At 41.0% G+C, this 60,948-nt stretch overlaps 2 protein-coding genes across 9 annotated transcripts; both read left to right on the top strand.

Annotated features, from left to right (window-relative positions):
* Positions 1-3,430: 3,430 nt before the first annotated feature.
* LOC110526460 (eukaryotic translation initiation factor 3 subunit A) lies at positions 3,431-31,516 on the top strand. Of its 8 annotated transcripts, none has more exons than XM_021607484.3 (23): positions 3,431-3,642; positions 6,125-6,315; positions 6,752-6,888; positions 7,398-7,561; positions 9,369-9,568; positions 10,450-10,658; positions 10,818-10,989; positions 16,587-16,691; positions 16,861-16,959; positions 17,420-17,536; positions 17,893-18,078; positions 18,408-18,755; positions 21,039-21,143; positions 21,283-21,396; positions 25,394-25,516; positions 25,767-25,920; positions 26,972-27,171; positions 27,610-27,698; positions 27,799-27,816; positions 27,962-28,383; positions 28,624-28,774; positions 28,961-29,148; positions 29,445-31,516. In XM_021607484.3, exons 1-23 carry the CDS (start codon positions 3,594-3,596, stop codon positions 29,654-29,656), a joined length of 3,753 nt encoding a protein of 1,250 aa, XP_021463159.1. In that variant the 5' UTR covers positions 3,431-3,593; the 3' UTR covers positions 29,657-31,516. The 8 variants fall into 8 exon arrangements, with proteins under 8 accessions (XP_021463159.1, XP_021463150.1, XP_021463135.1 ...); XM_021607475.3 differs by having other exon boundaries at positions 28,624-28,786; XM_021607460.3 differs by having other exon boundaries at positions 28,603-28,774.
* A 7,981-nt stretch (positions 31,517-39,497) lies between these two features.
* Positions 39,498-44,393, top strand: LOC110526449 (homeobox protein EMX2). The gene is made up of 3 exons (XM_021607444.3): positions 39,498-40,212; positions 41,594-41,778; positions 43,235-44,393. Exons 1-3 carry the CDS (start codon positions 39,825-39,827, stop codon positions 43,406-43,408), a joined length of 747 nt encoding a protein of 248 aa, XP_021463119.1. The 5' UTR covers positions 39,498-39,824; the 3' UTR covers positions 43,409-44,393.
* Positions 44,394-60,948: the final 16,555 nt, after the last annotated feature.

The raw sequence follows: 60,948 nt of genomic DNA, 5'->3' as shown, positions 1-60,948 counted from the left end.
GAACTTATCCTCTGCAGCAGAGGAAACTCTGGGTCTTCCTTTCCTGTGGCGCATCTCATGAGAGCCAGTTTCATCATAGCACTTGATGGTTTTTGTGACTGCACTTGAAGAAACGTTAAAAGTTCTTGAAATATCCCGGATTGACCTTCATGTCGTATTTCTTTTCTCATTTGAGCAGTTCTTGTCATAATATGGACATAGCCCTATTTGGTAAAAGACCATCTTCTGTATACCACCACTACCTTGTAACAACACAACTGATTGGTTCCACCCCATTAAGAAGGAAATCAATTCCACAAATTAACAAGGCACACCTGTTCATTGAAATGTATTCCAGGTGACTACCTCATGAAGCTGGCTGAGAGAATTCCAGAAGTGTGCAAAGCTGTCATCAAGGCACAGGGTGGCTGTTTTGAAGAATCTTGGTTACTACAACAAAACAAAGGGGATGATCGTGGATTTCAGGAAACAGCAGAGGGAGCACCCCCCTATCGACGGGACAGCAGTGGAGACTGTGGAAAGTTTTTAAGTTCTTTGGCGTACACATCACGGACAAAATGAAATGGTCTACCCACACAGACAGTGTTGTGAAGAAGGCGCAACAGCGCCTCTTCAACCTCAAGTGGCTAAAGAAATTTGGCTTGTCACCTAAAACCCTCAAACGTTTAAAGATGCACAATTGAGAGCATCCTGTCGGGCTGTATCACCGCCTGGTACGGCAACTGCACCGCCCACAACCGCAAGGCTCTCTAGAGGATGGTGCGGTCTGCACAACGTATCACCGGGGGCATACTACCTGCCCTCCAGAACACCTACAGCACCCGATGTCACAGGAAGGCCAAAAATATAATCAAGGACAACAACCACCCGAGCCACTGCCTGTTCACCCCACTACCATCCAGAATGCGAGGTCAGTACAGGTGCATCAAAGCTGGGACCGAGAGACTGAAAAACAGCTTCTATCTCAAGGCCATCAGACTTAAACAGCCATCACTAACACAGAGAGGCTGCAGCCTACATACAGACTTGAAATCATTGGCCACTAATAAATGGATCACTAGACACTTTAAATAATGCCAATTTAATCATGTTTACATATCTTACATTACTCATCTCACATGTATATACTGTATATTATACCATCTATTGCATCTTGCCTATGCCCGCTCTGTCATCGCTCATCCATATATTTATGTGTATATATTCTTATTTCATTCCTTTACTTAGATTTGTGTGTATTAGGTAGCTGTTGTGGAATTGTTAGATTACTGTTAGATATTACTGCACTGTCGGAACTAGAACCACAAGCATTTCGCTACACTCACAATAACATCTTCTAACCATGTGTATGTGACCAATACAATGATTTTATTTGATTCCATATGTGTTATTTCATAGTTTTGAGGTCTTCACTATTATTCTTCACTATTTGTCTTCACTATGATTTACTTTTCTGCTCTTTTGTACACCAGTATTTTAACTTGCACATCATCATCTGCACATCTATCACTCCAGTGTTAATTTGATAAATTGTAATTACTTCGCTACTATGGCCTATTTATTGCCTTACCTCCTCACGCCATTTGCACACACTGTATATAGACTTTTTAATGTTTTTTTTCTATTGTGTTATTGACTGTACGCTTGTTTATTCCATGTGCTGTTGTTTGTGTTGCACTGCTTTGCTTTACCTTGGCCAGGTAGCAGTTGCAAATGAGAACTGGTTCTCAACTGGCCTGCCTGGTTAAATAAAGGTGAAAAATAATATATAATTATACAATGTAGAAAATAGTACAAATAAAGAAAAACCCTTGAATGAGTAGGTGTGTCCAAACTCTTGACTGGTACTATATATTTAATTATTTACTTTGCTACTTACTGCCTGTCTAGCTATGAAAAGCGCTTCGTGTACATACGGGAACTTATGTCGTTACTGATGTAGGCCGCTCACGAGCAAGGTTGCCATGTTAGTGATTATCCTGTAATAGCATACTTAGAAAACGATGTCACGGGTGAGAATGTATTGGTCGAGCATTTCATTTCATTTTATTTACCTCTTAAGTGACCCGTGGCAGTCTTCGCATTTCTCTTTAAAAAAATATATATATTTATTTCACTGTGACCTGTTGCTGCCGATTTTACATGCCATTGTAAGCTACCATTTGATACAATAAATATGTTTAAATGACTATCACTGGAGTCATTGCAAATCAATTTTTTGCCACTTGTGTAGTCTACTTGGAGTTGGCAAACGGATTTAATAAATAGCCTATAACTTCAGTGTATTGTTGTTGTAGCCTTGTGTTATTATGCAATTATTAACGGACATGTTTAGTTAATTAAATTGGAAGTTATCAAAGCCATCGCTATTTCAGATCAGTTGTTAGAATGCATTAGAAATCGCCAAACTATTCATGTTGAACAAAAGAGTCCATTTGAATTCAGCAAGCTGCTAAATCTTTCATTTTACATCTTGTTTACATTTTGCTTAGACTACTGTAGACTATCTGAAATAAGATGTAGGCCTATCTGGGGCTATAGGCTACCTGCATCTATCTCAGCAAACCATGGCAAAGTTGAATTACAACCATACACCCAGAATTTTGTCTGTAGTCGATGCCTATTGAAACGACAAGTCAAATGGGCCATTTATAACTGTTTGTAGACTTAACATTGGGCATATAATAAAAGGCACAATTGCCAGAAAATAGCCTAACAGTTTTTTAAAGTCGCAATAAGGCACCTCCAATGTTTATAATTAAGCAATAGGGCCCGAGGGGTTGTGGTATATGGCCAATATACCACGGCTAAGGGCTGTTCGTATGTACGAATCAACGCGGCCCTAAGCAGTGGTATATTGGCCATATTCCACAACCCCTCGGGCCTTATCGCTTGATTATAAACGGGTTCAAGCCCTGAATGCTGATTGGCTGACAGCCGAGCCCTGAATGCTGTTGGCTGACAGACGTGGTATATCAGACCATATACCATGGGTATGACAAAAAAAATACTTTTATGTTGGTAATCAGTTAATAATAGCAATAAGGCACCCTGGGGTTTTGTGGTATATGGCCAATATTACAGGGCTAACGCCTGTATCCAGGCTCGTCATGTTGCGTCATGCTTAAGAACAGCCCTTAGCCATGGTATATTGGCCATATACCATACCCTATTGCTCAATCATAGCAGTCAAACAAGTTAAATCGACATTCCTTGATGGAAAATTATCTGACGAGTTTAATAAGGGCAAATTATATTTACTCTTGCAACATATTCAAATGAGTTTATTATGTCATGTCATAGTTTGCAATAATTATTATTTTGATAAACTTGTAACTACTATACATGTGGCAACTCTCCTCTTGCTGTGGGGGAAAAATTAGGCTATTTTTCATGCCTTTTTGTGCGGGTTTTGAGTAGTCGTTTGATTAGTCGTTTTTTAGGATTTTTCGAACCTGGCAACCCAGCTCACGAGGTTAATTCCTTTCCCAGAAGCTTGTGGAGTGGGTGAATGCCTGGTTCGGATGGACCGGTGAAATTAGTAAAATTCACCTAAACCAACCTTCTCTTCATTCCGCGAGCAAGGTCATAAAATGCCGGCATATTTCCAACGACCGGAGAATGCTCTCAAACGAGCAAATGGTGAGTCGTAGAGGGTAATTTCCTAGATGTCATCGCTTGCTAGCTAGCAAGCTACACCAGCTAGCCCAAGTTATGTGTATTCATTGTTGGCTTGCCATGGCTAACGTAACAGCTTGCTACGCATGGCGGGGAAGCCATGTTTCAAGTATACGCTCGTTCAGGCCACCAGTGTCACTGGGCCTAAGAGTTAGGGTTCCACCACCCACAATGACGTTAAATGTGTCATGGCCCTGCCAATTCAGCAAGATTAGCCGCTTGAAATCGAAAATCACACAAACTATCAGATTGTCCCACTGACATGAAAAAAGTACCTGCCATCTTTGCTCACACTGACCTAGATACATTTAAACATCAGCACATCCTAGCCCTGAAGGGCTAACGTATTAACTTATCCCGTCATCGTCAAGCTGAGATAATACGCGGCTAACTAGTAGTGAGTGACACAGTGAGCAACTTGTCCAACTCGCTTTGATGTCCGTAACTAATCGGTTTAGGCCACATGTAACGTTAGTTAACTATTATACTTTTTTTTTTTACATTTACCTTGATTTAACTAGGCAAGTCACTTAAGAGCAAATTCTTATTTACAACAATGGCCAAACCCGGACGACTCTGGGCCAATTGTGCGTCGCCTTATGGGACTCCCAATCACAGCCGGATATGATGCAGCCTGGATTGGAACCAGGGACTGCAGTGCCTTCTGACTACACGCGAGCGTTGCAAAATAAATTGAGAAATCTATGTTATTCAATTATTGCACCCACACTGCTTGCGGCGTCAACCAGCGTTTGCATTGCAAAGGGCTAAAATAGAAGTCCTTTCTATTTCTGACTCAGATCACGCTGAAAGTCTGGCCTCCCCCATCTTCTCATTGGTTTATAGAAGCAGGTACCCACGTGCCATCTCCTCATTGGTTATACCCACGTAGGTGACTGAAAGACAAACTGCGTTGCCGGTAGTCTTAGTAATACTATGAAAGTTTAGATGCCAATCACCATATAAGTTCAAAGATGAAAAAGCCTGTAAGGAAGAGAGATGACTAAAAACGATTCGGTTGACCGTTTTATGTGTGGATTAATTGTCAGAGTAGAGGACCTTGTGCATTTCAGGTAAAATAACAACTCAATGTTTATATCCCAGGACAAATTAGCTAGCAACAGCACGCTAGCTAAATAGGACAAATTAGCTAGCAAGTGCAAGCTAACTAGCTATATTGCCATAAATGTTTAATGCTTTTTGACCTGTCCCCTACTCCGCACCTGCTTCTATAAACCAATGAGATGGGAGAGGCAGGACTTGCAGCACGATCTGCATCAGAAATCGAAAGGACTTCTATTTTAGCCCTTGGCAACGCAGATGTTCGTTGGCGCGTGTGAGCAGTGTGGGTGCAATAATTTAATAACACAGATTTCAAAATGTATTTTGCAAGGAGAGCGCTGTGGTCAGCTTGTTAGACCGCTGCGCCAATCGGGAACTATCAACTGAAAAGCAACAAGTGCTGCTGGTTAATGTTTTTTTAGAATTGTCTTTGGGCTCCTGAGTGGCGCGGCGGTCTAAGCTCTCTATCTCAGTTCTAGAGGTGTCATTACAGACCCTGGTTTGAACCCAGGTTGTATCATAACCGGCCGTGATTGGGAGTCCCATAGGGTGGTGCACAATTGGCCCAGCGTCGTCCGGGTTAGGGTTTGGTCGTATGGTATGCCGTCATTGTAAATAAGAATTTGTTCTTGACTTGCCTAGTTAAATAAAGGTTAAATAAAATAAAGATTGCATAACCAAAACAAGGCCATACTAAGATTGTCAATCAATTGCAGTAGCTAGCTAGCTAGCTAGTCACCTTTAATTAGGATTAATGAGTCAGTTGACACATCTTGCCGTTATATTGTCGCTTAGTAGAACCAATAGTTGTTGTTAGTCAACATATAGCTGGTTTGGGGAGTAGCTACCCCATTCATAGACGCTAACTGCTTTAGCGCCTCTGATGATAGTATGTTCTGGTCGGGGATCTTTTGTTAAGAAAGACAGATGGAAGATATAGGTGGTCACCAGTGCCAATTAGCTATCTAGCGCAGTCTTAACACGTGTGTAAGCGTAACTGGGGAAGAAGTGTAGTTTATCAACTGGAGGCACATAGCGTATGGATCTGTGCAAAACTGGTACAGTAAGTGTATATTTTTGTTTTGCAAGCAATGGTTATTGACGTTCCTAAACTTTAAAATACAGCGTCGGAATTGTAGTTCACACGCAGCCAACCGTGGGGGAAGCTAACTGCTGAAAACCCTATGTGTAATAAGACAGGTTTTCAAAGGCTAAGGAGTAGCTAGCTAAATGGTTAGGTTGATAGCTCTACCTTCAACTATCAGATCGGTTTTTAAACCATTTGGTGTCCCATGAATATACATGTTAGTAGCAACTGACTCACCTTCTAAAACAATTTTTGCTGTTTGCCTCCATTTTTATGTAATTTGCTGTGTTTGTACAGAGTTCTTGGAGGTTGGCAAAAAGCAGCCAGCTTTGGATGTCTTGTACGATGTCATCAAGAGCAAAAAGCATCGAACATGGCAGAAGATCCACGAGCCCATCATGGTCAAGTACCTGGAGCTCTGTGTTGACCTGCGCAAGAGCCACCTGGCAAAGGAGGGTCTCTACCAGTACAAGAACATCTGCCAGCAGGTCAGTGGAAGCACACCCAGCCCTATCCTACTTCGTCACTCACCTGCCGTAGTTAAAGGTCCACTGCAGACGTTTTTATCTCAATATCAAATAAATATCTTACTGTGATTGTTTTCAATTAAAATGGTCAAAAAGAAATAGATTCTCAGTAAGATCAATTTCTCAAGCAATCATTTTGATTGGACTGTCAGGGAGTGGTCTGAGTGGGGATTGGAAAACTGAAAACTACCTGTTATTGGCAGAAAGGTTTGGAACTCTTTCTTATTGGTCTATTAACTAATTTACTGCCTGGTGATGCCACCAGCCAGGCCGAAACTCCACCCCACCAAAACAGGCAGAAATTTCAGGCGCTCTTTTCAAGCAGCTCTTACACTAAAATAGAACTATCATCATTTCCACAGTACCTTTAAGCATGAGCCTCTATTTCGTGATGTAGGTGAACATCAAATCCCTCGAGGATGTGGTTCGAGCCTACCTGAAGTTGGCCGAGGAGAAGACCGAGACCGCCAAGGGGGAGTCACAGCAGATGGTCCTGGACATTGAGGACCTTGACAACATCCAGACTCCTGAGAGGTATTTATTTAACCAGGAAATAGCTTTGAGGTATGGGGCTATTAAAACTTTATTGTGATGGGCTGATACTATAATTCAGATATATTGGACTATCTGCACACTTATTGTTACTACCTTTAATGGTGTTAACCATGCTAACAGTCATGCTTCACTTCTGCTGTAAACCATTCAAGTGGTGGTGTATACCACCACAGTTGTATAACTGACTAGGGGGATACATTCAACTGAAATGTGTCTTCCGCATTTAACCCAACCCCTCTGAATCAGAGGTGCGGAGGGCAGCCTTAATCGACACCCACGTCTTCAGCGACCGGGGAATAGTGGGTTAACTGCCTTGCTCAGGGGCAGAACGACAGATTTTGTACCTTGTCAGCTCAGGGATTCGATCCAGCAACCTTTCGGTTACTGGCCCAAAGCACCTACCCGCCAGGCTACCTGCCACCCCACAATGTTGACGGTGCAGTTCTGTGAGCTCAAGTATTGATGCATAACTTCTTGTGTGATCCTAGTGTACTTCTGAGTGCTGTGAGTGGTGAAGACACCCAGGATCGTACAGACCGTCTGCTGCTCACTCCTTGGGTGAAATTTCTGTGGGAATCCTACCGCCAATGCCTGGACCTGCTGCGTAACAACTCCAAGGTGGAGCGCCTATACCATGACATTGCCCAACAAGGTGAGCACAATCTGAATATTAAACATGATGTACAGGGTGGGAAATTAACTTTTTGGTCCAACAGCCACTGTGGCAGATAGATGGAAAGAGAAAAAATACATACCTATGTGCATACCTATGTAACGTAGGTAGATGACGTAATAACGGCACGTAAAATTTTGCGCTAGATGTGCGACACAGCATTCCTAACCTAACCCACGTTTGCTGTGTGGATCGAGCAGTCATTTGAAAGAGTAAGACAATATCAGCGAGACAACTCAAAGGCGAAATCCAATAAAGCCAAGATAATGGAAATCATTGCCCTTGACAATCAACCGTTCTCTGTCGTGGGTGATGTTGGTTTTCACTGACTGGTCGAGCACCGGTACACACTACCAAGTGCGCTATTTTTCAGATGTTGCCCTACTGAAGTTACAAAGTAGTAGCGTCACTGCTATTAGCTTCACGACATACATACTATGGAACGCCGTTTGGGTCTTTGTATGTCAAAAAAGATACAGTAGCACTGTCAAAGCTGGACAAAACAGTCTGCAAATAAGCAAACACCGGCAACGAACTATGTGTTTACAATACCGCGTTGGTAATAAAGCATAATTTGTTTGACCGCTACTGGGGTTGCTAGCTTTAGCTTGGTATCTAGCTAGCACCAATACAACCAGCCTGAAAACAATAACCAGTAGAAACTGCAGTCATTTTCATTATTCTTAGCAATGATTTAGGAATCCTTGTGAGTAAGTATTAGCTATGTAGCCACTTGTTATTCGCCTATTGAAATTGAACTTCAAAATAAGTAGCTTGCCAGCTACTGTTGCGCAAAGCTAACGTTAAAAGCAGCCAGCTAGCTTCATCGGGCTAGTGAGGCTCGACCGGACCGGTCGTGTGTGTTGTGAAGCTAGCCACAATAAGGATTAGGCACAATAGTGGAATTTGTGGTTTGCCTTCAAAATAAAAGTATTTAATTGACAGTGATCCAAATGAATACAAAGAGTAGAATTATGCCATACTTTTATTTTGAAGGCTAACCGCAAAGTCCACGATTGTTGCTAATCCTTATTGTGGCTAGCTTCACATAAATGGGTCCGACCACCATTAATCAAATAAGAAGTGTCTTATAAATTAGGGTTATTTTAGATGATGACACCTAGCTATATAGTTAGCTAACCATAGCTACTGAAACAGATTATGTTGTGTTATTTGACACGTAAAAAGTGTTATTTGACGTGTATCTTTTTTGAGACGCAAAGACCCAAACGGCATTCCATAGAAATCCTGGTTTAGAATGAATCGACTGAACAAATAAACAATGAAACAGCACAGCAAGTAAGTGAAAGAAATAGGATTTCATTATGCTTTACTGGCAATGGGGACATACATAAATGCCAACAAAATAACTTTTTGGTCAGTGTGTGTGTGTGTGACCTTTATTTAACTAGGCAACTCAGTTAATAGCAAATTATTATTTTCAATGACGGCCCGGGTGACGAACCAGGGACTGTAGTGATGCCTCTTGCACTGAGATGCAGTGCCTTAACACACACACAGACGCAGCGGTGTAACTATTTAAATGTACTAGAATGCTTAAAAGGCAGCAAAATGTTTTAATATTGGTTATCTGTATAGCTTTTTGTGGGGCAAATAAAATATTGGATATCGGTATCGGACAAAAATTTAATATCAGTGCATCACAACTTATAATGGTTCATAATTAAAGCTAAAGTCAACAACTGTCGGTGTTCTAAACGTTGATGTAAATGAAACAATATGTATATTGCTCTGCATCCTAACCATATCCTGATGTGCTCCACAGCTTTCAAGTTCTGCCTTCAGTACACCCGTAAGGCAGAGTTCCGGAAGCTGTGCGACAATCTACGCATGCATCTGGGTCAGATCCAGCGCCACCACAACCAGAGTACGGCCATCAACCTGAACAACCCTGAGAGCCAATCTATGCACCTGGAGACACGCCTGGTGCAGCTGGACAGTGCCATCGCCATGGAGCTCTGGCAGGTATGATGTCATACATGCAGGGATGGAAATTGAGCTCGCCTGCTCGCCTGAGGCAAGTGTTTTTCAGAGAGCGAGGGAAACTCATTTTAAGGTGTTTTATAAACCGCTGTGGTTTGCACATGTATTAAAATTCTCTACAACAACAACTCCACCGTAAAAGTCAATTTACTGCTCTGGGGTGGGTGGGCAAGCTAGCTGCGGGCTTCTTAGCTGGTGTCTGGCGAATGCTCATGTTGACGTAGCTAGCTACAGTGTAGTTGATTGGCATGCGAGTTGACCATTAGCCTCGATCCTCTGTCTTCGCGGCGGCGGGTCAACAGATACACACACAAGCTTAGTTTGGTTGCCAAGGGAACATTGTTGCGTTTGACAGCTGTGTGTGAATAGTTGTCGTCGGTAGCTAGCAACAAAGAAAATACATATATCTTTTTTTTGCAAACGTAACACCCCCAACACCAAAAAAAAAACTACAACTGACAAACAAATAGTAGTTACAACATCATTTAAACATTGTGAAATGTTCCGGGAACGAGAAGTTTTCCAATATGTTTTTATGCCTGACTCTGACTTATCTAATTTCCAATTTAAAAGCAAATACATAGGTCTATATCTTCTGGGCGCTCACCTCGCATATATGACTATATAAACTGGGCTAGTACCATCTTAGCTAGTCTACTAGCCCGGCTGGCCAGTCCCCAAAAGCCTTGAGTTCCATCACTGCATATATAATTAGCTTGCAATATTGTAACGGTTGCATCTGGGAGAAGAGTACTTCATTGTCCATTTTCTTTTTTCAATAAGCCCTTTTTTTATCTACATTTTATTATGAACATTGATTTTATGTGTTATGAATGGTGAAATTAGATTTTTGATTTTTACAGGAAGCTTTCAAGGCTGTGGAAGACATCCATGGTCTCTTTGCCCTTTCCAAGAAGCCCCCCAAGCCTCAACTTATGGCCAACTACTACAACAAGGTGTCCACTGTGTTTTGGAAGTCTGGGAATGCCCTGTTCCACGCCTGCACCCTCCACCGCCTCTACCACCTCTCCAGGGAGATGCGCAAGAACCTCACCCAGGAGGAGATGCAGAGGTATGCTAGCCCAGTCCTTACCAGTCTCTGCTCTGCTGGAATATGTGGCACGTAGAAATATAATTACTAGAACGGTCATTCGCAAGTCAATGTTTGATAGGTAGATCCGAGGTTGCAGGTCAGGCAGGTGCTTACGGCTCTCTTTTCTCTCTTCCTCAGGATGTCCACAAGGGTCCTCCTTGCCACCCTGTCCATTCCAATCACCCCGGAGCGCACGGACATCGCCCGCCTGTTGGACATGGATGGCATCATTGTGGAGAAACACCGAAGGCTGGCCACACTACTGGGCCTGCAGTCCCCACCGACCCGCCAGAGCCTCATCAATGACATGGTATATACATACGTGCATGGAACAGTATAGAAATAACTAGCACGCGCTTCAGCAGGTGTATCTCACTGATCATCCCTAAAGCCAACACCTCATTTGGCCGCCTTTCGTTCCAGTTCTCTGCTGCCTGTGACTGGAACGAATTGCAAAAATCGCTGAAGTTGGAGACTTTTATCTCCCTCACCAATTTCAAACATCTGCTATCTGAGCAGCTAACCGATCGCTGCAGCTGTACATAGTCTATCGGTAAATAGCCCACCCAATTTTACCTACCTCATCCCCATACTGTTTTTATTTATTTACTTTTCTGCTCTTTTGCACACCAATATCTCTACCTGTACATGACCATCTGATCATTTATCACTCTAGTGTTAATCTGCAAAATTGTAATTATTCGCCTACCTCCTCATGCCTTTTGCACACAATGTATATAGACTCTCTTTTTTCTCTACTGTGTTATTGATCATCTCCTTCTCCAAGATCGCATAGCAGTTCAGACGTCTTTTGTCGTGTCCTGTATATATATATATTTACAACTTTTTTCACATACATTTTATTTTTATTTTCCATCAACTCGTCTTCTAAACACTCTCCTGCAACCAGCCTCACCAATTTATATTTATAAAAAAAATATTATTTACCTCAGATCTGTAATCCTCCAAGAAGCTAGCCAGAAACTCCAAGAAGCTAGCCAGAAACTAGCCAGAAGCTAGCCAGGAGCTAGCCCAGAAGCTAATCCAGAAGCTAATCAGAAGCTAGTTAGCTTCTTTACTGGCAAATCGTTAGTATTCAGCTAACCACGGTTTGTGGTCATCAGCTATCCTTTAGCTCGAAAATCTATCGCCAGTTTTGTACGGCGCAGCGCGGCTCGGAACGGAACATACCGGACCAATTTTTCTCTCCATGTCCCTGGATTTCAACTGCTCTCTGGACATTCATACCCGGATCTCACAGCTAGCTAGCTGCTATCCGTGTGACAGTCGGCTTTCGTCGATTCCGGAGCAAACATCGATTGTTCCGGTGCTAGCCAGCTCCGTCAATCACTCCTGAGTTCCATCATTCACTCCTGGGCTGCAGTCACCTATCCGGACCCGTTTCACTGCCTACGCGGAGCCCCACCGTGCCTTCACAACTGGACTGCCGACGTTATCTACCTGAAGGAGATCCGGCTGGCTCCTCTGTCGCGACGTTACCTGAACGCCCATCTGCGGCCCGCTAACCGTTAGCTGTCTTACCGGCTGCTATCTGAATAGACAATCGGACAATTTATTTATTTTTATTATTATTATGTTTTCTTGTCGGGCCTCTATAACTATATCTATTGTTCTTATTTTTGTTGTTGTTGTGTGATTTGGATTAATCCCCTCTACCTCACGGAACCCCACTAATCTACTGACCGAACGCAAGAGGTGGCTAACAACAGACTCCATCCTATGCTAGCTTGCTACCGGTTGGCTTGGCTAGCTGTCTAAATCGCCGTGACCCTCAACCAACCTCTCCACTCACTGGACCCTTTTGATCACTCGACTAAGCATGCCTCTCCTTAATGTCAATATGTCTTGTCCATTGCTGTTCTGGTTAGTGTTTATTGGCTTATTTCACTGTAGAGCCTTTAGTCCTGCTCACTATACCGTATCCAACCTATTAGTTCCACCACCCACACATGCAATGACATCTCCTGGTTTCAATGATGTTTCTAGACAATATCTCTCTCTTCATCACTCAATACCTAGGTTTACCTCCACTGTATTCACATCCTACCTTACCTTTGTCTGTACATTATACCTTGATGCTATTTTATCGCCCCCAGAAACCTCCTTTTACTCTCTGTTCCAGACGTTCTAGACGACCAATTCTTATTGCTTTTAGTCGCACCCTTATTCTACTCCTCCTATGTTCCTCTGGCGATGTAGAGGTGAATCCAGGCCCTGCAGTGCCTAGCTCCACTCCTATTCCCCAGGCGCTCTCTTTTGACGACTTCTGTAACCGTAATAGCCTTGGTTTCATGCATGTTAACATTAGAAGCCTCCTCCTTAAGTTTGTTCTATTCACTGCTTTAGCACACTCTGCCAACCCGGATGTTCTAGCTGTGTCTGAATCCTGGCTTAGGAAGACCACCAAAAATTCAGACATTTTAATTCCAAACTACAACATTTTCAGACAAGATAGAACTGCCAAAGGGGGCGGTGTTGCAATCTACTGCAAAGATAGCCTGCAGAGTTCTGTCCTACTATCCAGGTCTGTACCCAAACAATTTGAACTTCTACTTTTAAAAATCCACCTCTCTAAAAACAAGTCTCTCACCGTTGCCGCCTGCTATAGACCACCCTCTGCCCCCAGCTGTGCTCTGGACACCATATGTGAACTGATTGCCCCCCATCTATCTTCAGAGCTCGTGCTGCTAGGCGACCTAAACTGGAACATGCTTAACACCCCAGCCATCCTACAATCTAAACTTGATGCCCTCAATCTCACACAAATTATCATTGAACCTACCAGGTACCTCCCCAAAGCCTTAAACATGGGCACCCTCATAGATATCATCCTAACCAACTTCCCCTCTAAATACACCTCTGCTGTCTTCAACCAAGATCTCAGCGATCACTGCCTCATTGCCTGCATCCGTAATGGGTCAGCTGTCAAACGACCTCCTCTCATCACTGTAAAACGCTCCCTGAAACACTTCAGCGAGCAGGCCTTTCTAATCGACCTGGCCGGGGTATCCTGGAAGGATATTGACCTCATCCCGTCAGTAGAGGATGCCTGGATATTTTTTTTAAATGCCTTCCTAACCATCTTAAATAAACATGCCCCATTCAAGAAATTTAGAACCAGGAACAGATATAGCCCTTGGTTCTCCCCAGACCTGACTGCCCTTAACCAACACAAAAACATCCTATGGCGTTCTGCATTAGCATCGAACAGCCCCCGTGATATGCAGCTGTTCAGGGAAGCTAGAAACCATTATACACAGGCAGTTAGAAAAGCCAAGGCTAGCTTTTTCAAGCAGAAATTTGCTTCTTGCAACACTAACTCAAAAAAGTTCTGGGACACTGTAAAGTCCATGGAGAATAAGAACACCTCCTCCCAGCTGCCCACTGCACTGAAGATAGGAAACACTGTCACCACTGATAAATCCACCATAATTGAAAATTTCAATAAGCATTTTTCTACTGCTGGCCATGCTTTCCACCTGGCTACTCCTACCCCTGTCAACAGCACTGCACCCCCAACAGCAACTCGCCCAAGCCTTCCCCATTTCTCCTTCTCCCAAATCCATTCAGCTGATGTTCTGAAAGAGCTGCAAAATCTGGACCCCTACAAATCAGCCGGGCTAGACAATCTGGACCCTTTCTTTCTAAAATTATCTGCCGAAATTGTTGCCACCCCTATTACTAGCCTGTTCAACCTCTCTTTCGTGTCGTCTGAGATTCCCAAAGATTGGAAAGCAGCTGCGGTCATCCCCCTCTTCAAAGGGGGGGACACTCTTGACCCAAACTGCTACAGACCTATATCTATTCTACCATGCCTTTCTAAGGTCTTCGAAAGCCAAGTCAACAAACAGATTACCGACCATTTTGAATCTCACCATACCTTCTCTGCTATGCAATCTGGTTTCAGAGCTGGTCATGGGTGCACCTCAGCCACGCTCAAGGTCCTAAACGATATCTTAACCGCCATCGATAAGAAACATTACTGTGCAGCCGTATTCATTGATCTGGCCAAGGCTTTCGACTCTGTCAATCACCACATCCTCATCGGCAGACTCAACAGCCTTGGTTTCTCAAATGATTGCCTCGCCTGGTTCACCAACTACTTCTCTGATAGAGTTCAGTGTGTCAAATCGGAGGGTCTGTTGTCCGGACCTCTGGCAGTCTCTATGGGGGTGCCACAGGGTTCAATTCTTGGACCGACTCTCTTCTCTGTACACATCAATGAGGTCGCTCTTGCTGCTGGTGAGTCTCTGATCCACCTCTACGCAGACGACACCATTCTGTATACTTCCGGCCCTTCTTTGGACACTGTGTTAACAACCCTCCAGGCAAGCTTCAATGCCATACAACTCTCCTTCCGTGGCCTCCAATTGCTCTTAAATACAAGTAAAACTAAATGCATGCTCTTCAACCGATCGCTACCTGCACCTACCCGCCTGTCCAACATCACTACTCTGGACGGCTCTGACTTAGAATACGTCGACAACTACAAATACTTAGGTGTCTGGTTAGACTGTAAACTCTCCTTCCAGACCCATATCAAACATCTCCAATCCAAAGTTAAATCTAGAATTGGCTTCCTATTTCGCAACAAAGCATACTTCACTCATGCTGCCAAACATACCCTTGTAAAACTGACCATCCTACCAATCCTCGACTTTGGCGATGTAATTTACAAAATAGCCTCCAATACCCTACTCAACAAATTGGATGCAGTCTATCACAGTGCAATCCGTTTTGTCACCAAAGCCCCATATACTACCCACCATTGCGACCTGTACGCTCTCGTTGGCTGACCCTCGCTTCATACTCGTCGCCAAACCCACTGGCTCCATGTCATCTACAAGACCCTGCTAGGTAAAGTCCCCCCTTATCTCAGCTCGCTGGTCACCATAGCATCTCCCACCTGTAGCACACGCTCCAGCAGGTATATCTCTCTAGTCACCCCCAAAACCAATTCTTTCTTTGGCCGCCTCTCTTTCCAGTTCTCTGCTGCCAATGACTGGAACGAACTACAAAAATCTCTGAAACTGGAAACACTTATCTCCCTCACTAGCTTTAAGCACCAACTGTCAGAGCAGCTCACAGATTACTGCACCTGTACATAGCCCACCTATAATTTAGCCCTATCAACTACCTCTTTCCCAACTGTATTTAATTAATTTATTTATTTTGCTCCTTTGCACCCCATTATTTTTATTTCTACTTTGCACATTCTTCCATTGCAAAACTACCATTCCAGTGTTTTACTTGCTATATTGTATTTACCTTGCCACCAAGGCCTTTTTTGCCTTTACCTCCCTTCTCACCTCATTTGCTCACATTGTATATAGACTTGTTTATACTTTATTATTGACTGTATGTTTGTTTTACTCCATGTGTAACTCTGTGTTGTTGTATCTGTCGAACTGCTTTGCTTTATCTTGGCCAGGTCGCAATTGTAAATGAGAACTTGTTCTCAACTTGCCTACCTGGTTAAATAAAGGTAAAATAAAAAAAAAATAAAATAAATTGACTTGTTAATTGTTTACTCCATGTGTAACTGTGCTGTCTGTTCACACTGCTATGCTTTATCTTGGCCAGGTTGCAGTTGCAAATGAGAACTTGTTCTCAACTAGCCTACCTGGTTAAATAAAGGTGGGGGGGGAATAAAAATAATTGTGAGCAGCCTGGGTATAAGAGGCAGTTGACAGAATGTCCGATATGTCAGACAATGTTAGGAGTTTGTATTTTAGTGCTAGACTTGTTTTAGTCTTGTGAACAACACGTACAGATATGTTTGTTTACTACATAATTGAAAATGAAAACAAACACGTTAACCAACTGCTGTTGCTTTTGTCGGGGGTTGTTCACTGAGTGCTATGTGTGTGTTATGTTTACCTTCAGGTGAGGTTCAATTTGCTGCAGTACATTGTACCTGAGGTGAAGGAGCTGTACAATTGGCTGGAGATGGACTTCCACCCACTGAAGCTGAGCGGAAGAGTAGCAAAGGTAACACTTGAATTCAGATTCAGAAAAGCTATAGTGCCGCGACATTGGGCAATATGACTTGCAACTGTACAAAAAAAACAATACACAATGTACAATGCATACACACAATTCCTCTAAAAACGACAGCTATTTGTTACACGGCTGATTAATTTACCCTTCTTCCTGTTAGGTGTTGAACTGGGTGAGAGACCAGTCGGAGAAAGAGGCGGACCTCCAGCAGTACGTTCCCCACCTGCAGAGTAACACCATCCTCCGGCTGCTGCAGCAGGTGACTTATTGCTCATTTGTCTTAGCCCTTTATACTTGATGGTCTGTTAATCTCACTCGTAGTTAAACGTCACGAAAATGTGTCAAACCATAACTAATCAAATAAAATGTAATTGAACTTTGTTATTAACCATGTCTGTTGTCCTTGTTGTAACTCTATAGTGCAGGGACGGGCACCAGGAGGCCCGCGAGACGATTAAACTTCTACATACTTTCTATGTATTTTAAATTAACTGCTCTTTTTCCAGCCCACAAATTGGTTTTGACTAACAAAATGGTCCCCCCAAAAAAAGCAGTCCTAATATGGCCTTCGAGCCTCAAGATGTTGCCCATCCCCGCTATAGTGTGTAATGCATGTTGTCACTGTAACAAAATGCTTTGTAACACATGTCATGTATTGGTTGTAAGTTGTGGTCCTATGAGCTAATCACTGAACACGGTTTATTCAATTGGGATATTAGGTGGCGCAAATTTATCAGAGCATTGAGTTCAGCCGTCTGGCCTCCCTGGTTCCATTTGTGGATGCCTTCCAGTTGGAGCGCTCCATTGTGGATGCTGCCCGACACTGCGATCTGCAGGTAGAGTACTGGACATGGATTTTGCCTGAAACAATGAGATTCTCTGTACAAAATCATACAATGTGGACTTTTCAACTTAATCCGTTTTTGTGTCTTCATACCGATACACTTTGAATTCAATCAGTATTTCCACAACTAAAAGATGAACACTTCTGTTTATATTACACAGAATGGTCACAGGAGGTTGGTGGCACCTAAGTTGGGGAGAACGGGCATGTGTTAATGACTGCCGAGGAATTGTATCAAATACATCAAACACATGGTTTCCAGGTGTTATTATCATGAGCCGTTCTCCCCTCAGCAGCCTGCAGTGAGAATGGTACACGTGAAAAACATTTTTAAAACGTCTGTTCTAGGTTCGAATTGACCACACCACTCGAAACCTGAGCTTTGGTTCAGACCTGAACTACTCAACCAAAGAGGACTCTCCTGTGGGGCCGTTCCTGCAGAACATGCCCTCAGCGCAGATCCGGAACCAGCTGACAGCCATGTCGTCCTCCTTGGCCAAGGCGATCCAGGTCATAAAGCCTGCATCCATGCTGGTGAGCACAGCCCCCTGTCGAGATAGCATTTGGATATGGATTACAAGCACTAAAAACGTCAAGTCGACAATGTCGCTGTCCTCCCTGATCTATTATCAAGACGTGCTTTTCTATCATCCCCGATGCACATTCCATAAATTATTCTATGGTATTTAGGGCCAATATTGTATGTATTGTTCCATGCATATACATACAAATACAGCACCAATTCACATTGATACCGCATGAAACCCCCATTCATGCACAATCTCTATTGCTCCATTTCATTCTCGCTCAAACAAACCTGTCCCTGTCTCTCACTCTTCTACCCTCTTGTCTGCCATTTCCAGCAAGAGCGTGAGGAGCAAAGCCATCTGGCCATCACTGCCTACCTGAAGAATGGCCGCAAGGAGCACCAGCGCATCCTGGCTCGCCGGCAGACCATCGAGGAGCGCAAGGAGCGCCTAGAGAACCTCAACATCCAGCGGGAGAAGGAGGAGTTGGAACAACGCGAGGCGGAGCTGCAGAAGGTGCGCAAAGCGGAAGAGGAGCGCCTGCGCCAGGAGGCCAAGGAACGCGAGAAGGAGCGCATCATGCAGGAGCACGAGCAGATCAAGAAGAAGACGGTGCGCGAGCGGCTGGAGCAGATCAAGAAGACAGAGCTGGGAGCCAAGGCATTCAAATACTTCGATATAGAGGTAAACTACACATAAGCTCAAATACGCTGTACATTATGCCACTGATCAAACATATTAACCCTAGTGATCCTATTAAAGCTGCAATATGTAACTTTTTGATTGACTGGACCAAATTCACATAGAAATGTGCGTTATAGATCTGTAATTTTCATTGAAAGCAAGTCTTAAGAATCGGTAGATCTGTTCTATGTGTGCTCTGCTTCCATTAAGTTTCGTTTTTGTGTCTTTTACTTTTGGTTTTGTACATCAGCTAAAAGCACAATATTTTAGGTTATGGAAAATATATTTCACAGCGGTATAGATGGTACAATGATTCTCGACTCTACTTGCTTTTTTTGTCATATAAACAGAAATTAGGTAAACTATTAGAATTTCAGCAACTAGGAAATGGAGGAGAGATTTCTGCATAGTGCATCTTTGGATTACTAGACGGGCTATGTTTTAAACCCTCGAAGGTCCTGAATGGGGTGACAATGGCAGCCATATTGGTCAGGGAGATATCCAAACCAGTCTAATTGAAATGAAGGGCAGTAGAGGCATAATCCAGATTTGACTTATGCAGGAAAATAAAAGTAAGGCATGTTATGTAATGGAGTTGTCAACCTTAAATATTGTCATATAGTTATAAATACCCTGAGTGTACATAACATTAAGGACAACTGTTCTTTCCATGACACAGACTGACCAGGTGAATCCAGGTGAAGGCTAGGATCCCTTATTGATGTCACTTTGTTATATCCACTATAATCAGTGTAGATGAAGGGAAGGAGACAGGTTAAAGAAGGATTTTGAAGCCTTGACATGGATTATGACATGGATTGTGTGTTGACATGGATTTTGACATGGATTGTGTGTATGCCATTGAGAGGATGAAAGGGCAAGACAAAAGATTGAAGTGCCTTTGAACGGGGTACGGTAGCAGGTGCCAGGCGCACTGGTTTGTGTCATGAACAGCAACGCTGCTGGGTTTTTAACCGTCCGCAGTTTCCCGTGTGTATTGAGAATGGTCCACCACCCAAAGGACATCCAACCAACTTGACACAACTGTGGGAAGCCATGGAGTCAACATAGGCCAGCATCCCTGTGGAACGCTTTCGACATCTTGTAGAGTCCATGCCCTGATGAATTGAGACTGTTCTGAGGGGGAAAAGGGGGGTGTGCAACTCAATATTAGGAAAGTACAATACTGCTTTTATACCGATTTTCTGTTTAAATAGCCTCTATATGTAACCGATCATAAATGTCTCAGATTTAGTTTTCTTGGAAAGCTGTGAGTGCTATTATGCTGAACAAAAATATAAATGCAGCATGCAACAATTTCAAAGATTCTACAGTTCATATAAGGAAATCAGTCAATTGAAATAAATTCCTTAGGCCCTAATCTGCATCCATGCTAGTGAGCACAGCCCCCCATGACTGGGAAGACACATATGCATCTGTTGGTCACAGATACCTTTTTTTTTTTTAAAGGAAAAAAAGTATTGATCAGAAAACCAGTCCGTATCTGGTGTGACCACTATTTGCCTCATGCAGCGCGACACATCTCCTTCGCATAGAGTTGATGAGGCTGTTGATTGTGGCCTGTGGAATGTTGTCTCACTCATCTTCAATGGCTGTGCGAAGTTGCTGGATATTGGCAGGAACTGGAACACATTGATCCAGAGCATCCCAAAATGCTCACTAACACAGGTGTAAACAAATTTGTGTGCAATATTTGAGCGAAACAAGCTTGTGCATATGGAACATTTCTGGAATCTTTTATTTCAGCTCATGAAACATGGGACCAACACTTTACATGTTGCGTTTATATTTTTGTTCAGTGTATATGATACCATATAAGTTGCATTTACAGCTAGTCTAAATCCTATCATCAATTGACTAAATCCTATCATGTTGACATAATTGTTTGAATGGAATGTTGGCTTATTGGCAGTTAATTTGACAAATGAATGGAATCAGTCCTCTCAAGCTGGCTTGCTATCTAACAAACATACAGTGCAGGTAAATTCTTCAAATTAATTATTTTACACTATATAAACACATCTGGAAAACCATCGTTGCCCAACTCCGTGACCAAAATGGCTGACCTTTATGCCATCATAAGAAGGTTACTGTTCATTCTAGTATTCTAATTCTATGTCAAAGAAGTTTTTTCCCAATGGGTCATACTTGTATCAGTACCATAAGTGTAAACCTGGAATGTAGATACAATCTAGAATGGGTTTTGGAAAATAATTGTGGATGTACAATGATGAAATTAACTCTTAACCACCCTCTGTACAGAACCTTGAGGACCTGGACCCTGACTTCATCATGTCCAAGCAGGTAGAGCAGCTGGAGAAGGAGAAGCGAGAACTTCAAGACCGCCTGAAGAACCAGGAGAAAAAGGTGAAGACAGAATTTTCAGCAAATTAGGCGATTCCATGTTTTCTGTCTTGCCTGTTACACAAACAGGTGATACATAAAGACCTCTACTAGGGGGTGAAATGACTCACTCAACATTGTTTGTGTGGACTGGTCCTTGCAGATTGACTACTTTGAGCGTGCCAAACGTCTGGAGGAGATCCCTTTGATCAAGAAGGCCTATGAGGAGCAGCGTGTCAAAGACATGGAGTTATGGGAGCTCCAAGAGGAGGAGAGGGTATGGCAATATATTTCTTCAGTGTCTGTGTCTTTGTAAATCCTAAGCCATCTAGGGCTGTCCCCGACCCCCCCCCCCCCCCCCAAAAAAAAAAATCTTGGTCGAACTGGAGTTATCTGTTCTTAAAACGTGTATTTTTCCATATACTGACACATCTTATGTGTTTTAATCATATCGACTATATTCACTGAGCTTGTCTGATGCTTTAATCACACTCTTTTATTCAATAATTAAGACACACAAATGACTAGAGGGAGTCCGACCAGCAATTGATTTGATTGTGCTTGGCCGGGCTCAGACTTGCTGCGCTGTGTTTATAAAAAAAAAAAAGGACCACGAATGACCGTGTGACTAGCACCCGTTGTCTTTCTCTCCTCCCTGCTGCAGCGACCACCACAGAACATCAACAGTGTTTATCGCGCTCTCCGTGTTGCTGAGCCTGCAACATAATTACAGCCATTTCTGACTGAGAAGTTATCGAAATGTAGGAAAAACATTCCCTATTCCCTCAACCCTTGCTGTCTTTACATGACACATGTATGAATCACATGCATGTGACCAAATACTTATTCACATGGGACTAATATTACTAGAGAATGTTGGTTAATGTAATTATTACTCTAGAATGCCCGCTATTCCGGAGGATGATTCGGACGGGATACGTTTTTTCCAAACTGCCCCCTGTAATTATGATTATTTGTTATGTAAATTGACAATTATGACTGAAGCTTGGAGGCTTTTATTCTAGGCGTGATGATAACACTGATAACTCGAGCTTGCTTCCGAAGTTTCTAAACCACATCAAACTGTCTTTGGTATAGTGTCGCCATAACATTTTAATTGAGGAAGTGTGGTCATAATCATTAGGATATTTTAGCGATCCGCAGTACGTCCTAAATGCCCCCCCCCCCCCCAGCCTTCAGGTATGAGCTAAACAGTGCAATTACACTTGAGATGTGTTTTAAGGCTACGGATGAGAAAGTTAACTTATCATTTCCAAGCATTTAGGTCAGTTGTATGCTGCTTTGTGATCTATTAACAGCAAGGGTTGCATTAACTTCTTGATGCATCCATCCCGTTACCGGGATCATTTTCGTCAACATCCGCTAAATTGCAGAGCGCCAAATTCAAATTACATCACAAAAAATATTTAATTTTCATGAAATCACAAGTGCAATACTGCAAAACACAGCTTAGCTTGTTGTTAATCCACCTGGTGTGTCAGATTTCAAAAAAGCTTTTCGGCGAAAGCATACCAAACGTTTATGTAAGGACATCTCTCTCAGTAGACAAAATATTACAAACAACTAGCAGCCAAGTAGATTGGTCACGAAAGTCAGAAAAGCAATAAAATGACTTGCTTACCTTTGATGACCTTCGGATGTTTGCACTCACGAGACTCCCAGTTACACAATAAATGTTCCTTTTGTTCCATGGATTCTTTTTATATACAAAATACCTCCATTTGGTTGGTGCTTTATGTTCAGAAATACACAGGCTCAAGCGGTCAAGACAGGGCAGACGAAAATTCCAAATAGTATCCGTAAAGTTCGTAGAAACATGTCAAACGTTTTTTATAATCAATCCTCAGGTTGTTTTTACAATAAATAATCGATCATATTTCAACCGGACCGTAGCTTTTTCAATAGGAGAGAGAGAGAAAATGTCTGCTCCAAGCTGTTGCGCATGCAAAACTCTGCTGGCACCCAGCCGTCCACTTGAAGCGATGTGATCGTTCTCGCTCATTTTTCAGAATAAAAGCCTGAAACTATGTCTAAAGACTGTTCACACCATGTGGAAGCCATAGAGAAAGGAATCTGGTTGATATCCCTTTAAATGGATGGAAGGCATGCAATGGAACAGAGAGGTTTCAGGAAAAACAGCACTTCCTGGTTGGATTTTCCTCCGGTTTTCGCCTGCAATATCAGTTCTGTTATACTCACAGACAATATTTTGACAGTTTTGGAAACGTTAGAGTGTTTTCTATCATAATCTGACAATTATATGCATTTTCTGGGCCTGAGAAATAGGCCGTTTCATTTGAGTACATTTTTCATCCAAACATCAAAATACTGCCCCCTACACTCAACAGGTTAAATAGCCTCAAAATGTTTTACTGATGCATTTGGCAATATTCCATTCCTATGCACAAAAGATATAAAACAAAAGCCTTCACTGTGAAAGTTGATGGGCTACATGTAGACCATTCAAATATAGCTTATGCACATTTATCGAATCAGTTATTGTTTTTTTGTTTAAACCGCGAGCAACGTCTGTCAAACTCAGGCATTTCTCCCAAAACACAGGGATGTTGATTAGCACGGGACTAATATTATCAAAGACTATTCCGCCTGGAATGACTGACATGGCAGATTTGGACGGGACAAAAATTACAGATGTGATGTTTTGTGCTTGTGTACATAATTACATTACCCAACCTCCCCAGTAAAACCTATTGCGTATCATAATCAAATTGGTTATAACAAACTCAGAACACCGTAACACATGTAAGAGCAAAATGAATGCAGAGGACCTGACAAATAAACTTGAAACGGGGGAATGCTTACTGGTTGCTAAGGAGGTAAAGGGAAAGTCAGATGTGTGGAATAAATTGATCTAATTGTGGAAAATATTGAAGACCAAGAAAAAGAAGATAAGGAGCAAGCGCTGTGTGCATATTATTTGTGCCAAACAGGTGCTGTATAGATTACAATATAATTTCTCTGACCGTTTCGCTAAGCCTTTTATTACAGCAAAGACCAAAAACAGTTGCATTCATTCATGAATGCAATTTCCGAAATGGAACGATTTATTTATTGTTTAAGCTAATTATTCAAGGCTCACTTAGTTTTAAAAAAAATGCTTGATTGCATTTCAAATCATGAATGACTCCTATGCTTTGTGATGACATAAATGACTTATGACTTATTGATTGCTGCAGAAGCCTATATAAGCATTGAAATATAGGCTAAAGTAAGTTACGGTATTAAGACTAAACTGGATACATTCTTAGGCCTGCAGCTCAATGGTGGTTACACAAGGCTGCTATACTAAACCTACTAATGATAATGACATTACTTATGATCATAATAGTAATAACAATAAGAAGTAGATGAAGAAAAAGGAGCGTTATTATTATAAATATAATATTTCTGACAATTTGGAGCAGTGTAAACCACAATTTATAAATAATACCAGTGTACATTTTTTTTAAATATATTTTTTTAAATGATGAAATTGTTTACTTGAAATGTCGTTGCGTGACGTTTTTGGCTTATGGAATCAGTAGGCTATTAAGCAAACAAACAGGCAACGAAAGCAGGATCTGTATAATTTCTGTAGATATATTGATGATTCATAAAGCCAGGCACCTTTAACAGTTAGGCTGTTGATTATAGATCTAATTAAGTTGGTTTCCTCTCTTCACTTTTCGTAGACAAGAAGGCAATGGCAAGTTTTCACATCTCCTCATTCTGCTGCTGCTGCATTGTTCTCAATACCAATATGCTGGTTAACTTTGCTATTATGCACATAGCAACATGGTCAAGGAAAAGGGCCTCAATTCAACAGCCCACTGATGTATTTCTGAACCGTGGAAAGTGACCACTATCCAACGCCGGAGGGCGCATTTTGTTATAAAATAATCATATTTTTATTGTTTTAGTGTTGCACCATTGTTCTTATGTAATGTAACCATATACAATTTCAGTATCACATGTCTTAGACTGATGGACTGTGCCATCCCCATGGCCTCCACAATGGATCAGTCATCTCAGACAGGTGCGAATCAATTTCTTTTAGCAACTGCTCGACTAAAGAAATCTCGGTCGACTGACAGACTATCTATCAAATCGACCAGTCGACTAAATCGTGTCAGCCCTAAAGCCATCATAGATGGGATGCATGAACTGAGCACTCTAGTGATGTCAGGCTGACTGGTCCATGTTTTTTGTGTAATTAAAAAAATCTATTATGGTCCATGTGTTTTGTGTTGTAGATCAGCAACATGAAGGTGGAGCGTGAGAAGGCCTTGGAGCACAAACAGAGGATGTCCAGAATGATGGAGGACAAGGAGAACTTTGTGGGCAAAATAACCGATGCTCGCAGCTTCATCTACGAGGTAAACGCCATTTGAACGTGCATGAAACCACAGATTATATACGCCCATTGGCAATGACATTAAAGAGCTATTATCAATCGCTACTAAGAAAGCAGGAATAACCAAACAAAAGTAATACCAGTGTCAAGGGTGTTCCACCACGAGTTATTTTGCCGGAGTTCTTTTTCATCATATTCAGAATACACCTCAGTAAGAATGTTATGAGTTGAATGCGTGTGGCCTAAAGTGTCTTTGCTCTTTACCTTCCAAGGAAAAACTGAAACAGTTCCAGGAGCGCCTGGTGGAGGAGAGGACGAAGCGTCGAGAGGAGAGGAAGATCCACCGCAAGGAGGACCGTCGCAACACCTTCTACCGCAATAAGGAGGAGGAGGCCCAGCGCATCCACGAGGAGCAGCTCAAGAAAGGTACCTCAGAGTTACCGCTCAGGTCCAGAGATGACTTGATATATAGAATGACTGTCAAATTAACGTAGATCTAGATCTAGATCCTCTGAGTTTTTCTTAAAGGGTGGAATACAGGGCAATCTACCAGCGAGTCTGATTTTTTTACCAGCCAAAATATCATTTTTTCGCTAAAATCACACAAACAAAACACAAAATTAACAGATGAGAATGTTTTATAATGTTTCTAACACAAATGTATTACTAGTAAGAAGTAATGTGGTATATTGTTTAATTTTTTACTTTTAACCAAAATATCACAGATGATGCAAAAATGTTTACCAGCCACTTGAAGGACTCGTCATGTTTGCCTGTGAGATTGAGTCTGACTAGTAGAAGCGTTACCTTTTTAAACTAAAATTTTGAAAAACAACCTAGCTTGTGAACAAAACAATGTAAATATCCAGAAACAGAAGGACAAAGTAGGCTTTCGTATCAAGTAAATTAGACCCACTTTTATGCCTGTGTGCAACGCTTCTAAAAATGATTATTTCACTCAGCTCTTCACGTGCACACAGCCCCAAGCTTGGCGGTGTTGCATCACGAGGTGGAATAGGCTATATAGGATTCGTAGTTCTTTGACTTTGTGCGATTAATTTTCCAGCTATGGAACAAAACAGCGGAAATACTTTGAAAACAGCTACTGCAGCATTTATTTTACTATAAATGTGATCATATTTGACTATTTTTAGTCACAGATGCGAGTAAAACATTCTCACTGTGTAGCCCTGACCTGCCACCAACATGGCTGGTGAAATAGACGTCTTACCCTCCAATGTCAAAATATGCCCGCATTTTGCAGGTGTTAGTTTTAGGCCTTGGTGGAATAGTTTAATTGATGTCAATTGAAGATGTGTGCAAAAACTTGAGTTATGCGCACAGATTTAGGTAGGTTAGATTTTGGGTCCAGTGTTGTTTTTGGTTGGAGTTTGTTTGTCTAGGTGTCCAATGTGACGCTTGCCCCATAAGTCTTCAGTGGTCCTGTGTTCTACGTATTATCCATGTGTTGTTGCAGAGCGCGAGGAGCGTGAGCGCATCGAGCAGGAGGCGCGCGAGGCAGAGGAGGCAGTGTACCAGGAGCGCCTTGCCAAACTGGAGGAGCAGGAGAGGAAGCAGCGCGCCCGGCAGCAGGAGATTGAGGAGCGCGAGCGCCGCAGGGAGGAGGAGATGAGGGCCCCTGCTAGGTCCGAGGAGAAACCCAGAGGAGAAGCGAAGGTAGCCTACTACACATCTCCTCCCAGAGCACTTTCCCACAGCCTCACTTTGCCTGTTGAGTCAAAGATGACTCACTTTTAAAGGGGTGTTAAGATCAATATCTAATATTAATACATGGGTTTTATGTTGCGCTTTTAATGGACCCAAAGTCACTTAAAAGTTTTGTTTGCTCAGTGATGATTCTCCTCCATTGATCGCTCAAAGAGCGACATGAAATGAAATGCACTTCTATTTCACCGGCGATCTGAGAGCGACAAGCACAGGCACTTTGGGTGTAGAATGCGAAATGAATGTTGTCCTTCACCCTGTCGACTTAGTACCCTGTTAACTTGAAAATGAGCTTAATAAAGGTATATTGAGTAGGATAAAATGATCATAATTATGTTGTAAAGGTAATGAAACCCGTCACTCAGTGTTGGACACTCTTTTCCTCTCCAGGACTGGGGCGCTGAGAAGGAGGAGGGAGGAGGAGGATGGAGGAGGCGCACCGAGGTTGAATCAGAGAGGCGTCGCCCCGTGCCTGATAAGTGAGTGTGGTTTCATTCAGAATGTACTTTTGAAGCTCTTCATCTGGTTAAAAATCATTTTGTGTTCACTGATCAAAAACTGGTCTATTATTCTCTACAGTGTCACCGTACAGGCTAAGTGAGTGGGATTTCATTCAGATTGCAAATTTTAAGTATTTTACCTGGTTTAAAATACTTTGTATGTTTGTGTTCACTGGTTAAAGTGACATGTCTGTCTCATATCTGTCTTATAACTGTGCTGTACGTTCGCTCTGTCTCTCTAGGGACTGGAGAGCCGAGGGCCGCGAGGATGTCGGCGAGGACAGAGACCGAGAGCCACCCTTCAGGAGAGGAGGAGACGGCCCTCGCCGTGGCGGAGACGATGACCGTGGACCCCCACGCAGGGGCTTCGGGGATGACGACCGCCCCCTGCGCAGAGGCATGGATGAGGACCGTCCACCAAGGAGAACCTTTGGGGATGATGACCGTGGTCCCAGAAGGGGAGGGGACGAGGACCGCGGTCCCCGCAGAGGCTTCGATGATGGCCCCAGGCGTGGTTTTGATGACGGCCCCCGCAGAGGCATGGATGAGTCCAGGGGCCCCAGACGCGGGGCTGATGATGACACCTGGGGCCCCAGGAGAGGAGGAGATGACGAGAGGGGAGGGCCCCGTGACGACAAGCCATGGAAGCCTGCTGTCCGACCCGGTATGGATGCGTTTTTCATTTAATCTGTTCCAAATATGGATCATTGAATTAATGTGGTTGCATGTTTGTCTTGTGTAGTAAGTGTGTTGTTGTTGAAAGCGCCCTTATACTTGTTCTCCTGTAATTCTGTTAATTATTTATTGAACTTCCAATAGTAAATGTTTGTGTAGTGGCAACTGTTGCCAGTTCTTTTCACACGTTGTGCTGGATCATGGGCAGTTGCTCTGGTGTCTGCTTCAGGTGGTGGCTGGCGTGAGAGGGAAAAGGCCCGCGAGGAGAGCTGGGGTCCACCCCGCGAAGGTGGTGGCCGCAAGGAGGACGAAGAGGGCGAGAGGGAGGAGAGAGAGGAAAAACAGGAGAGCGAACGCTTCCCAGAGCGCCGCCCACCCAGGTCAGACACACAGTATGTGGACTACAAACGTCACTGCTGTGATAATGGAGGCTCATATACCATATGATCAGGAGTGGCCCAAAACGGGTGGATGGTTTCTCTGATATTGTGAAAATAAAGTAGCATATGTGTGTTATGGCGAGGTGTAGGTTTTTTTGTGGAGTAATGGGGGACCTCTGTTTTCAGGGAGGAGGGTAGTGGAGGTGGTGGTGCCTGGAGAAGGCCAGGTGCTGATGAGGCGCCAAAGAAAAGCTGGAGAGACTCTGTTCGTCAGGAAGAGCCTGCCCGCGAGGACCGCCCTCCTATCCGTCGAGAGCGACCTGATCGCAGAGATGACCGTGACCGCCCCCCACCCAGCAGAGAGCCTGAAGAAGGTAAGATGAGCTCAGTCCTCTGCAGACACGTTTAAAGTTTTGCTATAAAGCTTTCATTTTAAACCATTTAGCCAGCAGGTATCCCCACTTGCTCTGTATTTATTGCAAGCGTCAACCGGTATCAAGCATCAACCTGTTAATGCAGCAATAATATCATTCATTGCCTATACCATGAAAATCAAGACCACTGTAACTCCTGTCCTGTGGTGGTATTTCCAGTCTGGAGGAGATATTTTTAAACAACACTTAAGAGTTAAGATGCCATCCCCTAACAAGACGGGGTTCTGTGCACACAGGAGGCAGCTCCTGGCGCCGTGCAGGTGACGACAAGCGTGAGGAGCGTAAAGAGGAACGTCCGACTCCTCCCAGACCCAGAGAGGGCGAGCGTGAAGAGGACGGAGAGAAGAGCTCCTGGCGCTCCGAGAAAGACAAAGAGAACGCTGGTCGCCCTAAGAAGACCACCGACGAGACCGACGATGACGGCTGGACCACTGTGGCCCGCCGCTGAGTCCACCCTTTCTCAAAGCATCTGCTTCAAAATGGCCCCGCAATGGCTAATGTACCCCTTATTGTCACCTGCCTCCTAGTGGTTTAACCTTTTCATAAGCTGATGAAAACTTTGGCATAGCAAAGCTGTTTTATTGTTAAATCAAATGTGTCATCTCATCAACAACTATCTCTATTGCCATTGAATATGTATTTTGTTAAAGTTGCTTCTTAACCTAAAAAGTAGTTGATTCCCATTTTGATGTGCATTTTTAAGAGTATCTACACTGAGCGAAAATATAAACGCAACATGTAAAGTGTTGGTCCCATGTTTCATGAGCTGAAATAAAAAATCCCACACATTTTCCATATACACAAAAGGTTTATTTCTCTCAAATACATCCCTCTTAGTGAGCATTTATCCTTTGCAAAAATAATCTATCCACCTGACAGGTGTAGCATATCAAGAAGCTGGTTAAACAGGATGATCATTACATAGGTGCACCTTGTCCTCGGGACAAAGGACACTTTTAAAATGTGCACACAACACAATGCCACAGATATCTCAAGTTTTGAAGGAGCGTGCAATTGGCGTGCTGACTGCAGGAATGTCCAACAGAGCTGTTGCCAGAGAATTGAATGTTAATTTCTCTACCGTAAGCTGCATCCAACGTCGTTTTAGAGAATTTGGCAGTACGTCCAACCAGCCCCACAACCACAGACTGCGTGCAACCACGCCAGCCTAGGACCTCCACTTCCGGCTTCTTCACCAGTGGGATCGTCTGAGGAGGAGGAACTAACTCTGATCGGCTGGGCCTGGCTCCCCTGTGGGCGGGCCTATGCCTTCCCAGGCCCACCCATGTCTGCTCCCCTGCCCATGCATGTGAAATCCATAGATTAGGGCCTAATGAATTTATTTAAATTGACTGATTTCCTTATATGAACTGTAACTCAGTTAAAATCTTTGAAATTGTTGATGTTGCGTTTATATTTTTGTTCAGTTTTTGTTTGTCTATTCTGGATCCGTAGATAAACCATTTGTCTGTGATTAATGGGGGCTGAACTAGAGCGGTGTTTGTGAGACGAGGGCCGGGCCAGGTCTTTTATACAAAAACCTCTGTAGAGTCAGAATGGTTCAAGCTACAAACTATTTAAAAGCAATCTTTGAAAAGCTGAGACTTTCACAAACTTGCACGTGACATGTTTTGATCTATGATGCTCACAAGCTACACAAGAGTCGTTAGAAGGTAAGGCTCTTCTACATAGATCATAGGAAATCCCAGGACATAGTGTCTATTATACTGTAATAAGCTCACATAGTTATTTTTTATTTTTTTAACCTTTACTTAACTAGGCAAGTCAGTTAAGAACAAATTGTTTACAATGATGGCCTACTAAAAGGCCTCATGTGGGGATGGGGGCTTGGATTAAAAATATAAATATAGGACAAAACACACATGACAAGAGAGACACCACAACACTAATTAAAGAGGGACCTATGACAACAACATGGTAGCAACACAACATGGCAGCAGCACAACATGGTAGCAGCACAAAACATGGTACAAACATTATTGGGCACAAACAACAGCACAGAGGGCAAGAAGGTAGACAACAATACATCATACAAAGCAGCCACAACTGTCAGTAAGAGTGTCCATGATTGAGTCTTTGCATGAAGAGATGGAGATAAAACTGTCCAGTTTAGTTGCTGTCACAAACTCCACACAGTTGTCACTGACTAGTTAGATATTAATTTCCCAGTGAGCAAATCATTTCTGTACTTAACAGCATTCATATGACTTCATTTTTATCAGGCTTTTGCTTTGGCAGACCTTGTTTTTTAATTGGCATTTGTCAATAAAAGTCATGAATGCAACTATCAAATTGTTTTGTGTTCTACTTGTAGCCCTGGTTGTCCTGAAAATATAATGATAAAACAATTCACTGTGGGGCAATTCATGCCCAGGCATGTGAAATTCATAGATTAGGGCCTAATGAATATATTTCAATTGTCTGATTTCCTTATATGAACTGTAACTCAGTAAAATCTTTGAAATTGTTGATGTTGCTTTTATATTTTTGTTCGGTATAATTGGTCTCACTCAATATCTAGTGTCTGGTTCTATTTTAAATCATTCAACCATATTGCATGTTTATAGATAAAGCCTTTATTAACAAAGTACTTTGGGCAACAGTTTATTTCTCTGTTGAGGCTCGAGGCCTGAAGGGTTGGTTAGAGCATAGCTTGTTCTTTGTAGAGTTTTTCTTACACTTGGTCCTTTTTAAATAAAAGTCACGAATGCAACAATCAAATCGTTTTGTAGCCCTGGTTGTCCTGAAAATGAAATGGTAAAACAATTCACTGTGAGGACAAATATAAGAGCTGGATTAATGAAAGTCAGATAAATGAAATGTCGATTTTTGCTAGAATCTCGGGACTGATAGGGTTTACACCCTTGGATTCGAGTGAGCATGGCTGGGGAGAGTTTCCAGCATATTTCTTACAGCAGTCAATTCCTTTTAAATCCATAAGGGGGAGTGAAAGCTAGAGAATCGCATTTAATCTTATATCTCAATTGAAATGGCTGAAAATCTTAAATCCAGAGGTTAGTTCATTTGAGAAAAGTTGTTCCCTGTTAGTTTTAATTCTCTGTAGGGGAAATACATGTTTCTACTTGAGAATGTAAAAACAAGTAACAAAGCTCTTTGTGGGTTTATGTAGCCAGGCTGGCTATACAATTATGTGGGCATAGGCTATGTAACAAAGGGTTCAATCATCTCCCAGTCCCATCCCCATTGAGTGTAGGCCTACTCGTTTGACCTTTGGATTCTACCCATAAGAATGTGTAAAGAAGCTACGGTTGGTTTCATTTCGAATCTTACATTTTCATGCAACCAGTCTGTGTCCATTCTTTACGCGTCCTATTAACTACCCAAACCACAACACTCACCCTCATTAGTTCGATAGACATATTTGTGTGATTTTGGATCTTAAGCCTGATTTGATATATTATTGGTGGGCCAACTGTGACGTGTCTGAAATGCGTGTAGAATATGTTATATTATTTTGCCACCATGGAAGGAGGCTATTTGAAGTGATCTCTGCATGGAATGCGCTACAACTATTTCCTCTTGATGTATTGAAATGCAGTTGTATTTGAAGCAAAGCCATGTAAAGTAGCTACATAGCCTAAACCAGAAAGGCAAGGGTGATGTATAAATACAAAACGAAAAAAGCTAAAAAGAAAATTCATCAAATATAGGGCTAATGTAGATTGTTTGATTGTTTGATATATGCTGTAAATATAGGGCTGTCAAATGCATAAATATTATTCCGTTGCGTACACATCTGTGGTTGTTTTTTTCCTTCAAAAAAGTTACCTTTATAGGGAACTGGGGTAAACTGTTTTTAATGTCAATTTAAAAGGAGTCGGCTAACACCGTAGTCTGAAAAATCAGGTGGGATATGTCAACACGCACTCACAGTCACACAAACACGCACACCTTTAGTTTCGAAAATCACGGCCGATTAAAATGTGCAATATTAGGGCTATGATTATGAAGATAGGGGAAGTTGTGTTGGCCAATATGTTTGCTTATTTTTTTTTTCTCGAAAGAATTAGTTCGCAAAAGTGTAGCAGAGTGCAAATGTTATGATACAGCGTATTGGTTTTACGTGAAGGCTGTAGAAAATACTAGTCCTACTTTACAAAGCTTATCATTCAGCAATATTTTACACGTGTATTTTTTCAATAGTCATTATGCAAAAATGTTGGCTCAAGAATAGTTTGTAGGAATTATTCTGCCTCAACAGTTATTTTCATCCGTTTCAATTTGATGAACATGGAAAAAATATTACATGATTATATTAGCTTACTATATTAGATATGTCAATGCATCGGAGCCTATGTTGTGACTTAATAATCGATTACTTTATTATTTTGGGGGGGGGGAATTGTTTGAAATGCTTCATCTTTACACACAATTTTGATAATTAAATAGTCTAGGCCTATATCAGTGCCTTCAGAAAGTATTCACACCCCTTAAACTTTTCCACATTTCTCTGTGTTACAGCCTGCATTTAAAATGGATGAAATTTACATTTTTAACATGATTTTTTTGAATGAGTATTTCATCTCTGTACCCCACACATACAATAATCTGTAAAATCCCTCAGCCAAGCAGTGGATTTCAAACAATGATTCAACCAAAAAGACAATGGAGGTTTTCCAATGCTTCACAGCAAAGAAGGGCACCTATTGGTAGATGGGTAAAAAAACTAAAAGCAAATGTTGAATGTTATCCCTTTGAGCATGGTGCAGTTATTAATTAGACTTTGGATGGCATATCAATACACCCAGTCACTACAAAGATGCAGTTGCCGTAGAGGAACTAAACCGCTCAGGGATTTCACCAATAGTGACTTTACAACAGTTAAAGAGTTTAATGGCTGTGATAGGAGAAAACTGAAGATGGATCAACAGCATTGTAGTTACTCCACAATACTACCCTAACTGACAGAGAAGGAGTCCTGTACAGAATATTCCAAAACATGCATCTTGTTTGCAACAAGGCACTTAAGTAATGCTGCAAAAAATGTGGCAAATCAATTAACTTTTTGTCCTGGATACAAAGTGTTACGTTTGGGGTAAATACAATACAATACATTCGGAAGTACCACTCTCCATAGTTTCAAGCATAGTGGTGGATGCATCATGTTATGGGTATACTTGTAATCAGTAAGGACTGGGGAGTTTTTCCAGATAAAAAAATTATGGAATGGAGCCAAGCACAAAACCTAGTTCAGTCTGCTTTCCACCAGACACTGAGAGATTAATTCACCTTTCAGTAGGACGATAGTCTAAAACATAAGTCCAAATCTACAGTGAATGTTTCTGAGTGGCCGAGTTCCAGTTTTGACTTAAATCTGCTTAAAAATCTATGGCAAGACCTGAGAATGGTTGTCTAGCAGTGACCAACAACCAATTTGACAGAACTTTCAAAATAATAATGGGCAAATATTGCACAATCCAGATGTGGAAAGCTCTTAGAGAATTACCCAGAAAGACTCACAGCTGTAATTGCTGCCAAATGTGATGTTAACGTGTATTGCTTCAGGGGTTTGAATACTTATCTAATCAAGATATATTCGTGTTTTATTTTTCTTCATTTTTTGTTGTTGTTATACAAATGTTAGAAGTTTTCTTCCACTTTGACATTACAGAGTATTTTGTGTAGAAAGTTGACCAAAAAAAAGACAATGAAATAAATTTGAATCTCACTTCGTAACACAACAAAATGTGGAAAAAGTCTAAGGGTGTGAATACTTTCTGAAAGCACGATACAAAGCGATGACATAATATGTTTCTCGATGAGTACAATTAGGAAGACATAGTTCAGTCATTTTTCTCACATTCTTGTTGTTTCCTGTAACTGAAATTAACACATTTAGAGTGTTAGTAAAGAATAGTTAAGCTGCAACTTTTTAATAACGGGTGTAAAAAGCATACTAATAATTCTACCGCACTATCACAAGATGTCCACCGGAGGCCGGCAGCGCACCATCGCTGAATGTTGGTCAAAACCATAGAGAAGAATAGAGGACTGTTGTTTGTGTCTGTCCGTTTATGGCGTCTGTGAGAGTACCTGCAGCTCCTTTGAGGCCATCTCGATTTTGAAGTATTGAATTTCTTCTTCTACTACTTCTATGAGTTGGTAAAGAAACTGTTGTTTGAACAGATATAAAGCCAAGGTTGGCCGATTTCACATCGACAGGGCTGTAGTCGAGCGGGTTGAGAACTTCAAGTTCTTTCGGTGTCCACATCACTGAGGATCTATCATGGTCCACACACACCAACACAATTGTAAAGAGTGCGCAACAATGTCTTCTCCCCCTCAGGAGGCTGAAAATATTTGGCATGTGCCCTCAGATCCTGAAAAAGTTCTACACCATGCACCATTGAGAACATCTTGACTGGCTGCATCACCGCTTGGTATGGTAACTGCTTGGCAACCAGCTCTACATCGGGTAGTGCGTACAGTCCAGTACATCACTGGGGCCGAGCACCCTGCCATCCAGGAAATTGTGAGACTCCAGCCACCCAAGTCATAGACTGTTCTTTCTGCTACTGCACAGCAAGCAGTACCGATGCACCAAGCCTGGAATCAACAGATTCCTGAACAGATTCTACCCCCAAGCCATAAAACTGTAAATAGTTAGTTAAATAGTTAACCAAATAGCTACCCGGGCTATCTGCATTGACCCTTTTTGCACTAACTTTTATTGACTCATCACATACGCTGCTGCTACTGTTTATTATAGGTCATTTTATTCCTAGTTATATGTACATATCTACCTCAATTACCTCGTACCCATGAACATCGACTTGGTACTGGTACCTGTGTATATAGCCAAGTTATCGTTGCTCATTTTGTTTTTATTATAACGTGTTTTACTTTTCTATGATATCTCTATTTTCTTTCTCTCTGCATTGTTGGGAAGGGCCGTAAGTAAGCATTTCACTGTTAGTCTACACCTGTTGTTCATGAAGCATGTGATGAATAAAATGTGATTTGATTTACTGCCACTTGACGTTATGGAATGTTTGCACACAAGTATAAATCATTGGATGATCCCCCTGATAACCCGGATGGAATTATGTGATTCTTCCTCAACCCTTAGGAAGTCCCACCCACTTGACTACTTAAAAATTGTGAAAGTAGTCAATGGGCGCTGCTCATGCTACAAGATAGGCTTTTGGGTACTAGATTCCTCTATCTATCTCTATGGTCAAAACCAAGAAGTCGCACGAACCATAATGGTTTAGAACCATCCGTCATGGATGCTGTAAAAAAAAAAAACGTTGAGTTTTTCCAAAATAATCTAGGACTATACAAACAGATATGCAACGGAAATTTTAAAAAACTGCAAAAAAAAAATATATATGATAAACAAACGATTATACGCGTAAGTACATATTTGCATTGCCAAGGCTACCAGTAGGTGACGCAGTTTTGAACAGCTAGCCTACTGAACCTACACCCATGAGAAACGCTCCTTCATCCCTGGTTCATTGAATGGATTCCAATAATAAACAATCCAAAGAATGAGACCAGTGTAATATAAGGGAATCTTGCTAGCTATATTGTTAACAATGTTTTTATTAATTTACCTCTTAGCATCAATTCACTAAAGTAGATCTAACTGAGTAGACCTATATTTATTCGTTACTACATAGGCATGTGGCCTATTGTTATTATTACGCTATTAATATCATAATTTCTGGAAAATAATACTGATGAACTAATAATAACTAATAATAACAATAATAATTGTTATATTTTTTTATATTATTTTATTATCACTAATATTCTGCCTTAGTGCTGAAGTGGATGCATTAGCCTACTGTTTATCAGTCTGTAACTGCAAAACGTCCGTTATCTCATTGACTAATGCAGGCCATTATGATATATAGGCCATCTGATGCCTGGAGTATGCCAGACAATGTCTTGCTGTTGGGCTACACAAAGAAGCAGCAAGCTGCACTGTGTACAGAAAAGGACAAGCAAGATAATAACAAAAAAAAACAGAGACATCCCACTGACCCTTCCACCACTACAGTCACGGAAAGAGCAAGCAGCCGTAAGATTGGTCACTGCCATGAACCAACCTGACCACCCTCCACATGATCTCCTACCACAGAGAAAGGGAGACAGTATTGGCAGAGTCCTCTGAAACCAGAACCGACTGTCCAAAATCAACGCAAGGACAAAAAGGCTGGTCAATTCTACCACAGCCACAGCCATCAGACTTTGATTTTGTGATTATTTTTTTTAACTGTATTTTTTCCTAAGACATGGGACCTTTTTAATTGAATGTAATATATTGTGTTTTTTAAAATATTGTCTAAATGCCACTGTGCATTCTGCAAAATGTAGTCTTGTGGACGAGTATGAATTAAATAAATCAATACAGGCCTATAGCAGATAAAATGTTCAATCATATGCACAGGACGTTTCGAAAGACGTATGGGACCTTTTCAATTGAATGCAATATCTTGTGTTTTTTAAGTGTTGTCTAATTGTAACTGTGCATTCTGCAAAATTCAGTATTGTGGACTGCGAGCGTGAATGAAATAAATCAAATCAAATCAGGCCTACAGCAGGTCAAATGTAAATCATACGCACAGGACCTTTTCAAAGACACTGCACATAGAGGGAAATAGTGCATATTCCTACGCAAGGAGACAACGGCCTACAATGGTGCAATGTTGCAATATCGATGTGCAACACAAATGCTTATTGGGGTTATAATTTGTTAAAATAACACAATGCGTGCTGACTTCAGTTAAGTTTTCATCATCCCAGCTTTCAGGTACAAACCATGGCTTGCTACCATGTTATCATAAGATCGACTTGGCACTAAAGCCTTACATGAGCTGTAAAATTTGTAAAATTTGTTCAACTGAAGTCATCCTTCGATATCTTTCTTTTATATTTTTAAGTAAATCTTAGATTTCATTCGCAAAAGTGTAACCTTGGCATAATATGAATTGACCTAATTAATAATCATAATCATCCATTTTTTTAATGGATTTGTTGTTAGTCATAATAATTTTACCATCAATGTAATGGGCTTGTAGTAATGCAGGACGGATTGGCCACGTAGATCTAATAAGCAGAACATCGCAAACATAGTTAAACTACCGAGACTCATAGCCCGGGCAGATTTGGACTCACAACCCATAGCATTTTCTTATAGTCTACTTGTGGGTTGAATCATATGTCCCCGAAGATGAGCATCATAATTATGACAGTGACTTAAAAACCTACAGTTAAATGAAAGAAACACATAGTTATCTTATTCCAACTGAGGTCCTTTATTGGATTAAGAAAACCATCATGCGCATTTTCATGGAATTCAGCAATAGCAAAATAATGAAGATATCACTAAGACATGGAGACCTATTGCGGCATATAATAGGTTATATGTTACAGGTGGATTTATTATTATGGTACAGACATTTCCGCTAAATGAATGGTCAAATAAAAGGCATACCAAATACATTTCTAAACTCGTGCGTGTGCATAGGCCTGTATCTTCCTATGCACTTTGTAAACCTCAAGTTACAAATGATAAACCTTTCGTCAGTGAATGCTTGACTTGCATTGAGCAGAAGTTAGCCTACGCAAAAAAAGTTGTGTTTAGGGTAATTTACGTAGGCCTAAATTAAATGGGTCGTTTATATGTCAATACAACAAACCAACTGCACTGAATATAGTGTGGATCCAATATCCATCGTCCCAATCTTCCGGCCAATAGAAATTGGGGAGCCTTCAACCCCTAACTAATCACAAACTGATAGGAGAAAATGAAAACACGGAGAGACGAGGCCAGGGTATGTAGTTGGGTATGCTGTAATTACCATAATAATGGTAAATATAAATTAATATAAAAGGTACCCTTAAATTCGGTAAAATTCGGTTCCTATTTAAACAGAACTATGTGGTGGCTATTGGTAAACACACCCAGGTCAATGGTGTAGGCTACATTTTATACTAACAACGTATCACACTTATGTCAAAGAATGTTAAACCGACTCTTAGCCCCATACTTCAACATAAAACTCAACACTGATAAACATAAAGGCCCCTTTAAGACCGACTGTCCTCAGGCCTTATCGGTAGACAAAAATGCAAACGTAAGTACCTTGAGCTTTTCTACTGGTTCAGCTGAGTAGCCTATGTAAAAATGTTCTGAAGATCTGGTTCTGAACGAATCCGTTCCGTTTTGCTTGAGTCCGCCTCTCCGTGCCTGTTCCTATTGACGCACTTAAAGACTCTTCCCTCAACCTTAAGGCGAGTAGCAGCGACCAATCACCATGCCATTACAGGCTTCAGAGGAAGCTGTTTATGTGACTCCAGCGCTAATTAGGCTCATGAACTAACAAATCGCTTGCACAACTGGTGAGGAACCGATCACATCCATGGATTGTCTGGCGCAGTTGACCACCTTTATGGCTATTTGTTGATTTGTTGTTACTTTGGCTTCTATTCTTGCTGCACTCTTCGTTCCAAAGTTATTTATGCTGACAAACTTTCTCGGTGTGGAGTAGTAACCTATTTTTTTTTACGAAGAACGCCTGCACCTCTTAAACTCTAAACTGGGGAATCTTGACTATCAAACCATGTTTCAACCTACACCGAAGAGGTGTTTTACTATAGAATCGTTGGTAGCGAAGGATAATCCTCTACCAGTGTCGAGGTCTGAGGAACCCATACGACCAGCAGCTCTGAGCTATGCAAACTCCAGCCAGATGAATCCATTTCTGAACGGGTTTCATTCCAGCGGCAGGGGCGTCTACTCTAATCCGGACTTGGTGTTCGCTGAGGCGGTCTCACATCAGAACAACTCCGGTGTCCCAGTTCATTCGGTACCACCTCCACACGCGTTGGCTCACCCACTTTCATCCTCACATAGTCCGCACCATCTTTTTGCCAGCCAGCAAAGGGACCCCTCAACTTTTTACCCATGGCTAATACATAGATATAGGTACTTGGGTCACAGATTCCAAGGTAGGTTGAATTTACATTTGTCTTTTTAACGCATTTATTACGTATATTTATGCTGTTAAGCCCTTTTTTGGATGTTCCATAGCATTTATGTAGGCCAATATAACATGTAATTATGAGAATAAAGAAACGAATGATAAATATCAGTGAGCTATCGAATTTTGGAAATATATGTGCTATCGCCTTGTCTCGAACAGTTTTACTAACTGTTTTTGTCTGTTATAATTAGAACACTGTTCAACTGGAATAGGCTAGGGTACTTTTAGTAGCCTAATGTACGGCATAGTATTTCTCAATGTGGTGACACGGGTTCAAATTTATTTTGCTGGTAGTCTACAGCCTATAATTTTCCATTTTGTAAAAAAAAAGGAATTGCAAAGAGTGGACTTTAAAAAGTCCTTTAGCATCTAAAACATTTAATTGAAACAAAAATAAGTATAAAACCTTACAACTGGAAAGTGTAGGGCTATATAATTAATTGACTTGTTATTTTTAACAACAAAAAAAAGATTATTGAAAAATAAATAATGATTTAATTTGGCCTAGATATTTACTTAATGTTTAAACTGAGTGCAAATACACTTAACTACATTGATAGATGCCTGTGTATTTTTTTGTAATCATCCGTGCCTTGGAATAGGCATTGGGTCGTATTTGTGGGCTATGTTTTTATTGCCCAAACTGCTGTTTACGAAATTGTACACAATGCACTATTTTAAAATCGCACTATTAATTTATCGTCCCCCAAATTGGACTGTCATATTAGAAAATTATATTTTTTTGCAGGTGGATGCACATAATCTTTTTCTGAAAACAGTGACATGCAAATTGTATAATAAGTGAACGATCTGTTTTCATAATGGTTATTTTAATAAGGGTCTTGATAGTAATTCTGACAAAATGTTAGGCTAATGTAGTCTATTTAATTCTCCACCATATACTTACAGTATACCAGTGACTGTAGGCTAATGTTAAAAAGAAAAGTTGAAAAGGGTTAGGCTATAGAGGCTTCTAGGCCCCTTTGTGATTGTAGACCATTGTGTTGCTATTTTTTATGTGTAGGCCTAGTGTTTTTAGGATAACCAAAGACTATCGAAACGGCGCTTATTTTAGCCACTGCATAGCCCTATTGTTTCCATTTGAATAATATAAACTGTATCAATTTGCTATTGTTAAAATTATTACAAAACAATTTGTCAAGGTGTTGCTTGTGACTAAATTGGTTTCAATGTTCAATTGAGTGTTGCCGTAGACTTTAGTCAAAAGTTAGAAGGCCCAAATCTGCGTTATAGCCAAATTATGAGCATAGCATCGTCATCTCTTTAGCCTCAGTTTGCAACGTAAGAGTGATCATAATTAATATCCCTCCCATTGTCGTTTTCAGGTAACGAAACAAGCCCGGAGAGCTTCCTTTTGCACAATGCACTGGCCAGAAAGCCCAAAAGAATTCGGACAGCTTTTTCCCCTTCCCAACTTCTGCGGCTTGAGCACGCATTTGAAAAAAACCATTACGTCGTAGGTGCCGAACGAAAACAGCTTGCGCACACCCTTAGCCTCACAGAAACTCAGGTAAGAAAATGAATTGAATACTCACAAGTGTATCGTTAAGTCCGCATTAGGCCTACTTTGAATAGGGGATGGATTTAAAATACGATTGTGTCAAGTTGCACCAGACCTGACATGACGCACAGGTTTGTGGGGTGTTTTTCAAGGGGTGTTTTACAGCCTGTAGGCCTACTACCTACATTAGGCTATAGGACAATAATAACTTGTTTTCGTGTTGGCTATGGAATCTGTGAATATGCTAAATTTCTCTGAATATGCTAATTATTTATTGGGAATTCATATGCCAGCCCATAAATGACATTTACGGGAATTATTTATTAATTTCTTGAAAACACGACAATGTGTTGTCTATTGGGGTAAACTTCACATATGCTTAATGGTTAATCCGTATTGCACGTCAAATTTAGGAATTTCACATAGGCCTAAATGCTATTCCATTTTAATAATTGAAATGAAGGGGGGGAAATGATATAAATGAAAACACACGTTTATTCATTTTTCAAAATTAGGCCTACTTTTGGATTGACCTGTAAACCCACAGTTTCAGAGATACAAAAATAAATGTCTACACCACCATCGTCCTTGAGGCTTTTAGTTGGATGAAATCAATGATCATTGTACAACCTCGTTGGGTTGAATTACTTTGTTTTGGGAAAAAAAATGTTTCCATTCAAAATGGATGGCAATTAACCAGTTAACCATTTTAAAGGATCTATGGCACGCTAAAAAGAATGAGACGGACTCAATGAATTTCCCTGGCCATATTTAAGATCGTATTTGTGCCTATCAGCTTGTGGAACGGTCGGTGTCTTTTGTCCCAGTGTCACCACCGGCTCTTCTCTAAACCGAGGCTTTCAGAGGGGAATGAGGGAGAAATTAACCATCACCCACTTCAATTAGCTGACTGAAAGCACATTAAATGCACCTCACTTGCCAAGCTGTCAGGCGGATGGCTTGTATATATTAATATTGCCCACTAGCCTATAGATATGAATTTACAAAAGGCTTAAAATTAACATGCAATGTGGCTTTTACATTTTTGGGGAAATTATTAGAAATTAAATGACATTTATTTGTTATGCATTGCATATTCATGTGCCTGTTTGCGCCCGTTTTTTTCGACCAAGGGGACGTCAATGTCTGGTAATTGGCTTATGTTTGTACTATTAAAAATATAGAGCATGCAATACATGCCATTTTTGACCTAGGCAATATCCCATCTGAAAATAACCGTACTTCTAGCCTAACTTGTAAGTCATTTAGGGCCTATAGCATTGGGCAAATTTTCACACAGCGATCTATGAGAGCCTATGCAAAAATGCTAGGCCTTTGCACTCCTTTTATAGTCTATGCTTGTATCTCTTTTGCTATTCTGCTATTTGGATTCTAACTTTACGCACACGGATCGTTTTTGTTTAGTATTTTGGTATTTATTGTAGCCTTTATTTATTTCCCTTAGGTAAAAGTGTGGTTTCAGAACCGAAGAACCAAGTTCAAGCGTCAAAAGTTGGAGGAGGAGGGTTCAGATTCGCAACAGAAGAAGAAGGGGACCCATCACATAAACCGATGGAGACTCGCAACTAAACAAGGATCGGGAAGCCCGGAGGAAATTGATGTAACTTCAGACGATTAAAATACGAAATTGTTTGAACCTGGGACAGCCGTGTGGCGTGAAGGATGACATGGCTAAGGATGCTGTGTACAGAGAGACAGAGAGAGGGTAAAGCCAATGTCACATTTCGATTCTTCGGAGATCGGCAGCTGAGGGTGAGAGATCCGATTGGTGGCACTGCTGTCACTACCATGGGTCTGTCAAACCATATCAAATTACCCAGGCAAAAGTGATTGACAGTATCGCAGTCCACCTACCTGACCACCTTCCACGCATCAACCCACCACTACAATCTCCCACGAACCACCCAAAAATTAATCTCCAATTCACATTGGACATTTGCACTTCTGAAAGTTTCTAAATATGAACGTTTCCACTCAAGATACCAAAATCCACAACTGTTTTTGTAAAACTTAAATTGCATGGTAGACTTTCTGGTAGTTGTTTTAATTTGATAATTTTCTCAAAAACAACTTTGTTTTAACTCTATTTTCAATCTCAGATATGTTGTGCTTCTTCCTTTTTACAAAGTGTGCAGTCTTTTAATTAATGATTATCGTGTTAAAGTGATTGTGAGAACAGTATGAAGTAGCAGTGCTGCGTTATAGTGTTTTTAAAGAAAATGTATTTCGAAAACTTTATAAAAGTTTATCAAACCACAGATAAAGTACTTAAAGGGAAAGTATCCAGGACATTCCTTAAACCTAAAGCTTTACCATGTCTCCGTTATTCTGTCACGAGCATATTGTCAGGATTTGACCCTTCCGTGAGAGTTGCCACAAAGGACTAATGCAAGAATTGACTGCCGTAGAGGCGAGAAAACGTCAAGCACTGAGCGTATCCATGTACAGAGATACTAAAAGTTAATGTTTCTGTTAAACCCTCTTTTATCAGAATGTAAATAATGTTGTGTTTGTGTTAAGTTTGCTACAATTTTAACACAAAGTATACTTCCAAGAAGTATGTAATTGTTAATATTTTGTCAATAAAGTTTTATCAATATGTTGCGCGCGGAGTAAAAGTAGGGTTTTGATTTTAGATCAACTTTCATATCTTGACATTTTATAAAGAGACCTGTTACGCTCTTCAATTCAAGCGTGTATTATTTAACACTTTTTATAGGCTATTGGCTGCCACCAATCACCCGCTTCATATATCTTGATTTTCGTCAAACCAGTCTCACAATTAGCCTATATTTGAGATAGGCCTATGACTCATTTTCGAAGAAATCCAGACAATGTGGCTTGTTAAAATGAACTTATAAAATCCAAAATAATTTGTCTGTGGCAAGTGCGTGGTTGTTTTTCCGGTGGTTCATTTGCTCCTCAGTCTGATAGACTGCATTAATCCGTTTTTATTTAGAGGGGCAGCGTCTGGTCTGTTCAGGCTACAAAGAGTCCTACGAGCTTTTGTGAAAGTGCAAATCAGTTTAGGCAATTATCATGCGAGTAATATGAGGGGGAAAGGGGATGCATTGCCCAGTGGTCCACTTTAATCTCTTAATCCGTGGATCCAAGGGGGCTTGGTTGGACATAATTTAGTACAATCTGACTACCCCTCACGAAGCGATAAGGGAAGGTTGCAATGTGCAGCAAAATGAGATCTTTGTTTAAAATCTTGTCTCCGACAGCCACGAGTAGGATATGCGTACACACGCTCTTCCCACAAATTGATCACAAACAAAACAGCGTCAACGCATGTATACGCTTTTCCCATTTGATTTTTTAGCCTATTACGCTTGTACGGCAAAAATACATTATATATATTTTTGGGTTGTTTTTTTTACATCTAAGAGCTTAATAGACCAACGTCTTTTTTTATAAGTGACTCAAACATAACATTTGATTATTTATTTATTCAGGGAAAATCCATTGACACCAATGTCTCATTCACAAGGGTGCCCTGGTCACAGTAACACACTTAAATACAATATGGAAACAAAACAGCCATCGATACAATGTAAAATAAAATAAAAAAATACAGCACAAAACAATTTAAGAAAAACGGTTATATTCCTCAGCTACAAAATGTTATATTCCTCAGCTACTAAATCCTCAGTCAATCATTTAAATTGCCATAGCCTCACTAGAACATCCTATTGTAATGAGTTTTGTGAATTGTTTGAGTAGTGAGGTGCATTAAAAGTAAGAAAGGATTTACCTAATTCGGTGGAGATCCGAGGAACCTCAAGAGTTAACCAACTCTGTGAAAGGGTTTGGTATCTCGTGTTTTTATGCTTCAACAACGAAGTTAGGTAAGTCGGAAAGCTTGGGTAGTAGAGTTTTGTAAACAGAAAGGGAATATTGAAGTGACCTCCAGGACTTTAATGGGGACCAGCTAACCTTTTAATACATGATGCAGTGATGCGTATTAAAACCGCAATCTGTGATAAATCGAAGGGTTTTGGTAGACAGCATCCAACGGTTTAAGAGTAGTGGCTGCTGCATTCTGGTAACTGGTGTCACCATAGTCAAGAACTGGCAGGAAAGTTGACTACAATATGCTTCCGGCTGTTTAGAGAGAGGCGTTTAAACTAGCTCATCAGCATGTTTTTATATTTTTTTTTACCCTTGCCAATCCAAATGCCCAGATATTTATAGGAACCCGATCAATGGGTGAATCATTAAATTAATTAATGCACATGGGAAAAATGCACATCAAATTGTTTTAAATGTTGCAAAATTAAACTGTATTAATATTTACACTATGTATCTCCTAAACATGTGAAGTCCCCACCATGCACAGTGTATGATGTGAGGTGTAGTGTCTATTTCTATAATTGTTTCACATCTTGAAAAGGAGCTTTTCGGAGGGGGTGGTGTGTGTGGGGGGGGGGGGGGGGGGGGGGGGGGGGGGCTATAGGCCTACATACAAAACTACGGTCCCCATATATGGATGGGGAGTTTTAATCGGCCCATGGACTATAACAGCAATACGAATCTTCAGAGAATACCATTAGCTTTGAAAAAACCCTAAAAGCTTTATTACAAACCCAGCTTTGAAATAGGGGGATTAGAGGGCTGAAAAGGTCCCACAATAGTTAGAAGAAAAGGTTTCATGCTAATGAGGTTAATGCCCTTTGTATCTCCGGACTCCACAACTTCATTACTCCTATCTCCGGCAACACCGAGCGGCTCAGAGCGCGCAATCCACTCGAGCTTCTCCCTACCCTGCCTAAAGAAGGATTTGATAGCAGTCCTGTTCAAACTAGATAATTATATATTTTCAAGTTGGAATTAAGATAAAGAAAGTGCAGTGGAAGGCGGTGAGCCTTGATCCGCTGCAAACAAATTTGGCGCACTTTCTCCCTCCGCGGTGCCTCAATAAGCAGGACAGCCCCCTCATTATGACTGGGTCTCGTTGTATGAATTGTACACTCTTTTGATTTAAACAAGCCAGTCTTTTGAATTTAAAGGCAGATTATTGTATACAGCGAAATTAAATAAATGTTATAATGAAGAACCGGATCTGTTCAAATGTACACGGGTTCCCATGAATAGCCTATACATTAGCACTTCTACACAAGTAGGTCTATACAGGCTATTCACAGAGCTAATTTGGAGCTCGGGGAGGACATTTCTATTCAAACCGTGCATTGCATGCCTTTATGACACATGCTGAAATGTATTTTATTTTATAGTGGATATATTCGTCAAATGGGCTATTGGATTAACACTGCACACTATTTGGTGTCTTTTTCTGCAACATAACTCGGTGTTTTTTTGTGATAAAGGCTATGATAGGCCCATATTTTTCATAGAAGTCTGTGCATAGGCCTATGACTGTGCGTAAAGCCTCGACCTTCTCTTTTTTTTTTACAAGGCCTACAATTGCAAGGATTTACATATCTTGGGGTTTAAATTTTAAAAATTTCACTGAGGTAAAGCAGCAACGCAAGGGATAAAATACCAATGTGCGCAGGAAAGCGCACCTGTCTTTTTGAACAAGGCATGTGAAGACGTTGTTTGCCATTGTTAATCTTTAGTGGTTCCTGTAGGCCTACTGTTTCCTCCACTCAAACTTGATCTGGGTCAGTGAATGTTAAGTTATGAGATACTAGACCCCATATACTGTATCAATCGATTCCTTTCCCAAACAATAAAGCTGTGTGTATGAGGAGTGCTGGGGACCTTGTGACCCGCTTATTTAACCTTGCGCTGCTCCGCCGTACAGAGGCTAACGTTTTTTTTGGCCGCCCTAATAAGGACTGGGAAACGATCAATCATCAAAGCCCCATGGCTTGGGTTTATTATTTAGTTACTATAGCCAGATCATTCCTGGCTGCTAAATACTCGATGAGGAATATGGATTCTGACACCATCTGAAAGGATAGCAAGTAAGCCAAAGGTCTAGGCTACTTACCTGACGTGAAATAATTATCCGCCATTTAAAGAACCGTCCTATCAAATGATCCCAGTGACCCAAACCCCCTAATCTGCAATTAGTAGGTCTAAATATGTCCGCTGATTTTGCTAATGTGAATGGTATTTGGATGGCGACCATTACACATCAATAACGCACTTCCCTGCTATAGCCTAAACACTGAAAACAAGTATATCTGCAAAAACAAACACACATTAGATGAAGTCCACTATATAAAACAGGCAATGAGACTAATCTGCACTTAGAGTAGCACGGGCCCTATAGCCTACTCATAACTCGCACTCACATAGGCTACCTTTCATCACCATTATGCACAGATGAGCGACTGCAAGCATGGTACAGCCTTATATCAAGTGTGATTTATGATCCGCTTTTTGAAGACTTTAAAGACATTTTTGCATTTACTGTTAGGCCTAGGGCCTAGGCCATAGTGGTGCATGCCGACTTCCGTCCTACTCGGATTTACGTTGCTTGAAACTAGGTAATGCCAACTTCTGTCCTCTCATTCACGTTTCTTGACACTAGCTACGCTGTAAAAAAAGTAATTAGTTCTGCTAACTCAAAGTATTTCAGTGTTCAATACTTAAAGTAATAAAGTGACCTTTAAAAAAATGTTTTAAATGTAACCTTTATTTAACTAGGCAAGTCAGATACGAACAAATTCTTATTTACAATGACGGCCCAAACCAGACGACGATAGGCCAATTGTGTGCCACCCTATGGGACTCCCAATCACGGCCGGATGTGATGCAGTCAGGATTCGAACCAGGGACTGTAGTGACGCCTCTTGCACCGAGATGCAGTGCCTTCGACCGCTGCGCCACTCGGAAACCATAATCACCATCCGTATCTTTTGAAGTTGTAAATTGCATTATGTATTCTGTACTATAACGATTGAAGTTACTTGAACATCACCATTTGTTGTAGTGAACACTAAAATGTAGTTTTTTCTCCTCAAGTGTAAACAGTAGGTCTACGTAGTTCTGATTAGTAGGCTAATTGTTAGGGGTCGTGTGTCAATGTTTAACATTGTTTTATGTATTTGACCATTTGTCATTTTAGCAGGCATTGTTGAGCACAGTGCTTATTCCTCTTGCAGTAACTGGAGGTAGAGCCACGAGCATTACGGGATGCTGCATTAGCCTCTAACAGTAAGGGCTCTATTCAATCTGTAAATCTGATGAATGACATATTCCGCAAAATAAATGTAAGGGTCATTTCCGATTGAGCCCACATATGCAACATTTTCCATGAACGTAGTCTCCACTAAAGCAGGAACATTGCCTTTAAATTTCAAGCACGCTGTAAAACTGAACTTCCGCAATGCTGATTAAATAGAGCCCTAAGATTAGTACGTACACATGACCTTGTTGATAGTGGAACTGGCCTGTCTCATTATTGAACGTCAATTTGTCTGACGGTTTTGATATCAGTTCACCATGATAAATTACACATCATAGCACAACAAACTATTTTAGAATGATACTTTTCACTGTATACACTGACCGTTGGAGATGTTTGAATAGCCACTACTCAATTTCTATAATGAGTTAGGTAGTTACTTTTTTTTTTTACATTGTATACAGTGCAGTCTACACAGTGTCAGCTACTGCTATTTCACATTCTCATCTCAACTAGTAGACTAAAGTCGTGTCAGAGAAGAAAATGTTTTTGAGCTGATACTTATAGCTTGGCGGTTGCACTGTCAGAATCTGACGTCATGACAAACTTGATCTGTCCTGTTTCACAAATTGCTTCTGAAATTGATCCTTGAAACGAGAGAATGAACCCTACACAATTCCCTTGGCCTTGACATAAGGTACAGCGATAAATATACAAGAATAATGAGCAATTACCATATAATCACCCCCCAAATAGCTTACATAATAATAAATTAAACATTGTAGTTTCTCGGATACAGTTTCTCATTTTATTATTAACGAGGGCGGGGGGCGGGGGGGGGGGGGGGGGGGGGGGGGGGCTTGTATGGTGCAGAGATAGGCTTATTGAGATGAGGATTTTTTCCAAACACAACATTACAAATACAAAATCCGATTGTTATTCCGATTGGCGGGCTGCATAGTTCACGGACTTTTTCTAATGATATTGATCGCGTGGTTTTGATGCCTATGCCAGAAACATGGAAAAATAACTACAAAACAGAGATTTTGAATCAACTTTAAGTGCCCTTTTCAAAATAATATTTGTGAAATATAGGTGACAAAGGTTTCATGTTGTTATGTAGTTGATATAACTGAGGAAACATACACGCACGCACATACACACATTGATTGAGGTCTTTCATTTGGATAATATTATATAACATTTAGGAGACAGTTACACCCTATCCATTCTAGAAGTGCAAACTAACTATTTTTTGAATTATTCCTTTTTATGTTGGATAGTGCTGCATAGGCCATAAGATCAGCTGAGGTAAACAATTTTCATTATCACGAATAACCATTGATTACCATTAGGCCCTGCCTAGCTTATTCAACAACTACTGCCACGTTTCTGTATCCCTATAGTAACACCTTATTTGTAATATTCACATTTGAATGTATGACACTTTTTTCAACTGCCTTAAGATAAAGTAAGAAAGACATAGTCCTGGTAACTTTAACTTTAACTTTAATTATTATACCTATTTTACCAATCATCTACACCTATCATTGGCTACAGTTACATTTTAGCTTCAAGATAACATACACCTGCAAATACTGTGGGGTTAAGTTTAGCATCCTATCCAAATGAGCTTATCATGTTTTTGTGACTTATTTTTCACTAATGTTTTAATATGGCCTACTTTTATTTGGGTCAAGACTGTAGCCTACACTGAATAACCATGAAACGTGACACATTTATAACCTAAACGTCAGTGTTTAAAACATAAACACTAGGCATTTGGATTTGCCAATAAGTGTTCTCATCTGAAACACAGGCGTTTAGAATGTAATATTAATTAAACACAATAGTCAGCTTTTGTGTTCAGATTTTAAGCACTAGCACTAGTGTTTACTTTGCCATAGTCCTGCTTTAAAGTACATTGAATCATTATAAATTGATGTGAAGTTACATACCTTTTACTCAGATCTGTGTAAGGAATGTCTGTCACCTTACCTACAGTTCATTTGGAAAGTATTCAGACCCCTTGAGTTTTCCCACATTTTGTTATGTTACAGCCTTATTCTAAAATCGATTAAATAGTTATCCACTCTGATCAATCTACACACAATAGCCCATAATGAAAAAGCACATTTTTTTTTGTTGTTGAAATTTTAGCAAATTAAACACTGAAATATTACATTTATATAAGTATATGGTTCAAGTCCGGGCTCTGGCTGGGCCACTCAAGGATATTCAGAGACTTGTCTAGAAGCCACTCCTGTGTTGGCTGTGTGCTTAGGGTCGTTTTCCTGTTTGAAGGTGAACCTGCGCCCCTGTCTGAGGTCCTGAGTGCTCTGGAGCAAGTTTTTTTCAAGAATATCTCTGTACTTCATCTTTCCCTCGATCCTGACTAGTCTTCCAGTGCCTGCCACTGAAAAACATCCTCACAGCATGAAGCTGCCACCACCATGCTTCACAGTAGGCATGGTGCCAGGTTTCCTTCAGACGTGACGCTTGGCATTTAGGCCAAAGAGTTCAATCTTGGTTTCATCAGACCAGAGAATGTTGTTTCTCATGGTCTGAGAGTCTTTAGGTGCCTTTTGGCAAACTGTAATTTCTTTTAATTGAACCTTAATTTTACTAGGCAAGTCAGTAAAGAATAAATTCTTATTTGGCCAAACCCTCACCTAACCCGACGACACTGGGCCAATTGTGCGCCGCCCTATGGGACTCCCAATCACAGCCAGTTGTGATACAGCCCAGGATCGAACCAGGGTCTGTAGTGACACCTCTAGCACTGAAATGCAGTGCTGTAGACTGCTGCACCACTCAGGAAATAATTTGACTGAGGAGTGGCTTCTGTCTAGCCACTCTACCATAAAGGCCTGATTGGTGGAGTGCTGCAAAGATGGTTGTCCTTCTGGAAGTTTCTCCCATCTCCACAGAGGAACTCTGAAGGTCTGTTTAGAATGACCATCGGGTTCTTGGTCACCTCTCTGACCAAGGCCCTTCTTCCCTGATTGTTCAGTTTGGCCGGGCGACCAGCTCTTGGCGGTTCAAAACATCTTCCATTTAAGAATGATGGAGGCAGCTGTGTTCTTGGGGACTTTCAATGCTGCAGAAATGTTTTGGTACCCTTCCCCAGATCTGTGCCTCAACACAATCCTGTCTCGGAGCTCTACGGACCATTTCTTCGACTTCATGGCTTGGTTTTTGCTCTGACATGCCCTGTCAACTGTGGGACCTTATATAGACAGGTATGTACCTTTCCAAATCATGTCCAATCAATTGAATTTACCACAGGTGGACTCCAATGAAGTTGTAGAAACAGCTCAAAGATGATCAATGGAAACAGGATGCACCTGAGCTCAATTTCAAGTCTCATAACAAAGGGTCTGAATACTTATGTAAATAAGGTATTTCATTTGTAATAAATTAGCTAAAACTTCTAAAAACCTGTTTTCACTTTGTCTTTATGGGGTATTGTGCGTTGATTGATGAGGGAAAAAAATTATGCAATCCATTTTAGATTAAGGCTGTAATGTAACAAAATGTGGAAAAAGTCAAGGGGCCTGAATACTTTCCAAATGCACTGTACATTTCATCTCAACTGAACAGGACATTTGATTCAAGAAATCATTTTAATCACATGTTGTTGTTACTTGACTGTGTTGAGTTAATTTCCGTTAAAGCTGCAATATGTAATTTTTTTGGGAGACCCCTGACCAAATTCACAAAGAAATTGAGTTTTAAATATTACGTTTAGTTTTTGGTCTTTTACTAAAGGTTTTGTACAAACAGCTGAAAATACAATATTTTTGGTTATGGAACATATATTTCACAGGGGTTAGATAGTACAATGACTCTCTACACTTTACTTGGTTGTTTTGTCACATCAACTGAAATTAGCCGACCTATTAGAATTTTAGCAACCAGGAAATGGCGGAGTGATTTTTGCATAGTGAGTCTTCAACTCTCTCAAAGTGAAAAAGATGTGTGATGGGCATCATGATCATATTTCCCAGCATGCTTTGTTGCAGGTTGCGTTTTAGAATAGTTTGTTTGAATATCTATGTTTCCTCATGCACATTGATTAATCTTATACTATACAAAGATAAATACATTTTTTTTTAGAATAATCTAATATGTAAGGGTTTGGATTTATTGCTCCAATTACTAAGATGGTTGTTCCAGTTTAGATGGTTTAGGTAAATTTTTTTTTTAAAAAAGTCAGTTCTCCAAGCAGTAATTCCTATTGCAGGTTGTTGGTGATAAGATATAAAAATTCCTGGTAAATCCTCCCTCTAGCTGGATTCAGATAAGAATGACTATTTACTGATCATTTCATAAACCATCATTTTTTGACTTGCTGGTTTGATGTGGACCATGATCCAGGATTTTCAGACCACAATGACAAGGATAACTAGGCCATAATGGAAGGCTTTATGAAATGTATAATTATCAGTATTAAATGGTTTGCTTTTAATTGAAACAGTTACTTTGTTAGTCAGTTGGATAAGGCATCAGGAAAATTAGTCGTTGAATGAAACAGGCCTATCGCTGTCACTAACAAACACAATAATGGGTGGGTATCTCACATTCACTGGAATGGCATGCTGGGAAATATGCAAATACAGCTTTACACCCTTCTCTGTTAAAAGAACAGCCCCAATTATTTAGTGTTTATAACCTAAACGCCTTGTGTTGAATAAACGTGTTAATGTGTTTAAAAAGTGTACAGTGAATAAACATGTACTGGTGTTTACATCTAAACACTGTGAAGCGTTTTCATTGAAGTTCTAAATGCCTTGAGGCGTTTTAAAAAGTGTTACAGAAAAGTGTTAAGTTATGTGTTCAGATCCTAACATTTTGTTTTACAGTGTTTATGCATGCACGCGCACGCGTGGTTATGAATTGCATGAAATATTCAGTGTGGACCCTTATGTTGTTATTGATGCTCAAAAGGTTTAGTTGAAATGTTCTCCATGCGGCATTTGTTAAGATTGTATATCGCAAGCTGTTAACTTAGCAACATCATTTTTTGAAATTCCTTTATTACAGAATAGGTCTAGACTCGGGATGCTTCTTGTGTTCACATCAGTTGTTTGCTAGTGTTGCTAAATACTTGAATCATGATGTACTGTAGGGTCCCTGGCTGTTAATGTTTTATGGGCATATTATGTCTCTAATTGCAAATTTGAGTATTCAGGAATCCCCACCCCTTTCCTCTCCTTGGTGATATAGCCCAGAGAGAGAGAGAGAGAGAGAGAGAGAGAGAGAGAGAGAGAGAGAGAGAGAGAGAGAGAGAGAGAGAGAGAGAGAGAGAGAGAGAGAGAGAGAGAGAGAGAGAGAGAGAGAGAGAGAGAGAGAGAGAGAGAGAGAGAGAGAGAGAGAGAGAGAGAGAGAGAGAGAGAGAGAGAGAGAGAGAGAGAGAGAGAGAGAGAGAGAGAGAGAGAGAGAGAGAGAGAGAGAGAGAGAGAGAGAGAGAGAGAGAGAGAGAGAGAGAGAGAGAGAGAGAGAGAGAGAGAGAGAAAAAAATCCCCATAAAAATAAAAAAATCCCCATAAAAATCTGTCAATTTAAACTAGATGTATCTGGGGTTTTTTCATGGGCTGCATCTCAATCGTCGGCCTGCCGCATCTGCGGTGGAAGGGGATTGAGCTAAAGCAGTTTTAGTCAGACCATGAGACATCACAAAAAAATCGGTCTTCTCACGCAAACGGTTGGCCTAGAAACGAATATGACCCCACTAAGGAAAGAGGAGATTCTTATGAACACGATGGTGTTCTTTGTTTTGCTCTACAACCCCCACAAATGTCACAGGACTCGTCTGAAGGTAACCCGGTACCGACTTAAAAAATGAATGGAAGATTGGAGGTAGTTTAGTGCCAACAAAAAAAGGGGTTAATGTACTCGTGATTGAATTGTATTTAAATACCAAGAAAATATATTTTTTGGGTCAAGTTCATCATACACTATATATACAAAAGTGTGTGGACACCCCTTCAAATTTGTTGATTCGGCTATTTCAGCCACCACCGTTGCCGACAGGTGTATAAAATTGAGCATACAGCCATACAAACTGCATAAACAAACATTGTCAGTAGAGTTGGCTTACTGAAGAGCTCAGCAACCTTCAATGTGGCACCGTCATAGGGTGCCACCTTTCCAACAAGTCAGTTTGTGAAATTTCTGCTCTTCTAGAGCTGCCACGGTCAACTGTAAGTGCTGTTATTGTGAATTGGAAACTTCTAGGAGCGACAACCGTGAGGTGGTAGGACACACAAGCTCACAGAACAAGACCGCCGAGTGCTGAAGAGCATTGCGCATAACAATCGTCTGTTCTCAGCTGTAACACTCACTACCGAGTTCCAAACTACTTCTGTTAGCAACATCAGCACAATAACTGTTTTTTTGGGAGCTTTATGAAATGGTTTTCCATGGCCGAGCAGCCGCACACAAGCCTAAGATCACCATGCACAATGCCAAGCGTTGGCTGGAATGGTGTAAAGCTCGACATATTGGACTCTGGAGTAGTGGAAACGCGTTCTCTGGAGTGATGAATCACACTTCAACAAGTTTGTGGCAACAATTTGTGGAAGGCCCTTTCCTGTTTCAGCATGACAATGTCCCTGTGCACAAAGCAAAGTCCATACATAAATTGTTTTTTGAGATCAGTGTGGAAGAACTTGACTGGCCTACACAGAGCCCTGAACTTAACCCCATCGAACACCTTTGGGATTAATTGGAACGCCGACTGCGAGCCAGGCCTAAATGCCCAACATCAGTGCCCGACCTCACTAATGTTCTTGTGGCCGAATGGAAGCAAGTCCCTACAGCAATGTACCAACATCTAGTGGAAAGCCTTCCCAGAAGAGTGAAGGCTGTTATAGCAGCAAAGGGGGGGACAAACTCCACATGAATGCCTATGATTTTGGAATGAGATGTTCGACGAGCAGGTGTCCACATACTTTTGGTCACGTAGTGTATGTGCTGAGAATGTTCCAAAGCCAAGCAACTATCCTGCACCATTCCCAGAAAGTTGTGGAAAGGTTGTATGAAAAAGAACCATCGGACAACCACACTCTCACCAAGCACTAAGAAATATATGGTTTTCAGAACATTACAAAATGTGCAAGCTTGGGAGGCTACACGGCTTCTTGACTAGAGGCCTGTGACAAGCCTTGTGCGGACCATTTCAGCATCTGCTTGACCTTGACTAGCAGAGTGCAATCACCTTGCTGACGAGGAGCACAGCGGCAGTGTTTTGAAAGGCATTTAGCACAATCTCCAGTCACCCACACAGCGTTACAGGGCCTCGTTTCCCAGATTCTTCGTAGCATTAAGATCATCGTCAGAACCTTTTATCGATGTATCTTCAGTAGCCGAGATGTTTCCCAGAGCCTTCGTTACTAAAATGGCCTTTAAAAACCTTCACACATCTACAAGTAATTCAGGGTTCTACTAAGCTAACATATGGGATTGTCTTAAGATGGTCATTCCATGGATCATTTAGCTATTTGATTTTGAATTATATATTTTTTGGGGGGGGATAAAATATTGAATTTGGTGTTTACTGCTATAGCCCATAGAAACACATTGAATAACACATTAATAAATGTGCAAAACAGACAGTCAAAAAATAAATAATAAGGAATAAGGTTTTAAGTGTCCGTCCAATATCTAGGAGATACAAGAAAGCTCAGGAATTCTATGAAAAACATTTGACACACATTTAACCCCTTTTTTTGGGGGGGTAACAAAACTACTTCCATACTTCCATACATTTTTAAAACAAGTACCAGGTTACCTTCAGACGAGTCCCAATACACTTGTGGAGAACATCGTTGTGTTTGTGAGAGTGTCCACTTTGTCGACAAAACAGTTTGGACGCTACTGACAGAAGTTGGCACATCGGTGGTACCGACGTCAGAAGAGTCCCGTGGGGCTGGTGGGGGGGTCATAGAGCAAAACCGAGAACACCGCCACGTTTGTGAGAGTCTCATCTTTCTGTAGATGTGTGGGATGTATCCTGGTCGGACAAACTACGCTGTAGCTCTGCCACTTTCCACCGCAGATGCGGAAGGCCGACGTAGGTAGGTGTAGCCCACACAAAAATCAGACACTGCATCTCTATCTTAAATAGACATTTTTTGATGTGGATTTTTTTTTATTATGTTCATTGATTGATGCAAGGTACATACATCAATTCAAGGGGGTTTAAAGGTAAGATTTGAATGGAGAAAGCTGATCCGAGAGCAGCGCTGCTTTTCCTTCGATCCTGTCAGTTTTGACACATGGTCTAATGATGGATTTACCAAACATCCTCTCTACATGCTAGTTTGGGGAACACATATAAAGTTGTCTTGTAAAATAATGATGCATCTGGTACGATCATCGTAATGCTTAAGTTACATACAAGTGGGAAACAAGGCCCAGGTTAGTAGGTTTTAATTTTAAGGTCAAATGCAGCCATAAAAAAAAAAAAATGATCTCAATTCCAAATCCTTTCTGGGTAACAATTAAGGACCTTACTGTGATTGTTTTCAGTCAAAAATAAACAAAAACAGCTTCTTAGCAAGAATTTTGCAGTTCCTCAAGCAAAAATTTTGCAAGGACTGTCTGTCTGGGAGAGGTTCGAGAGGAGAGAGAAAAACTAAAACATAGCTATAATTGGTAAAGAGGTTTGGAACTATCTTTATTATTGGTCTATTAACTAATTTACCGCCTGGTGATGTCAACATGGAAGGCCAAAACCCCATCCCACCAAAACAGGCAGAAATTTCAGGCAGTCTTTTTCAACAGCTCTGACACTAAACGGGGCATTATCATAATTTTCTCAATTTCACAGTGTTGTTACAACCTCATAGTGTGGAAATACAGTGAGCTCCAAAAGTATTGGGACAGGGAACACTTTTGTTGTTGTTTTAGCTCAACTCAATATTATGAAAATGTCCTTAATGTTTTGTACGCTCAGTGTATAAAACACAGAAAATGCTATAGAACGAAACATAGCCAAGTCATGTTAGTCGGCTAATGGCTCGGGTATAAAACAAACATTTCTACTTATTAAACTTTTGCATTAGGCCTAGAGACCTCGGAACTAATACATTTGACTGAGGTTCATGAATTTGAAAGGTTTCACTAAACAGCGTCCCTTAAGCCTACCTTGCTCCCTTTTATGCATCATGCTGCCCTATAAGCCTAATAATATGATTAAAATGCATTTATTAGTATGGCATGTTCAATAGTTTTAAAAAACTGACGCGTCTCTGACGAAGGCCATGCAGCCGAAACGCGCCGTTTTAAAAAAACTTTGTTTCTATTGAACATGCCATACTAATAAAGGCATTTTAATCAATTATTTGAAGAGTGCCTTGGTCCTCCTTTCTTTTTGATTACCAATTTACCCCTTTTACCAAAGAGCACCTTCTATCTAGCAAAATGTACTATTGTGTACCTTAGTAGCGCTTCCCTTCCTCCTCTTTCCACAAGCCTAATAATATATTCACACATTCTCATATAGTCCACAAACCCTTTTTTCAGAGAACAAATCATTCCCCTGTCTTATGAAGTACTAAATACAACAACATTTTACAGCATATATTGGCAACTAACATTCCCCTCAGAACTCTAATGTGTAACTGTAACGGCTGTTGGTGGAAGAAGGTGAGGACCAAGGTGCAGCGTGGTACGTGTTCATATTATTTATTTGAAACTGAACACTAAATACAAAAATAACAACGAGAATGAACGAAAACCGAAACAGTCCTGTCAGGTGCAGAAATACACAAAACAGAAATTAACTACCCACAAAACCCATGTGGGCAAGAGCTACCTAAGTATGGTTCTCAATCAGAGGCAGCTGTCTATCGTTGTCTCTGATTGAGAACCATACTTAGGTAGCTTTTTCCCACGTGGGTTTTGTGGGTAGTTGTTTTCTGTTTTTGTGTCTGCACCAGACAGAACTGTTTCGGTTTTGTTCGTTCTCGTTGTTGTTAGTCAGTGTTCAGTTCAAATAAAAAAGATGAACACGTACCACGCTGCACCTTGGTCCTCAGCTTCTTCCACCAACAGCCGTTACAGTAACCCATGTCCGGACGGTACACCTGATAAAATACCTTATGTGCCTTGCAGTTTATGGGCCTGGCAAAATCCTCAATTCGTTCCCTAAATAAAACAAACAATGGCTTCACTAAATATATCACATGTGCAGCCGAACTATTTAGTCTCTCGATCTGGAGTTTACTCCTCTCACATCAGGATTAATAAATGTGTTTCTGTTTGCTGACAGTGAACTGTCTTTCAGATGTTTTGGGTCTTATTTAATAGGGCATATTAGCAAACACTCTTCTGCAGTAGCCTATAGACTGCCACACAATAAAAAAATGTAACAATTGCTTGTTGTTGTATCAGGACCCAATAAGTATTGTAACGAATTTAGGGTGGACGAAGGCGGGAAAGATACCTGGTAACATAACACTAAATCCATATGTTTAACCCACAGAGGCTGTAGGCCTACTCTTACCAATGGCAATGTCATCACTGGAAATGTTTTTCCCTTACTGTGATCATCGGGACAGACGGGTTGCTTACGGCAATTTACCAGTGCTCCAGCTTAACACGTCTGTAGTGGGTTCCGGCGTCAGTTGCGACAGAGACAGAGAGGACGAGTCGGAAATGGGAAGCACGTCACCTTTAACGTCACTGCCGTATCCACTTTTTGGCCTGGCTATACACCAGCACAATTCTCGCCTGTGTTTGAACCCTTATGACAAGCCACATGTTCCAAAAACACATGTTTTCATGTGAACCCATGTGATCTTTAGTGAAGTTAATGTGATAACATGTGACAACGTATGTAAAGCAACAAATGATAACATTCAACTACACTTGAACACGTGATCACATGTGAAGTGTTCAAAAAACACCTGTTTTCACATAAATTCACATGTGGAATTTCATGTAAAATCATGTATTTTATGTATTTTAGGTTTAATATGAAATTATTGCATTCTTTGTAGCAAAGTGCTACAATGTCACTCGGTTAATAATCTCTCTAGACAGACGGGTTGTTTCCCACAATGAACCAATGTTCTGGCTAGAGGAAAGAGCAGGGTTGGGACATACAGTGTTCTTACTGTCTCTGCCTTGGGCCTTATTGTTGCCCAAGCCTAAACATCCCCCCAGACACAAAATAGTAGCTAGCAGGATGGAGATCACAGAGGTTATTTCTAATTTGGGTATTTCGCAAGTGAGGTAAACAGCTTCAGGATTGTGTCTTTAAATAAGATGTCAAATGTGGCTAAGGTCGGGAGGCCATGGAGGTAAATGGGCAGGCAGGTGAATTTGAGGGAATTTGTTTGTGTTACTTCTTATGTGCGCACAATTCAAGTTTGGCAGTGTCTCCCTCTCTAAGTGGTTCTGGGTGGTAGCTTGCAGACTGATGTGGAATTAGATCTGGTTCAACCAGACGGGCTAGCTTCTTGGTTTGCTCTGAGGATATGAATGAAGAGGCGTTGGCATTACCTGGTGAAGCTGGATGGCGTTGGCTGGCCATGGTTGGAATCATCACACTATTGCCGATGCGGGCTGGTGGAAATCTGGATAGAGTGGTCTATTCAAGTGAGTAAGTGGTTTTGGCTGGAGGATACTCTGTTGGGAGGGCTGGATACTTTCACCACAGTTTCATGCAGATGGAGCGAATCGTCCCAGTGCAGACGTGGAAACAAGCAGAATTCTGGGGTTCTGGAGAAACCATGAGAGGGAAAGTGATTGAAATGAGTGGCCTGACTGTCCCGGGATGCCCAATGTAACCACTAATATTTTAGCTTCACGAATGCAGGTATTTGGTTGGCTTTGTTTTTTTATAATCAAGGTTGAGGCATGCTAATTGGTTAATACATTTATTTAGTTGAATAACTGATTAGTTCAATGATTGACTTGGAAGAATAAAAAAACAACTTGTTTCTTGCCAGCTGCCAAGTTCAGGAGTAAAGTAATTTCACGAACGAGTCTTCATTATTAAGAGGTAGGAGTAGTTATTGTGTGCATATTATATTTTAGGTGTG

The sequence above is a fragment of the Oncorhynchus mykiss genome, chromosome 1, assembly GCF_057628025.1.
Source record: "Oncorhynchus mykiss isolate SJ-2025 chromosome 1, ASM5762802v1, whole genome shotgun sequence".
Taxonomy (NCBI): domain Eukaryota; kingdom Metazoa; phylum Chordata; class Actinopteri; order Salmoniformes; family Salmonidae; genus Oncorhynchus; species Oncorhynchus mykiss.
Note: the sequence above shows the minus strand (reverse complement) of the source record. Positions and strands in the feature narration are given on the sequence as shown.

Coding starts and splice junctions, on each gene's coding strand:
- LOC110526460 (XM_021607452.3), top strand. CDS start 3,594: ATGCCGGCATATTTCCAACGACCGGAGAATGCTCTCAAACGAGCAAAT. Junction 9,569..10,449: donor TCGCCATGGAGCTCTGGCAG/GTATGATGTCAT, acceptor TGATTTTTACAG/GAAGCTTTCAAGGCTGTGGA. Junction 28,384..28,602: donor GAAGCCTGCTGTCCGACCCG/GTATGGATGCGT, acceptor GATCATGGGCAG/TTGCTCTGGTGTCTGCTTCA.
- LOC110526449 (XM_021607444.3), top strand. CDS start 39,825: ATGTTTCAACCTACACCGAAGAGGTGTTTTACTATAGAATCGTTGGTA. Junction 40,213..41,593: donor CTTGGGTCACAGATTCCAAG/GTAGGTTGAATT, acceptor TGTCGTTTTCAG/GTAACGAAACAAGCCCGGAG. Junction 41,779..43,234: donor TTAGCCTCACAGAAACTCAG/GTAAGAAAATGA, acceptor TATTTCCCTTAG/GTAAAAGTGTGGTTTCAGAA.